We start from the raw sequence: 70,550 nt of genomic DNA on the forward strand, positions 1-70,550 counted from the left end.
TTTCCACTGAAAACATTTGCGAGGTGATAAGCAATCAGATTCTGTAACAGGACATGAGAAGAAACCAACAGGAAAATACATGTGTAGGCAAACTTGGTCAATTAGAAAGCCTGGCAGAGTTTCTGGGAGCTCTCAGCCATTAAAGTGTTTATTTACTCAATCTACCAAACTGTGGTCTGGCTTTACAAGGCTTCTGGCTTTGTGGCTAAATCCCTGGTGCTTGAAACTGCCAACTGATGAATGTTTTAAACAGACTGGTAGTGTCAATGCTCATTGATCATGTTAGGGTCAGATTGTGCCCGGGTGCTATATAGGTACACAAGAAGAGGATGGTGCAAGATGTCCAATCAAGCCTTGATCCCACCAAGTTTGCAGGGCATGATCAGAGTCCCTGCACTTCCCCTAGCTGCTTTTCTTAGACGATGATTCTTGTTATAAATATTTAGAAATAACCAACCCCATTGCACACATGGCACTTGGATGCCTTGGTTACATTTCCCTGCCACATCCAGACCAGACTTTCAGGTGATGTCAATTAGTAGCTCCACTGACTTCGAGATTTACACCAACTGAGGATAGTGGCCTGGTGACCAAAAAGCAGCTGTGCTCTGAATTCACTTTATACATCCATGTTTTATTGGTTAAAATCAAGGTAAACTATCAGTTTTACAACCCCAGTTTCTTAGCAGCAGCAATCGCAGCAGAGAGTGTCAAGGAGGGGCCAGCCAAGACAAGCAGTTGGCAATCGACCTTTAATGAAGAATTCACGATCCTGGCTCTCCCAGGAAGTGTGTGCGCATTGGTTGAAAATAAATTAAATGAATACACAGAAAATACTGTACTTGTTTTTAAAAATGGAGTTTACATACATACAGCTTTTTAAAAAATTAACCATATAGTTTGTTAAAAATAAACGAAAGACACTAACACACTTCAGGATTATACAGACAGCTATTAAACCTATATGCACAGTTCACATACGGTGAAGGTTTTCAAGCTTCAGCCATAAGCGTCAACAAGCACCCAAAGTACAGGAAGATACACTGCTGTGCATTCTCCCTCACACATCACAGCTTGTTCACAGTAATTGTACTCTGTTGTAGAAAGGGTCGATGCTCAGACAGATCATGCGATAACTAGGCTGGGAAAGTAGCATGGTCAAAAAGAAAGGGGCTTCACTTAACATCTGGCCTAACTGGACTAAATACATTTAGGCTCCATCACTATGATTTATAAACATTCTAACACCTTTTAGCCCATCCACACTGGATCATCTTGAACTGGCTCAACTGGAATAACTTTTAAACATGGTTCCCAAATTTGTCTACACTAAGTCTTTAACCAGGACTATAGGAAACAGAGTTTGAGTCATAGAATTTCCACTGCAATTATCCAGTACCATTACAATGAAGGCAAGGCCCTTAGTACCTCTGAGGGCGCCTGTGGAAATCCAAGATTGCTAAATAAAAATAGAATAAGCAAAGTGTAACTAGGGAGATGCAGGGCACCCCGGTCAACACCATGGGTCTGATTTTCCAAAAGCATCAAGCACTGCCCCATTTAGGTCGATGGGAGTTGCAGGTGCCCAACATCACTAAAATTAGGCCCCACCCTTATAGTATCTTTGCAGCTATCATCACTTCCACATTATTGCCCTCCAGATAGAGGGGACTTATCTTGTGTTAATCCAAAGTACACACTCCCCCTGCAGAGCAGGAGCCTAGACGCAACTGAGACTAACTTCCATTGTCCAGCAGACAAAGTTAACAAAGCTGCTGTATTTGAGCTGTGAGACTTATCATCAAGGCTCACGCAGGGGAACCTGGGATCAACTGCGCCCATGATGGCTGCACTCCTCACCATTGAGATGACTGCAGGGGAGCTCTCTCTTAGACAGGCCTCTCTACAGTTACAGACAGAGTCATCAGACCATAATCTTGGATAAAAGAGCATAAATCTGCAGAATACATAGTAGCAAGCAAGCACTGATCCCAATGCTACAGATGGATAGCTTGAGACTGGTAGCCACATACAGGCCCTGGGTTAGCAAAGCCCCGGGTTTATTTGTAATATGTTTTCTCTACAAAATGTTGATTTTCAGCCATTTTGAGGCTGCCCAGAGCTCCTCCCCACTGACTAGAGCCAGTCATCCGGGTAAGGAAGATTCAATTAGCTGAAATGGCTTCCCTACCACTCAAATCTATCAACCAGATCACTAAGACTGCAGTAAATGCAGAGTTCACTGAACTCACCCTTTTGGAAAAAACAGGACAGTGCAATGAGACACCTGTTAGGTCTGTCCTCCTCACCAGCAATTAACTCCCAGTATCCTGGCTGCTCTTAGGTCCTGCAGAGAGCAGATTTAACTGATTCAGAGCTGCAGCATCCAGATTAAATGAGATGAGTTGAAGTGGCTTAAGACAGCGACCCTTGGGCTAACAAAGCACAGCCAGAACCAGGGCCGCTACACCAGCGCACTTACGAAAGGGTGGTTTTACAGGCCCAGTCATCTGCACTTCTAGTTGTCATTCAGTCCATCGACAGTGTAGGAGCCTGTAGCTGGGGCCATGATCTGTTGGTAATTACATGGCACAGAGACCCACGAAAGATTCACACAGAGTCTACTGTCCGCCACATTCATTCTAAAGCCTTCCTCACAGGCAAGATATTGAGACTATGAGCGAGGTAGGATTTGCCCGGTGTCACCCAAAAGGTGAGCAGCTCCATCTAGTGTTGAGCCTCAGAAAAAAACAAGGTCGCACACAAACTAGGAGGAGGCTAGTCACACTAGGAAAGTAACATCCATATGGAGCAAAGTTAGATATGGGAAGAAAACTGACCATGGTAGGCAGCTGTCTAGAATTAAGGCTGCAACAGTCAAACATACTCCACTCCCTCATACCCTGTTCTTCCAATTATTGGAATATTGTTACTTTCCAGTGTGATGCACTCATAGCATCATTCTACCACACAGCAAGTTTCTTTTGAGAGGGTCAAAAAGACTAGGGCAGGGCAGGATGCCAGGAGATTAACCTAAGCAACAGAACTATGTCAGTCATTCCTGTACTTGGCACCCTCATGTCAATTCAAGGTTGAAATTTTCCCGTTTGGTTTTATTATTTGCAGCAAACTGATCAAACCTTACTTTGGCAGTGTACAGTCATGAGGTGCAGCAGAGGTTAGTGGGCTTAGTACTTTTCAGTTCATTAATAAAATAATGTGGGGAATGTCTAGCACTCCGCAAGTCTCATTTTGTGGCTAAATCTTGCCACAGACCATAATTTGCAACCCTCTCAGATTAACCCTATCCTTAGATCTGTTAGCAAGAAGGAAGGGGAGGGGAGAACTACTTCCAAATGCACCTAACTAGATCTCTCCCCTAAATCCTTTTCTTCACACCCATAAACTCCAACTGTTATTCAGCTGGAAAGGCTGCGACTCCTACAGCCAGTGACCCCACCCATTGTCCTTTCTGTCTGCATACCTCAGCATGCCCAAAAGCCATTTGCATGTGTTCTGTTTAAACACTCAGTCCTGGGTACAATCCCCAGGTGACTCCTAACAACATGAAGATCCTGATTTGGAACTGCTGTGCAGGTCAATAGTGTTCCCCAACATGCAATGCTCCAGCTGCTCCTCCACAGCCAGCACCTGCCGCACAGCTTCCTCAAAGGCCACTGCCACATTGGTGTCATCCTTGGCACTGGTTTCCAGGTAAGGGTAATTCCCATTTTCTAAACACCATGCTTGGGCCTCTTCTGTGGTCACCTGCCTCTCAAGTTTGTCTATCTTGTTGCCCAGGACCACAAATGGGAAGTGGCCAGGGTCCTTCACATCTGCATAATAGACAAACTCCTTCTGCCAGTTGCCCAGGTTCTCGAAGCTCTGGCGGTCATCTACACTAAAGGTCAGCAGGCAGCAGTCTGCTCCTCTGTAAAAGGGGGTTCGCAGGCTCTTGAAACGCTCCTGCCCTGCTGTGTCCCAAATCTGGAGGGTCACAAAACGTCCATCCACTTCCAAATCGCGGTTTAAGAACTCCACCCCTATGGTGTGGAAAGCCTGCGAGTCAAACTTGTTGGTGACGTAACGGTTCATGAGGGAACTTTTCCCAACTCCACCATCCCCCAGGAGAATGACCTTTAAAAGCAGGGACTTTCCAGTCATTGCAGCAACACAGGAGGGGTGCACGAGTAAGACAACCTAAAAAACAGAACAAACAGCTCCTTGAATAAAGTCTAGTTGATCCATCAATTAATTTCTCTGAACAGGAACAAAAATTTCAGGTAATAAGCTGAGTTACAGAAGTGTATGATTGATTGAACAGCTACTTGTCCCTATAACCAGAATCACTGGAGCTGAAGAAGAAAATAATTTCTGTCCCTAAGGCCTGATCTACACTAGAAATTTAAGTCAGCTTAGCTGCATTGCTCAGGGGTGTGAAAAATCCAGAGTGGTTAAGCCAACTTAACCCCAAGTGTAAACATTCTTCCATCGACCTAGCTACCACCTCTCAGGGAGGTGGATTACCTACATCAGTGGGAGAACCCCTCCTGTTAATGTAGTTAGCATCTACACTGAAGCACTACAGCCATGCTTGAGGCACTTCAAGTGTAGACAAGCCCTAAAACATACCTCAACTGTCCCATCCTGAGGAATGGTCCCATTTCATTTCAGAAATAAAGAACCATGCAATGGAGGGTACAGAAAGTTATTTACACTAAAAGAAGGAATCACACAGCATTTTAAGTTCTGTGCCCTCACTGTAGGTCTTTGTCACACATTTTGCCTTGCATTTGGATAGTTTGAGAAATACACCCCAAGAGGAAAGGACAGACTACTGATTTTACAGGAGTGCAGTACAGCACCATGAAGAAGATCCAACCACCTCCAGCTTTTGCAGTCAATGGAGCTAAGGCATGTCAAAATCAAAGGCAAGTGGTAAAGGGGATTTACTCACAAATTGATTCACACAGTGCCCACACCACAAATGGATGAGAATTTTTCATTTACCTTTCTCCCTGACACTATGGAACTGCGATTCAAACACTGTTTCCTCAAAAATTTTAAGAGATACTTGGCATTTTTATAAGATTTCACAATGTATTGTGACCTTGCTCTGAGTCCTCTTAATTTAGGGAATTTCAGAAAAATTGAAGGGGTTGTACCGTACAACTGGAGAATTGCTAACATAGTTCCTATTTTTAAGAAAGGGAAAAAAAGTGATCCGAGTAACTATAGGCCTGTTAGTTTGACATCTGTAGTATGCAAGGTCTTGAAAAAATTTTGAAGGAGAAAGTAGTTAAGGACATTGAGGTCAATGGTAATTGGGACAAAATACAACATAGTTTTACAAAAGGTAGATTGTGCCAAACCAACCTGATCTCCTTTTTGAGAAGGTAACAGATTTTTTAGACAAAGGAAATGCCTTACTGAAATTGAGGTAAATTAGATTCACTGCATTTGATACGGTTCCACATGGGGAATTATTAGTTAAATTGGAAAAGATGGGGATCAATATGAAAATTGAAAGGTAGATAAGGAACTGGTTAAAGGGGAGACTACAATGGGTCATACTGAAAGGTGAATTGTCAGGCTGGAAGGAGGTTACTAGTGGAGTTCCTCAGGGATCGGTTTTGGGACCAATCTTATTTAATCTTTTTATTACTGACCTTGGCACAAAAAGTGGGAATGTGCTAATAAAGTTTGCGGATGACACAAAGCTGGGAGGTATTGCTAACACAGAGAAGGACCGGGATATCATACAGGAAGATCTGGATGACCTTGTAAACTGGAGTAATAGTAATAGGATTAAATTTAATAGTGAAAAGTGCAAGGTCATGCATTTAGGGAGTAATAAGAATTTTGGTTATAAATTGGGGACACATCAGTTGGAAGTAACAGAGGAGGAGAAGGACCTCGGAGTATTGGTTGATCTATGATGACTATGAGCCGCCAATGTGATATGGCCGTTAAAAAAGCTAATGCGGTTTTAGGATGCATCAGGCGAGGTATTTCCAGCAAAGATAAGGAGGTGTTAGTACCATTATACAAGGCACTGGTGAGACCTCATCTGGAATATTGTGTGCAATTCTGGTCTCCCATGTTTAAGAAGGATGAATTCAAACTGGAACAGGTTCAGAGACAGGCTACTAGGATGATCCAAGGAATGGAAAACCTGGCTTATGAAAGGAGACTCAAAGAGCTTGGCTTGTTTAGCCTAACCAAAAGAAGATTATGGGGGGATATGATTGCTCTTTATAAATATATCAGAGGTATAAATATTAGGGAGGGAGAGGAATTATTTAAGCTTAGTACCGATGCGGACACAAGAACAAATGGATATAAATTGGACACTAGGAAGTTTAGACTTGAAATTAGACGAAGGTTTCTAACCATTAGAGGAATGAAATTCTGGAACAGCCTTCCAAGGGGAGCAGTGGGGGCAAAAGACATATCTGGCTTTAAGACTAAGCTTGATAAGTTTATGGAGGGGATGGTATGATAGGATAGCCTAATTTTGGCAACTGATCTTTGATTATCAGCAGGTAAGTATGCCCAGTGGTCTGGGATGGGATGTTAGATGGGGTGGGATCTGAGTTACTACAGATAATTCTTTCCTGGGTGCTGGCTGGTGAGTCTTGCCCACATGCTCAGGGTTTAACTGATTGCCATATTTGGGGTCGAGAAGGAATTTTCCTCCAGGGCAGATTGGCAGAGGCCCTGGAGGTTTTTTGCCTTCCTCTGCAGCATGGGGCATGGGTCACTTGCTGGAGGATTCTCTGCAGCTTGAGGTCTTCAAACCACAATTTGAGGACTTCAATAACTCAGACATAGGTTAGGGGTTTGTTACAGGAGTGGATGGGTGAGATTCTGTGGCCTGCATTGTGCAGGAGGTCAGACTAGATGATCATAATGGTCCCTTCTGACCTTAAAGTCTATGAGTCTATGAATGGGATACTCCAATTTTTAGGGTTTGGCAGGAAAAAAACTGAATAAAGTAAGCCTCTGTCACCTCCTCCTCTTTGTCATGAAGTACTCTGTTTCCATGATTCAACCTTTAGCTCAGCAGTTTCAGGTAGGCTGGATTTCATGTCTCTGACTCACTAAACTGATTGGTGGTTAAGGTCAAAAAGAGCTGATGTTAGTATAAGAGGAGTGGTTTGTTAGCTTATCTAAAGCACTCCAGGGAAACTAACTGACCCACGTCAAGCTGTAAGATTGTGTGTTTTCTTTCTGGGGAGTTCCCTATACAGCTCTGAAGGCATTTCTCAATCATGGAGCCCCTGTTTTTGTGCTGTTTTCTGTTTGCAATGCTTTTTTTCTGCCAAGGAGACTCGCATGCAGAGCTTGGTACTTCTCCAACTGAGCGAGAGTAGTGTTTTTACTGTACTTCCTCTTTTTAAGGCTTTTTTTAAAACAGTTATGCTGAACTCTTGATATAGCATAAAAAAATGATCAATTTTAAGAGTAGGCTCTTCAGAGAAGGGACTTTCTTTATGCTTTTGCAACACCTAATACATTGAAACAATTCTATTTGAATCACATGATAATCTGCCTATTAAAGAGTTTCACATCAATATGATATGCTGTGGCCTTGTGAGAAGTGACCTTGTGAGGCTCAGCCTACTTCCTAATGAACAGGTGTCCATGTGCAAGAACTACCAGCACAACAGGTTCACATGTTTGCATCTTCTGCAGAAAGGCCAAGGACTAAACTGCCCTCTCTCCCCTAGAGACGTTCTACAAATTGGTGTTGAGACACAACAGAGGATTGAGGGAGGTCTATACTGCTGCTGTCTAATGTACCTGTTCTAGCGATAAATGACTTCAGTCTCCAGGACTGTCAAGATGTCACCTTTCGCAATCGTTACATTCACTAAAAAACAAAGAACAGTTAATGAGTTATCCACAGCTACGCTCAGTCTGCTGCATCTCCATTCACTTGTAATTCTGAATCGGAGCAAAGGACAATAACAGAATTTTCTTCATTTCTGACCTGGACACTAGTTTCGTCACCATCATACTGGAAAAGGGTAAGTTAAGGAGAGCTGGCAGAAGGGCAAAGGCAAATGAGCAACAATTTCTGCAGCGTTTGTAACCCTGTCCCAAAGACACTTCCCTCAGGACAGATAGAGCTGACGCTCTGGGAAGTCAATAAATAAGGATTTGGCTGGACAACCAATCCACACACTCCAAAATACGATCAAGGGCTTGGAAATGTACCCAAAACCTACTAGCCAAAGGACTAAGCCTGTTAGCATGAGGCAGATATGAAAACTGAGGGCCCTTCACTATGAGGACCAGGGGAATGCTCTGCTAAAAGCTGAGCTCCCTGCCAACCTCAGCTCCTAGAATTCATGCCAAGAGTCCCTAGACTCTGCTTAGGGACCTCATTGTTCATATCAGCCTCTGGCAAGTAAATGGCACATTAATTTAAAACCAGCACTCCCACCCCCTTCTGCGTACTCAGAGGGAGAAATAGCTTGTTCCCTCCCAATCCCAGAAGCTCCTGACTTATCATTTAGGAAGGGGAAGACCTCCACTTCACTCTACACTCCAGCAGCCTGTTTTACATTGTTTTTTGTTTATTTGGTTGGTTTTGACTTTCTGCCCCAAGAGAAGTTACTCTGCTGTACAGAGCTCTTCTACATACCAACTGAATGAAACTGAGATTTACCCCAGTTTCTCTGCAGCAGGCAAAGTGAAACTGACCAATGTCTTGTTCATTTTGCTTCACTGCTACTCAGCAAAGACCTAAGTAAGAGTACTGAGCAACCTCTACGCCTAGTCAGGACAATAGCACTGCATAGTTGCAAAGGTTGCAAAGGTAACCTTCTAGAAGTATCTCCAAAGAGCGCAGATTTTTTTAATGAAAGCTTAAATTCTGAACAAACTCCCCCCGCCCCCCAGCCCCAAAAACACAGCACAGCTCCCCTGTGCCAGATGACCAAGGAAAGCTTCCCACTCACCACTGACAGCTGAAACCCTCTGATCCTCCTCTCTAAATCCCTTGTCAAAAGCAGCTTGACTTCAAGAGCACTTTACCCAGTTCTGCACATGTTGCTGCAAACCCCTCTGATGGAACGAGCAGTCAGACATTATATTAATATCCTATCTATAAATGACTTACAGAGGATTAACTAGTGACTGATGGGTCAGTGTTTTAACAAATAGTTGATCAATTGGTATAGATCGCTATAGAGTCCAACAGGTAAACAGGTTGCTTATAAACATGACTTACAGCTATGACACCTACTGATATGCTTATAACCATCTATAATACATACCACTCAGGTCTGTAACATGCTTGTAACCAATATTAATAATTTAACCCTTTATTAACTATCAATGGACTCTTAATATCTTATGGGGGGAGGGATAGCTCAGTGGTTTGAGAATTGGCCTGCTAAACCCAGGGTTGTGAGTTCAATCCTTGAGGAGGCCACTTAGGGATCTGGGGCAAAAATTGGTCCTGCTAGTGAAGGCAGGGGGCTGGACTTGATGACCTTTCAAGGTCCCTTCCAGTTCTAGGAGATTGGTATATCTCCAATTATTACCTTTATTACCTAATGTGCGATAGATGCTGCTCTGAAAGAAGAGAGTAAGTTTCCTTAATGCAGGTCACTAGCACCTGTCTATAACTAAGGCATAGGTATGGTACAGCAGGTGGTCTGTGTTTAGGCTACATCTAATTTAGTAAGTCTCTCCCTAGATCCATTAGCAGCTTCAGAAGAAAGCAAAAAAGGCTTTGTAATAAATGTGTCCAGCTTTCTATCACTGTAAGAGGGAGATGAGAATTAATGCTCAGAGCCCAGCATCCCTCACTGCAAGGACCTGGGTTATGCTCCAACATGGGAGACTCAATTCTCCCCCTCTCCCTGACTCCCTGTAACATCACCATGACCGCCTCAACACACAGGGCAATAGCGCTGCAACAGTGCTGGGCCTCATGGGCCTATGGATGGGGGACATTCTCCAGCTGCCCAGGCAACAAGACAGTGCCAGGACCTGCCTGGGGACAGGGGGATTGATGTCCACAGGTCCCAGGACTAAGGGGGGTGGGGGGGTAAAGCACAGGGATCCTCAGGGGGTGCCAGGCAGGGCAGTGAGGGGGGTGCCCAGAAGGTAATGAGCTCCAGGGGTGGGGGCAGTGTGGGGAGATGCCTAAGGACAGGGTGGAGGATGCCCAGGGTAATGAGCCCCAGGTGTGGGGCAGCAAGGGGGCAAGGTGAGGGACACCCAGGGGTACTATGCTGAGTGGAGGTGCTGGGAGCAGTCCGGAAGATGCTATATTGGGTGGAGGAGAGGGTGCTGAGCCCCGGGGGGGATGGGGGGGGAGGGAAGAGGGGCAGAAAGGCTGGGGGCTGCTATACCAGGTAGGAGACCCAATGGTGCTGGTGGCAAGGGATCAGCAGGAGGTCAGTGAGGGGCGCTGGGGACCCCGGGGGCAGAGCCGGGCGCTGGCGCTGGGCGGGGGATCAGCGGGAGCTCCGGGGGAAGGGCGGGGGGGGGTCAGTGAGGGGCGCTGGGGCCCCCGGGGGCAGAGCCGGGCGCTGGTGGCGGGTGCTGGGCGGGGGATCAGCGGGAGCTCCGGGGGAAGGATAGGGGGGTTGGTGAGGGGCGCTGGGGACCCCGGGGGCAGAGCCGGGCGCTGGTGCTGGGCGGGGGATCAGCGGGAGCTCCGGGGGAAGGGCGGGGGGGTCGGTGAGGGGCGCTGGGGACCCCGGGGGCAGAGCCGGGCGCTGGTGGCGGGTGCTGGGCGGGGGATCAGCGGGAGCTCCGGGGGAAGGATGGGGGGGTTGGTGAGGGGCGCTGGGGACCCCGGGGGCAGAGCTGGGCGGGGGGCTGGTGAGGGCGGTCGGTGCCCCCTTCACCCATCCCCGGCCCGCACGCCCCTTACCGCAGAGCCGCCGCCGCCGCGCCCGTCCCCGCCGCCTCCTACCTGAGCCGGGGAAGGGCACGGGCAGGCGCCGGCCAGCCCGGTGTGTTCCCCGCCCTGCTCGCTACCGCGCATGCGCCCGCCGGCCGGTTACAGGCGGGTTTGCCCCCTCCCGGGCACGCGCCGCGCGCACCACCAGGCGTGGGGGCTGGGGGGCGGGGTTTGGAGCTACCTGTCCCCTTTGGCCCCGCCCCTCACCCCTGCCACGCTCTGCTTTTCCCTCCCTCTCCTTCCCCCTCGTCCAAAGGGCAAACGGGGCACCGCGTGGGGCTAGCCTGAGCCCCCCCATCGCTGTGCCCAAGACTGCCCGCCCCCTTCGAGAGGCTGGGGTTGGGGTCGCTGCTCGCTTGAGCCCTGCCCCCCCCCACGGGGCTGGCAGCGCCATTCATCCCGTCACACACTCCTCTGCACCCCAGTTTTTTGGCAAAAGTAAGCTTTTGTCCCAAATGCCCACTGCCAAAAATCAGGATGGTGGATTTTTTAAAAAGGCTCCAGAGGTGATCCTGGCAATTACAGGCTGGTAAGCTTGAGTACCAGGCAAATTGGTTGAAACTATAGTAACAGAATTGTCAGACACATAGGTGAACAGGGTATGTTGGGGAGGAGAGAACATTGCTTTTATAAAGGGAAATCATGCCTCACCAAGCTAGCAGAATTCTTTGGGGGGGGGGGGTCAACAACCTTGTGGCCAAGGGGATCCAGTGGAAATAGTGTACTCTGACTTTCAGAAAGCCTTTGACAAGGTCCCTCGGCAAAGGCACTTAAGCAAAGTAAGCTGTAATGGGATAAGAGAGAAGGTCCCCTCATGGATCAGTAACTGGTTAAAAGACAGGAAACAAAGGGTAGGAATAAATGGTCTGTTTTCACAGCATAAAGAGGTAAATAGCAGGGTCCCACAAGGATCGGTATTGGGACTAATGAGGTTCAACATATTCATAAATGATCTGGAAAAAGGGATAAACAGTGAGGTGGCAAAGTTTGCAGATGTTGCAAAATTGCTCAACATAGTTATGTCTAAAGCTGACTACGAAGTGCTACAAAGGGATCTCACAAAACTGGGTGACTGGGCAACAAAATGGCAGATGAAATTCAATGTTGATAAATGCAAAATAATGCAGATTGGAAAACATAATCCCAACTATACATACAAAATGATGGGATCTAAATTAGCTGTTACCACTCAAGAAAGAGATCTTGGAGTCCTCATGGATAGTTCTCTGAAAATATTTGCTCAATGTGCAGCATCAGTCAAAAAAGTTAACAAAATGATAGGAACCATGAGGACAGGGATAGATAGTAAGACAGTAAATATCATAATGCCACTATATAAATCCATGGCATGCCCACACATTGAATACTGCATCCAGTTCTGGCCACCCCATCTTAAAAGATATATTAGAATTGGAAAAAGTACAGAGAAGGGCAACAAAAATGATTAGAGGGATGGAATGGCTTCCATATGAGGAGAGATTAAAAAAAGACTGGGACTATTCATTTTAGAAAAGAGGTGACTGGGGGGGGCAGAATATGATGGAGGTCTATAAAATCATGACTGCTGTGGAGAAAGTGAATAAGGAAGTGTTGTTTACTCATTCACATAGCTCAAGAACCAGCAGTCACACAATGAAATTAAAAGGCAATCTGATTAAAACAAACAAAAGGATGTACTTCTTCACACAATGTACAGTCAGCCTGTGGAACTCATTGCCAGTGGATGTTGTGAAGGCCAAAACTATACCTGGATTTAAAAAAAAAATAGATAAAGTTCATTGAGGATAAGTACATCAGTGGCTATTACCCAAGATGATCAGGGATGCAACCCCATGCTCTCGGTGTCTCTATACCTCTGACTGCCGGAAGATGAGACTGGATGACAGAGAATGGTTCACTTGATAAATTGTTCTGTTCATTCCCTCTGAAGCATCTGGCACTGGCCACTGTCAGAAGACAGGATACTGGGCTAGATGGACCATTTGTCTGATCCAGTACGACTGTTCTTATGTTCTAATAGCGTGCAAACCCACTAAACCCATCCACTTACAGTTCTGCACTTAAGTATTAGCTGCAGATTCCCCTGGCTAATCAAAATGCCTGGAAGAGCACTCATCTTCTGGTGCCACCACAGCAGCATATACTACCTCCATTGCTAACATGATTTTCAGAGGTGCTGAGCACCCACAATCTTGCAGTCTATGCGAGCTGTGGGTGCTCAGCTTTCAGGCAATCAGTAACCTGATCAAAACATACTCCATTCCTACCTAGTATCCCTTCCGGGCTTCGACTGTACTAACTTCTGGACCAAAGGAGGAAAGAGCCACATTCATACACTAACATACTCTGTGTTTGTACAGCACCCAGCACAATAGCATCCTGATCCATGATGGGCTTGTAGGTGCTACAACAATATAAATAATACAAAATAATAGTAATAAACAAGATACTGAGTCAAACCCCATCAAAACAATATATACTGTACTATTCACTAGGTAGAGGTCAGTACCCTAAACATGACCCTTTGTACTAGCAGACTGCCCCACCCCCAGCACAAATATGCAAAATAAAAGCAGGGTCCTGCCAAATATAAACTCAGTGACCACAAAATGGAAATAGTAACAGAGAAGACAAAGTTCAGCAGCAACCCAGGGAGGAACATTGTGCAGCCAAGCAAACCGAGAGATGTTTGCTACATGCTAAGCAAAAAAAAAAAACATGAGAAAGACTCTTCATCAAATGATCAGAACAAGAGACAAAGGGGGAAGGAAAGTGATGGCAGAAACAGCATGGAGACATGCAGCAACCTGCTATCAAATAAAAAATAGACTCAGACAGGAAACAGACTCAGGGGATGAAAGCCCATTCAGTACCATGAAGTCCTAACCTATGCTGCCTGATTTGTGAGATCAGCTGCTGACAGTGTTCTCTCTTTTAGCCCCTGATTCCAAGCTTCCTCCCCTTGGAGTCAATGGAAAGGGCTCCCACGGACTTCAGGCAGCTTTGGATGAAGCTTTAGCCCTTTGGTAATGCTTATAGAGCATATCATGCTGCTAATAAAGATTGGTTTAATCGAATGAAGCAGGTCTCTCCCAAAGAACAGTAACTGCGTGATACAGCTTTATGTTCCTAGTCAGTCAGCCAGCCTGGGCTCTGTGCATGGGGGTCCACCGGGCACCACACTTGACACTAATTAGCGTTTTGGCACCTTTGTGGGTAATCTCAACACAGGGACCAAGGAGAACAGAAATTGAACTTCCCCTCTAGCAGCAGAGGGATCGTATGAAAAGAGCCTGCATTATCAGCCTCAGATTCTGAGGCTCAACGGGTTCACGTCTCCTGGTCAATCTGGCATATTTCAGCAGCACTAAATTCCCTTGACAATTGTTAAAGAATGCAGTTTAGCCTAATGTGATGGAAGACTCATCATTGTGTTAAACTAGCCTTTTTTCACAACCATATTAGAATACTCATGCTACTCCTCCAGGAACTAAAAAAGATGTGTAGATCTGATAAGAGCTGTGACTGAACTGGGTGACATAATCATAACACAGTTTGGTCCCATCCACACGGGCCTATTACAATAGGTCGTTCAGGGGTACCATTGTAATAGTCCTCTGGCTCAGCTGGGGTTAATGAACCCAGAGCGGTAGTGCTGATGCAAACCACATTAGCCACTGTTAAAATGCATAACTTTCTGTAACACTGTTACATTGTTGTAGCGTGTGCAGGGCCTTATTGTTCTGGTTTGTGAGGGAATCATCTTTACGGGCAGAAGGGAGGTTGTTTTCTCTGGTATTGGCTGCCAGCTGGGATCAGACCAGCTTGTCTGTAATTTGCCATGATCTCTGATTGTACTGAAGGATATCCTCTCTTAATTCCCAGGGAGGAGGGAAACTGCCATCCCCCATCTGGATGCCGACCCAAAGGACAGCAATATGTACTAGCTGCTTCACAGCCCACTTTCACAGTCTGGGCACATACAGTAGAAATCATGGAGACACTTTGGCAAAACTAGCAGGGATTATTGCCCCAAAACTGGGGGTTCTGAAGGGCTTTGGTTGATCTGCTGCTTGGCCTTTCCTTCCCTTTTATCTTCATAGCAAATAGCATGGTAAGAAACAAGGGGTTTCACTCTCCATATTTAAAAGAGTAACAGACTGGGGGTTGAATCGATAGTTTTGTGACATAAGGCCCAGGACTGGGAGCCAGGAAATCTGGCTTCATGCCCAGTTAGCCAGAGATTCACTGTGTGACCCTAAGCAACTCACTTGAGGTCCTGATTTGTACTGAACTATGTTCAGGGCAAAATTCGAGTGGTCGGTGGGAACTTCAGGTCTTCTCTGTGTCTCAGTTTCCCATCTGTAAAATGGGGATAATCATGCCTATTTGCATCTCAGGAATTTCGTGAGATTCATGGCTCAATCCAAAGCCCATTGCTGTTAATGAGTGTCTTTCCACTAACTTCAAAAGGTGCTGGATCTAGTCCCTATACGATGCTTTGATCTCCTCAGTTGGAAGGAGGGGTACAAATACAAAGAATAATTTTTCTTATTATTTTAAATGCAGGAAAGTCTCATCTAAAGCTGGGTTAGGGCACTGGACTCAGGAGATCTAGAGTTGATTCCTGGTTCTGCCACAGACTTCCTATGGGATCCTTGGGCATGTCACCTGATCTCTCTGTGCCTCAGTTCCCAGCTGTAAAATGGGGATCCTTATGCTCCTTTTGTCTGTCTTGTCTCTTTCACTTGTAAGCACTTCGAGACAGGAGCTCTCTCTTATTGTACTTTGTGCACAGGGCCCAGCACAATGTGGCCCTGGCCTCAGATGGCGACTCTAGGTCATACTGTAATACAAATAATAAAATAACGTTCAAAAAGCGCTTCCTATGCTTCAGCAAGGTGGTTGGAACTGGACTGTGATAAAGCTCGGAATGTCCCAAAGCTAAATCAAGAGCGTCCAAGACGTTTAGCTGACAGCACTGCAAACATCAAAGAGCTGAGCCTCAGCTGTGGTCAATTGGCATAACTCTGTGGACAGCAGTGGAGTGACACTGATTTACACCAGCTAAGGCTCTGGCCCCAGATTTCACCCTATTTTTTAGACATCCAGAGCAAATCCTAATAATGTGAACAAGGAAAAGATCATGTGGCTGTTTTGCCTCCTCAAGCAAGGGGCAACATTAGCATTTCAGTGATGGTAACACCCTACAGCTCAATGAATTTCACACTTCCCTGAGTGCTATTGTTTTCTCCCAGTGAAGGACAATACCGTATCCCAAAGGTGGATGTGACTAATCCACTTGTTTTGGAGCCACTGGGTAAATAGCAGCTGGTAGGATCCAGATGATACTGACTCCAGATCCAGATACCAACTGCTGCTATGGCCAAAGAGAGTCCTTGGCTACACTTGCAAGTTAGAGCGCATTAAATCAGCCTCGGGCACCCTAACTCCTGAGGTATCCACACTGGCAAGGCGTGTAGAGCGCCCAAACTCCACAAGAAGCATAAAGCTTGCTGCGCCCTGGCTGGAGCGCCGTGGTGCCAGTGTGGACACCCTGGTCTATTAATACACTCTGATCGGCCTCCAGAAGCAGGGCCGGCTCTACTGTTTTTGCCACCTCAAGCAGCGCGCCGAATTGCCGCCGCAGGCAGCTGAAGACAAAAGCTGCCGCCGAATTGCTGCCGCTGCAGAAATGCGTGTGCCGCCCTAGCAGCACACGGACTGCCCCCGCCATCCGCAGTGGCAATTCGGTGTGCTGCTTGGGGCCAGGGTGGGTGCAAGGATGTTTCGCGCCCTAGGCGAAAGTTCCACCTTGCGCCCTCCCCACCCCTGAGCCCTGTGGCAGCTCTCCGCCCCCCCTTTGCCCTGAGGTGCCCGCCCCCGTAGCAGCTCCCCCCCTCCACCCTGAGGCGCCTCCCCTCTGTGGCAGCTCCCCGAAGCCCGGGGAACTGTGCGGCAGCTCCCTGCCACAGCTCACCTCTGCTCCACCTCCTCCCCGAGCACGCCATCACCGCTGCACTTCTCCTGCCTCTCAGGCTTGCAGCACCAAACAGCTGTTTGGTGCCACAAGCCTAGGAGGGATAGAAGCAGAATGGGGTGGCATGCTCTGGGGAGGAGGCGGAGCAGAGGTGAGCTGGGACGGGGAGTGGTTCCCCTGTGTGCCGTGCCCCCCTTACTTGCTGCAGGCAGCCCTCCCCTCGCCCCCCTTCCCCAGGTCCCTCCCCCTAAATGCCAGCGATGACTGGGGTGGCTGAAGATCCGGCTGCCACAGTCGCCACCGAAGGACCCGAAATGCCGCCCCCCAAATGATAGCGCCCTAGGTGACCGCCTAGGTCGCCTAATGGGTTGCACCAGCCCTGCTTGGGGGCCACAAAAGCACATGGCCTGCCACCCCTTGCAGATTGCCGCCCCAAGCACCTGCTTGGAATGCTGGTGCCTAGAGCCGGACCTATCCAGAAGTGTCCCACAATGCCTGTTGTAGCCACTCTGGTCCTCACTTTGAACTCTACTGCCCTGTCCTCAGGTGACCGCTCGTCATACCCTCCCTTTAAATTCTCTGGGAACCCCCTTCCTGTTTGCTCAGGAAGGCGTGGAGTGCTCTCAGCGCATCTTTCCAGGTGACCAGGCCTCCATGTGCCAGGCGATCCCCAGTATGGAGCAATGGCAAGGTGCTGGACCTCATCAGAGGAAGTTGTCCAGTCCCAGCTGCACTCCAGCCATAGGAATTACAATACCTATGGGCAGATATCAAGGGCCATGATAGAAAGGGGCCATGACCAGGACACAGTGCAGTGCAGGGTGAAAGTGAAGGAGCTGCAGAATGCCTACCACAAAATGTAGGAGGCAAACCACCACTCCAGTGCTGCGCCCACAAACTGCCGTTTCTACAAAGAGCTAGACGTGATACTTAGGGGCGACCCCACCTCCACTCCAAAGAGCATCATGGATACTTCAGAGACCGTAACAGCCCACAGTTCAACAAGGCAGGAGGAGGAAAGCGGGAGGGAGAGTGCTGAGGAGGAGGGGGACCCAGAGCCAGAGGACAGCCCAGCATCCCTTAATGCATGCAGCCAAGAGCAGTTTTCAAGCCAGGAGGAAGGGAGCCAGTTGCAGTGGATGGTGCTGGGGGGAGAACAAACTGCAGAGGAGGTGCCCAGTAAGTGGCTTTTATTTTGGGAAGGTAGTTGTTCGGTGCGGGCTCTTGGGGCGAGGAGGGTTGCAGAAAGAAGGGTTAGGGCTGTGTGCATGCCTAGTTGCGGAATAGGGTGGTGATGTGCTCTCTCACATCGCGGCAATCAGCCTCAGTGATCTCATTGAAGGTCTCATGCAGAAGCTGGGCAATCCGCTTGCGCAGGTTGCTTGGCAGAGCAGGTTACTGTGCTCCTTGTTCCAGTAAGGCTAACATGTCAACGCCACTGTGCCGTGAGGGGCGGGGGGACCATTGCTGCACACAGGCAAGCGGCATAAGGGCAAGGGCGGAAGCTGCATTGTAGTAGAAGACCCTCCCTTGTTCCCAGGTCACCCTCAGCAACGAGATATCTTCCAGGACGAACTCATCCTGTGGAAAATGTGGGGACAGTGTTCAGTATAGGGGCCCCTTGCAGCTGTTGGCTCTCCCCAATGCACAGGACCCCAGAGGACAGTATGGCCCTGAAACAATCAGTCCCCCTTGTCCCTGTGCTTACTCACCATTTCGGGGCTCCTGTGGGTTATGTGCGCTCGCTTTAGGATGGGCACTTTCTGCTATTGTGTACACTATACTTGTCTTTAAGATCAGCCAAATCATTACCCTGTCTGGTGTGAACAATACTGCCTCTATTAAGTGTTGCATTTTGGCTTTACAGATGCAACCTTGAGATCCCAGCCGTCCTTGTTATCAATGGCCGAAAGGCTGCAAAGAATCAGGAAGCATCGGCGAAGAACCAAGGAGGACCTTCTGCATGAAGTCATGCAGCAGTCCTTTACTGAAAAATCAAAAAGTATCGGAGTGGCAGGAGACCGAAAGGAGGCTCCGCCAGCAGAATGCGGATTGCATGGAGCGGCTCCTAAGCATTATGGAGCGCCAAGCGGACTCAATGCAGGTGCTCATAGCACTGCAGAAGGAGCAGATCCGCACCCACCCACCCGCCCCTGCAGCCCTTGTCCCAAAACTCTTTCCCTTGTGCCCCCATGTCACCGCCAACCCACTTCCCTCAACATCCAGTTTCTTATCTCCACCAGCTGCCTCCAACACCTGTAGCTTTACCACCCAGCCCTGAAAACTACGACCCTTACACACTGCACTCAACCCCCATCACCCTGCATTTTAGCCAGCCTGAAGTACAGCACTCATTGCACGGCACTCCAGAAAGGAAGGCTGAGTAGGATAACAGGACATACACAAATCTGTAATTGTCCTGTTCCCCAACCCGCCCCCACTTCCCTCTTCCCACACAGCAGAGCTGTGTCATGCCCTTTCTGTTTCCCCAGCAGTTGTGTTTCTTTTTAATAAATGAACTTTTTGGCTTTGAAAACATTCTTTATTGCATTAAGTAAAAGATACAGTAGCCCAGGAAAGCAACAGGCACTGTAAGTCATTGCATCATACGTAGCAAACACAGATGCCTACTAGTATTGGAACCACTGCACTTCACTCCTGTGCAGGGCACCAAACATTACTGGTGGCTTTTAGCATCGAATTGCTCCCTCAAGGCATCCCTAATCCTTACAGCCCTGCGCTGGGCCCCTCTAATAGCCCTGCTTTCTGGCTGTTCAAATTCAGCCTCCAGGTGTTGAACCTCCATGGTCCATGCCTAAGTGAAATTTTCACCCTTCCCATCACAAATGTTATGGAGGGTACAGCACGCGGCTATAGCCATGGGGATGTTGTCATCGGCCAGGTCCAGCGTCCCATACAGACAGCGCCAGCGGCCCTTTAAATGGCCAAAAGCACACTCAACAGGCATTCTGCACCTACTCAGCCTGTTGTTGAACAGCTCCTTGCTACTGTTAAGGCCCCCTGTGTAAGGTTTCATGAGCCCTGGCATTAAAGGGTAAGTGGGATCTCCAAGGATCAGAATGGGCATTTCGACTTACCCTATGGTGATCTTCTGGGTCTGGAAGAAAGTCCCAGCTTGCAGCTTCCTGAACAGGCCTCTGTTCCAAAAGATGCTTGCATCATGCACCTTTCCAGACCAGCCTGCGTTAATGTCCATGAAACGCCCACAGTGATCCACAAGCACCTGGAGAACTATCGAGAAATACCCCTTCCGATTTATGTACTTGGAGGCTAGGTGGTCTGGGGCCAGAATTGCAATATGCGTGCCATCTATCGCCCCTCCCATTTGTGCAAAGCCAGCCACAATGTCACAGAGATACGGTTCTTCTGAGCAGGATGCGATTAATGGCCCTGCAAACTTACATCAACACAATTCCAATGGTTGACTTTCTCACTCCAAACTGGTTAGCGACCAATTGGTAGCTGTCGGGAGTTGCCAGCTTCCAGATTGCAATAGCCACGCACTTCTCCACCAGCAGGGCAGCTCTCAATCTCGTGTCCTTGCGCTGCAGGGTGGGGGCGAGCTCGGAACACAGTCTCATGAATGTGGCTTTCCTCATCCGAAAGTTCTGCAGCCACTGCTCATCATCCCACACTTGCATGATGATGTGATCCAACCACTCAGTGCTTGTTTCCCAAGCCCAAAAGCAGTGTTCCACTGTGGTGAGCATGTCCATGAATGCCACAAGCAATCTTGTGTCGTATGCGTTATGCAAGTCGACATCATTGTCGGACTCCTCACTGTCACTTTGTAGCTTAAAGAGTAGCTCGACTGCAATTTGTGACATGCTGGCGAGACCCATCAGCATATTCCTCACAAGTTCAGGATCCATTCCAGCAGCCCGAAAGGGAAGACAGAGTGCTCAGTACAAAAAAATGTTGAAAGATGGCGCCAAATGTAGATGGAAGCAGAGGGATTGCTGGGATGCGAAACGATGCATCACGGGGCATTGGGACAGGACCCAGGATGCACCAAATGTCCCCTCCCCCTTCCCAAAACCACAGTGCCAGAATGGGAAGAGGTGCTCTGTGGGATAGCTGTAGGGTGACCAGACAGCCCAATTTTATCGGGATGCAAATTGTCCTGATATTTTGCCCTCCGGCCCTACTCTGCCCCTCCTTCCCCCATTGGATCCCCCCGCAAAATCCCTGCCCTGGCCCTGCCCCCAGCCCAGCCCCCTCGTTGCCCTATTGGATCCCTCCCCAAATCCCCATCCTGGCCCCGCCTCTTCCCCAAGCGTGTGGCATTCCTCCTCCTCCCCCGTCACTCCCAGGCTTGCGCTAATCAGCTGTATGGCGGTGCAAGCACTGGAGGGAGAGGGGAGAAGCAGGATGCGGCAGCCAGCTCAGGGGAGGTGGAGGCAGAGCGATGGTGAGCTGGTGCGGGGGGGTGGGCATGGAGCTGCCAGTGGGTGCTCAGCCCCCACCAATTTTTCCTATGCTCCGGCGGCTCTTGGGGTTTTTTTTGTTTGTTTGTTTGTTTTGTTTTGTTTTTTCCTCCACCACCGCTCTTGGGTTTTTTGGGTTTTTTTGTTGCTCCGCCGGCACCATCTCCCCGCCCCCCACCCCGGCATCCCGATATTTCACGTCTCGCATCTGGTCACTCCAGATAGCTGCCCATAATGCATCACTCCCAATGTGGCCACGCCACTGCGATTGCAGCTGACAGTGTGAACACACGGCAGCGCTTTCCCTGCTGCAGTCTCCAAGGGCTGGTTTAACTCCCGGTGCTCTACATCTGCAAGTGTAGCCATGCCCAGAATAGGTGGGTGTTTCCAGAGCCCAGGAGAGAGTGGAAGGGGGGGGCCAAGTCAGTGAGAGGACGTGGGTGGGGTAGGGGCAGCTGGAGCTAGGGAAAGAGTGGCAGCAGGAATTAGGATAGAGCTGTCAGTTCAGCTGAAAAACCTGGGGCACAGCTGGGGGACCACTGAAAGACTTGCCAGAAACAGACTGGAGTGAAGGAGCTTTGTCACTGCCCTAAACGCCAGAGGCGTAATGGGAACATGATGATGATGATGATGATGATGATGATGATGGTCAGTTCACCCACATTTGGAGGCCCTCTAATTACTGTTACCCATTCACTCATCGGTCCCATTTGTCAGAGCAAGCAGGACACAACACCCTGTCGGAGAAGAGCCAGGTGTGGCAGCCACTGCTCTGCCTACAGTAGGTTCGTACATTGTACCCCTCAGTGTGGTTGTAGAGGGGAGAAAGATAATGGTGGGGAAGGAGAGAGAGTTAAAAACGATGAACAAATGATAGCAGAATGACCAAAAGGCAACCCAGATATGGGAAAAGACACATCAAGAACAAGATACAGGAAGAAAAAGGGGGAGGAGAAAACAGAAGGAAGGCAAACACCTCCTCCCAGGTATGCATATGGCCCATTTTTACATGACTATTCTAGAGAAAGTTTGCCTGACACAACATTGTGGCTCTGTGATCTAATTAACAGTATCTTGGCTCATGCATGATCTGATATGTGGCGGATATGATCTAACGGAGGCTTGGCAAGTCAGGCAATCTGAACATGCTCCAGGCTTTGGGTGGGGAGAGGCGGAGCCCTCCCCCACATTGCCCTTCTCTGCCTGCTAGAAATCCCTTCCCTTCCTTTTCTGCCTGAAAAGTTGATGAGGACACGCTAATGGGTGATTTGGGAACCGGGGATGGGTAGAGGAGGGAGATGGGTGATGACTAGTCTCTGGAGCCTGGAACAGGTTGGAGGAAGGGAGGCAAAAGGGGAAGGGTTTTGAGGCTGAGATGGTCAGGAGGGAGTATGTGTGGGACTTGACACAGAGTCGGACATGCTAGAGTACTAAGGGCTATCTTCAAAATGTCCACAGCTGGGCATTAGCTATGTTATGCATCTGTTCTCAGTGCTGAGTGGTGGAATCAGGGGTATATGAATCCACGGCTGGACTAGCATCCAAACCAATCACAAATCAGGCATTAGACACACCAACAAACACAAGAGCTGGAAACTTCTGTTTGTCAAAACAAAACTATAGGGCCCAGCCCTGCTCCCTGTGACATCACCTGTTGATTTCAATGGGGGCAGGACAGGCCTTTAGATGCACAGGGAACAACAGTTGGTGATCAATCAGTGGGAAGGCCCTAAATTGGCTGGGAAGTTTTTTACTCTCCATGAGGCATATGGGCCCCTGAGCCAGCCCCTCCTGGGCGTGCCACCGGCAAGGCCCCTGGCAATACTGAGCATAGGGTGGTGAGCCACTGAATTCCCCTCCTCCTCCTGAAAACATGAGGTGATAGAAGGATATAAGCTGAGCTAAGGATTACTATAACATTAGACTGGATGATCTATTTGAGGCTGCTGGATAGAACAGAACTAGGGAGCATGGGCTGGAGGTAGTGGGAATATAAGGAAGGTCAGGAGGTGTTTGTTACGGGGGAAGTGATGTTGGGGAGCATTTAAGGAGCAGTGGATGGAGAGTTAAAGGGGTGCTAGTCAGTTTTGTGCCCAGGAATAACTAATCATACTTTCCAGGGGCCAAGAGCGGATCTTCTCCCACAGTGACTATGGGGTTTTCAAATGTCTACGACTGAGATGGCAAGTTGTCATCAGACAGTTCCAGACACAAAGCGCCCGTTCTCAGTGCTTCACAGCTATGTAACTACGTCACTGTGTTCTCTCGTGCCTTGTTCGGTCTTGATTTAATAGGGCTCCCAGTACCTCCTGAGGGGGATTATTCCACAGTCAGATAGAGCTTACCATTAGCACATTTCCCCCCTGGTATTTTGCCTACATTTGCCTTTGATTCATTGATTCACATTACTCACTATTACTTATTTATTATTGATCTAATTTCACGTGCGTCAACAGGGTGCTGAGCACTACACAGACAAGTACAGGCCAGGGTCCTGGTCCTGAAGGATTTCCACCCTAAGGGCCAGAGCCTGCAGACACTGACTACTGAGCCTACAGCTCACCAGCATGAATAATCCTGTGCTCAGAGGGAACCCGCCCACTTGTGAGCGATGCACTCAGTAGTGAGTATCTGTGGGCCTGGGCCCTGAACAGGAATATACCGATAAGGCCAAGATTTTCAAACGTGGGCACCAAAAGTGACCCTCCTGACCCTATATGAGGCACCTACATAAAGGGATCCTGATTTCCAGGGTGCTGAGCACCCACTAGCCCCATTAAGACCAGTGGGAGCAGCAGGGGCTCTTTTAACTCTTGTTTCTTGTATTTTCCCTTTCCCCCATTTCCCTGCCTTTCCTCCTTGCTTTGTTTGGGTTTTTGGCCTGTGCTTCCTTGATGTTTATCCTCATTTCCCTTCTTTGATCCCTTCTGAGCCATCTCCTTTCCTTTCAGGCTGAAACCACTAATGCTAGGGCCCTTCCGTTGCTTTGGCCTTGACTTACCCTGGGAAATAGCACAGATTTGGCTAAGGTGGTAGTTGAAGTGGTGCTAACTCCTGATGTAGACAGGGCTCGAGCCCTTCTGGCAGCAAGCTGCCCAGAACCGAAGTCAGCTCTCTCTCATGCTTTCTCTGCAGTAGCCTTTTCTCTCTACAGTTTCTCCTTGTTGCTCCCACTGGTGAAGCCCCCAGGGTCGGGGTGGCGTGGGGACAAGGTGTTGGAGGCTGCTGGCATTTTCGCCATTATCTAGACCTGTTCCGGGCAGAATTTGATGGCAAAGTGGCTAAAACACTGACAGCTGATCTACGATGGTGCGGAGCTGCCCCGAGGGTAGCAACAGGGGGACATTTTAGGGGAAGAAGCAGTGCTTAATTGCAGTTCATAGCCCTGGCACCTCTGGGCTTGCTGCATCAGTTATGAATGTAAAAAAATTGCTCAAGCCCTGGCACCTCTTCCATTACAAATTAAGCAGTGGGTGGGAAGAAGGCCAGCAGCATAGGCGTAGCCAAAAACCCTTTGTCTTCCTGCTCCCTCCGTTGTCTGGCTTCGTTGAACCCCTGGATCAGCAGATGGCAGCACTGCGCTGAAGATGATGTCTGCGAGGTGGGGCCAGTCACCGAGGAGGAGACCTGGGCGGCTAGCAGGAGAACACATGCTCTCTCAGGGCCTCCCTCTCTAAAGATGTATTGTACAGCATGCAGCCAGCGCCCAGCCAGGGTGGTCCTGCAGCACCCAGGGGAGAGGGGAGACGCCATTGGGCAGAGCAGAGTTATCCACTTAGAAACCCAGCCTTAGGACACAATTGAGAGTGTTTTTTAATCTCAGCCTGGGGGGTGGGGAAGGCAGAGGTAGCACATGCACCCTTGGTGGGTCATCTGGGTTTCAGACTCATCAGCCAGACAAAGGTTCCCTGCCCCTGGGATTTCACACTCTAGGGACAGGGGCGTGGGGGAGGGGGTTGTATGTAACTGGACTGTGCTAGTAGGGATCTCAGTCTCTCACCACCATGCAGGGGAGAGAATTGCCTCCTTCCCCGGCAGGTAGGATGGGGAGCAGAGTAGGAGAACAACACAGCTGCTCAGCCTCGCAGTCTTCAGAGACTCGCTGTGATGAGAATGCACCAGAGCCCCCCTATACTGCTGTGAACGACTTGGACAACAGCAAGGCCCTTTCCTGTGCAAAACAAGCAGAGCTTAATTTGTGCCAGGGCTGAGCCCTAGCACCTCTAGATTTGGCAGCTCGTAGCCCCAGCACCGCTGGGCTTGCTGCATCAGTTATAGATGTAAAAATATTGCTTGAGCCCCGGCATTTCTTTCATTACAAATGAAGCAGTGGGAAGAGGGCGAGCATAGGCATGGCCAAAAAGCCTTTGTCTTCCTGCTCCATTGTCTGGCCGGGTAGCTCCCCGAGTCCCCGGCCTGCTGTAGTGCACTCTGGCTGCCTGAAAATGCCGCCTCTGGTAGCAGGATAACTGGCTGGGGTGTCATCCGGCTGCAATGGACTGGGACTTGCGCCTCCCAGGCTCAGCCCGGGGCAGGGGTTTTTGAATCGACCTGGATCTGGAGGAATCAAGTGCTGGGGCAGAGGGGCTGGTAACAGGAATTGTGAAACAGACAAGGCCATGTGGGAGGAAAGGAAAGGAAAGCAATCTCCTGAGAGGGGGTAGAGCCCGCTCCTGGCTGGGAAAAGCGGCACTGTGACTCTGTTAAACATTAAGTCACAAGTCTGAGCAGAGAACCGGCAGGGCAGGTTTGCTCTCAAGGCTCCTCCGGTGGCTCTGTGGAGGGCTCTGGCTGTTTGTTTACTGGAATTGGATTACAACACATTTGGCAGAGGTCTAGAAGAGAGAGTAATTCTGAGGAAAACATAATCTCTGCTCAGCCTTCTCAAGCACTGATCAGCTGCGGGGGACATGGATACAGCACAGCTCCCCCCAGGCAGCTCGGCCCTGCAGTGTACAGCACACCAACAAACTCTGTGCTAGCTGTGGCTCTGAAAAGCCACTGGAGACAATGCTGTATCCCATTGGTTTTAGCAGGCTGTAGATCAGTCCCCAAACCATGCCACAGCTTTGGGCAGACCAAGGTTGGACCATGGTTCGGCCCCATTGATGATGCCAGAGAGTGACTTCCCTATGCTGCAGATGAGGGCAATGGAAAGGGTTGGGCAGGATCCTTTGTGTGTCCCAGTGGCAAAGGAGAGGCAGCAGGACCTGACCGTGGATGCACCTGGCTCCAGGGAGGAACCGAAGTGTGCCAGAGTTACTCCTCGCTGCTTTCCCAGCCGGGGATGCAGAGTTGGCAGGCTCAGCCTGGGGGCGGGGGTGCCACCCCTGGTGGGCACTGCTATAATTACTGGTCATAAGCCACATGCACAGATCGCTCAGTGACGATGGCTTTGATGCAGCCTGTCCTGGAGACACGGAGATATTTCCACCACCATTTCCACCGGGGGTCGCAGGAGGAACAGCCGCTGTGCCAAGCTGAGCCCAGCTCAGCCCTGGTGCAAAGGGGTCCAAATCCGTGGAAGGCAATGGTGTCACAAGAGGGCTGTGTATCTGTACAGCAGCTGAGCAACCCCTCCCCTTGGGAGGCTATCAGCCATCCCCTGCGAGGGGCGGGGGACAGAGAAATAAGCCCTTCCCTGTCATTCAATGGGGGATGATTCCTTGCAGCCACTCAGGGCCTTGCTTCTCTGCACTGGGGTGTGTGAGCCCCACCATGGGACTGATGAGTGTGGCAGCTGCGGGGCCTTTGTTCTCTGCCTTGCCCTGTTAAAGGCAGGGGAGGATGTTTCCAGGGCTGCCCCGGGAGTGTGGAGGGGTCACCGCCCACAGACTCCTCTACCCTGCTGTGGGGAAGAGTGCAATTATGTGCGGGGCTGCGGCGGGGGGGGGGGGGGAAACAGACAGGGGCTCAGAGACAGAAGAGCCGACCACCACAGGGAGGGTTGGCTGGGGCAGTGCTGTGTTGCCTGCCCCCAGTAGCGGTGACAGAGGAGAGTCCCAGGATTCCTGGAGAAAAATGCCTCCAGGGGCAAATTCAGTCAAGGGCTCAGTAGTGAAGGAAGAACAAGCTTATCTGCATGTGGCCTAATGCACAGGTACAGAGAGTGCCAGCACTATTTGCATTGTGCCATGTGTGTGCTATTGTACACAACAGCGAAATACCCTTATCAGAGATGCTTTAGAACAAGGCAGCTGTATCGGCAGCCTGGTGTGAGCTGGCAGAGAACGGCCAGATCTGGGGCTCTATTGGGGCGGGGAGCTTTATCAGAACCCTGGGGCGAACTGGCAGCTGCTCTGATCCGGGACTCCTGTAAGAGAGCCAGGAACACAGCCAAAAACGAAGGTGTGCTGGAGAGAACGGTGGCTGCTAGAGGTGCAGTAAACTGACGCCGAGCAGTTTAGATCATTCTGCCTCCTGTCCTGCCTCATAGGAACAGCTCAGCCCAGACCAAAACACATAGGAGTTCATCTCAGCCAGCCTGTAACAGGTCCCTGAGCCACCTCCACAATGTCTGATTGTCACTCTCCTCCTGCCCAACTCAAAGTGCCGACAGTATGTAGCTACAGATGCAGGCATGTGAACCTGCACAGACACTGCATGCAGCCCACACATGACCATTGTGCAGTCACATGCCAACATTTCATAGGAGCAGAGAAACCTACGGCTGGAAGGGACATCAAGAGGTCAGCTAGTCCATCCCTCCGAGCTGAGGCAGAGCTAAGTATATGGAGCATGTGTACATGTGACAGACATGAATTCATTCAAACAGACAGCTATGAACATGTAGCATAACATCCAGCACCACAGACAATGCGACAGCCAGGCATGGACACCCATGCAGCTGTATCCATGTGTGACGAAGTGGGACTGTTCTTACTGAGGTGCTGTGTGCAGTTCTTAAGTATCTAGCAAAGCAAAAGGCCATGCAGCCGAATGCCTGACACTCTGTCTCCTAGCAACTGATGGCCCAGGCACCTCCCTGCAAAGGTGCTGGCTGAAGGTGTTGGAGACAAAGGGGTCAGGTGACCCCCTGGCCCGGGAAAGAAGCTGAGCAGAGAGGAGGGGCCGGAGGGGGTTGGGCAGACTGGAGCTGGCTGGGGAAAAGAAGGGAAGGAGAGACAGGGCTCTAATCCCCAATGGGGGCTGTGGGGCGCCTGGGGCCCCAAGATGGGCCTAACAGGGGGGATCCTGTTATCTGTGCCTGCAAGACCTGTGTTGGACTGTGTTCCTGTCGTCTAAATAAACCTTCTGCTTTACTGGCTGGCTGAGAGTCCTGGTGAATCGCAGGGAGCCCGGGGGTGCAGGGCTCTGACTCCCCCACACTCCGTGACACCATGCAACAGTCAAGCACCTAGATATGCACTATGTAACATTCAGAGACCTGGGCACTCATGGCCATTCACAGCCAGAGTTGCACAGATTTGAAAAGAGAGCTGTGACCCTGTGCATGCCCTGAGGGGGTTCACCTCCATGAAGGGCAAGGGTGCATTTACACCACTGCCCTCTTTGGGGTTTCTGCCAAGAAGGGCAGCTTTCAAGCTTCCCAGGGATGGACACAGAGCCTGATGAATAGCCCTTGGAAGTCAGAGGAAAGATTCCCATTGATATAAATGAGCTTTGGATCAGGCCCTTCAGCAGACCATCCCCGGGCAGCCCTGGGCACACGCCCTCCCCAGACAGAGCCACTAGCATTTCAGGGAGGTGCAGCACAGAAGTGTTGGCCCTGGAGCTCTGCAGTGTAAATGCAGTGGGATAAGAATCCTCTTTACAGAAATGTTTATATAAACCAATTACAAATCCTGTCCTCTTTTCAAGAGGATTCTCTGCAGGCCTCGGAGCTCATGTTCAGATAAACACGCTGTAATTTGCTGAGAGGAGCTGCTGTGGTTTGGAGGATTTCAGTTCTTTCTTTCTTTCTTTTCTGTCTGTAGCAGCACCTTTGCAGCTTTCTATACAAGGCTCCTATAGTGTGAGAGGCTTAGAATTGGCTTCGCTGCAGAGGCTCCAGTCATGTCCTAAGGGGAGGCCCATGCGGGCCCTGGAGAAAAAGGAGAGAGACAATTGTCTTTGTTTTGCCTAAGACTTTACAACACTAGGAGCCTGCACTGAATATTCCTGCATTGGACACAGAGCGGGTGCCATGCACTCTTGGAAATCTGTCCCTCGCTGCTCAGCCAGTCCCTTCCTGCTGTGCCCAAAGTGGAAATGACAGGAAATTAACAGGCTGCTTCGCCCAACACACCTTAAAACAGAACAGAAGCCCTTCCCTCCAGCCTCTCCCCTGCCTGCGTTAGCTAAATCCTTTGCTTGCAGAAGCAGTTCAGCATGTCCATGCTACCTTACCCTCCACTGCTTAGCACACTGAACTGCATTCGCTGCAGCATGGAGCAAGATATCAAGCATGCTAGGCACCTACCCACTCCTAGGGTCCAGGCATCGCTCTGCAACAGCTGCGTCATGTGGGTGCATAGCATTCCTCCCACTTAGGGCCGGCAAGTGCACGCAGCTAAGGAAAGAGCCCAGGAAAGAGCAGAAAGTGACCCTTGGCATAATTCAGATGTGGGCAACATGCAGTGTTTCCATCTGGGCAGGCCTGATTCCTTGCTCTGTGATCCAGTTTGGAACAGCCTGCGGCAGGGGCTTGATTTATGGAAGGAAAGGGAATAAGAATGCAGGACAATAGCAGGAAACGTTTGTTTAATTAGCAGCTGACCCCGGGAAAAACAGACATGGCTGCTCTCTGCCTGTGCCTAGTTTGGAACTACATCTCATGTGCATTTGTGGGGAAGGGGAGGTGCCAGGTTGGTTATTCAGACTGACCAGGGGTCTGGGGAGAAGGGGCTGGGAACTCAGGGGACTGCACAGTGCGTAGGGCCCTTCTTGGGCACGATCAGTGCAGAGCGAGGGCGGGAGCTTGCTCTTTCCGGCCCAGGCTGTGCTCCTGCTTTCCAGATTCCTGAGGCACATACTGAGGCGATTGGGATGTTTACTCCCGTTGGCCAAATCTCGCTCCCAGCTGTGGGTGTTACAGTAAACACAAGGAGCCTGTGCTAAGATAAAGAGCCCTGATAAAGCCTTTTTGCCCTTGCCAGGAATCTATTGCTGCCCATAGCACTGGCAGGCTGAGCGCTGAGGAACTCATGCCACCTCCACCTTTGCCTCTAAGTCTTGTGCCTCAGCCATGTGTTTGTTTACCCCCTATGGGCATATGGATGAGCCCACTTCCTCTGCTGCCCTTTCTCTAAACACACGCCGCTCTCTGTGGAGCACACTACAGCTACTCTGAGGCTCCTGTCCAAGGGGTTTCAACACCCAATTGCAATGCAAAGACCTCGACTGTTTCCTGTTCTGGGCAGCAGGGTGAGAAAGCAGACACCAAACAGACCCTTGAAATATGTGTTAACTCCTTATGCTAAACTATCTGTTCCACCTTGTATTTAGCTGTGGCACAAAGTACCTTTCCCAGACCTGAAGAAGAGCCCGGTGCATCTCGAAAGCTTGCCTCTCTCCCCAACAGAAAAGACATTACCTCACCCACCTGCTCTCTCTAAGAGAGGAGATGCCATTTGTGATGCCAGAAACTAGTCTGAGACTCACCAAACTCATTTCACATAGGCCATCCAACAGCCATCAGATGCGAATGGCCATAGCATTGTCCTGCATAGTAGTGCCGATTGAAATCAAGGAGAGTTTGGTGTAAAAATCTCTGCTGCGATATCGCCCAGAGGCTGCTTTGAAGCACTGACTTAGGGATGAACCAATCAATATCTCCTCACCAGTCCCCTGAGCCAGCTCGTGCCAATCCTCTTTTGCACTTTACCAGCTCTCACATGTTTCGGTGCTAGGGAAAGTGTAGCTCAGGAGTCAGGGTTCACACGCAAACACAGGGCTGGTTTTCAGAGCAAAGATTAGCCTGGGCTCCCGCTGTCTGGGATTCGCTGTATTCAAGGATGCCGTAATCCAATCCCTGTGTGTCTTACAGAGCAGGCTATGGGATTTCCAGCTGCCCCTGAGCCACTTCTCTGGAATCTGGGTAACGATCAGCTGCAGAAGACCAGCCACTGTCTTCCTGGTGAGCTCTTCAGGGCACAGAGACTGTGTTACTCAGGATCCTGCTGGAAGTAGACAGTGAGTCGACACTGCAGCAAATGGCTTGAAACACACCCTGCTCTAAAACAAACACTGGCTGTCCGGACTGGCGTAGTAACAATGTAGCATGAACAGGAGTAGCAGGGGCAGCTTGTTCTGAGCGAAGCGGCATTCTAAGCATTTCCTCCCACGGCTGCAGCTCTGTGGGCTAACAACGGTGGGAGCCCTTGCATATATCAGTTGCCACAGCTGTACCCACAGGCCTGGTTTCAGTGCTCCTGGCTCGTGTGTGTCATATGCAAATGCTGAACATGGAGGGAGCTTTGAGACAGACATAAACCCATGACCCTTGGGCCTGGCAAATGACAGCTGGCTTTGCAGGTGCTCTAGACTCAAGGAGGGACAACCATCATCTGGCTGCAGGGCTCTGGGAAGCACATGAGAGGGAAGTTGGCTAGCATGCCTGGCAGCATGAGAAGCTTCAGAGAGGGTGTTTCTGGGTAGGGTGACTGTCGGGCTGTGACTCCAACACTCCCCCTCCACACATGCCATCACTGCACCTCTGAAGCAATGGGCTTCTGATCCTATGTTAAGACACGTGTGCATTCCCCATATTCTGAGGCTGTTCAGTGGCTTGCCTGGGCCCCAGTGTAAATCAGAGCTGCCACAGGGCAGCTGTAACTTATGCTCTGCCTCCGGTGGCCCCCAGAGCTGCATAAGGGGGCCGCTACGTAACTGGGAATCAAGCCCTTTGTGTCTTACACAGGCATCGTGTCTTTAGGCTTTTCTGCTCAGGCGCTACACCTCCTCTCCCCACCCCTCCCCCCGGTTGCCTCTTTCTGTGAGGAAGCATAATTCAGCCCTGCATTTGTAGATAAAGGATTGGAGACAGGCGAGTCATTAGCAGGCACGAGTTTCCTTGTGCAAAAGTCTCTGCCTCTAATAGGAATTACTGTACGGGATCCAACCACTGATCCATCTAGTCCAGTATCTTGCTCCCCGCAGCAGCTAATAGGGAATGCTTTAGGGTTTTACCCACCCCCAGCTGTACCTGGGCTAAAAATTCCCTCCTGACCCCTGTAGGCTGCCCATGCCCTGAAGCCTGAGATCAGATTGTCCTTATCATTCTGCCCCACTCCCTTGCCTCTTATGTTTATGTCCTGCCTGGGGCTAGACAGGCACAGGATGTTCTAGCTAATCAGCTTTTTGAACGCTTCTTGCTCTGCTGCCCTTAGCTGCCAAAGTTCCTTTATGGTCTTTTCTCCACATCCTCCTAGAGCTGGGCTCAGCATTCAAGTTCCCGTTTCATACTTCAGCACATCTTTATTTAAAGCACAAGACTGCAGAATCACGCACTCAAGTGGGGATGCTGGGATCAGACAAGGCTCTGGCCACCCCCTCCCCTTTATCCTAACACTTTTCCCCGTCGCTTCCATACCACACACAAAGGGCCTTGTGGTTGGAGGCACAATGAGCCAAGAAGCAGGGACTGTTGTTAGCATGACACATGACCAGCTGGGCACCATCCTATGGCTCTAAAATGTCATGAGTGTTGTTCAGTGCTCAGCATTGAGTACTGGAGAGGCAGTGGGGGACGGGGGCTATGGGGAAAGGACAGTGAATCCAGCAGATGGCAGCCTCTCCCTCCCTACCCCCAGAGAGAAGGTCTGAGCAGATTCTCTGAAACCCGAAGCAGCGGCAGGTCTATGCAGGACACAGGAAATGCCTTACCGCAGAGGAAGAGCAGGGAGATAAGTGAACCGGTGACAGTGAACCCAGAGAGCAGCCTTTCAGAGACACAGTACAAACAACCAGCTGGCTGTTCCGTCTCCTCTCCTTCACACGCCCGCCCGTCCCTGGAACAAGCTTGTTCTCTTTGGGACTCTTCTAGGGCCTGATCCTCAGTGCTGCTGCTGAGCACCCACCACTCTCACTGACTTCACAGATTCCCTGGGCCTGGTTCTCTTTCCCAGGCAGCCCCGCTGTAGCTACCCCCACCTTCCCATCCCTTCCACTGGCAGAGCTGGGCAAACGAGCCTGTGTGTAACTGAGAAGCAGGCCCAGCGTGTCTAGCTGGAGTCCGTGGAGTTAGAGCACTGTCAAAGCGACGCGCGGGAGATCCCATTCGGGCCCCCTGATGTCTCTGGGCATCACGGGCTCAGCACCTCTCAGGATCACAGCCCTAGACAGGGACTGGCCACCACTTCCTGACCGCAGGGCGCAGCATACGCCAGCTCTGCACCCAGGGGTCTAGAATTTGTGTCAGGCATTTTCAGTGTGTTGGGGCAGTCACAGGCTCAAAATATCATAAGAGCTGGGTCCTGAGTCTCCTCACAACAGTTTTACCCCAGTGTAACCCCACTGACCAGCTTGTCAAAGCAAGGTGGGGTCAGGGGGCTGCTGAATTTGTTTTACAAAACACTCTCACTCACAAGTCTGTAGCTACGTGGAACCTAAGCAACCCTAACCCTAACCTGAATAACACTGACCCTAATTCAGAGTAGCCATGGGCAGCTGGTCTCATAGGCTAGGGAAGGCTAAGCCTCTCTTAACCCAGGCAGTGGCCTCACCCTAGCTCCCCCTCCCCCTCTCCCTCGAAGCTGGCAGGGGCTCAGCTGGGGCTGGGAGCCTGGGGCGAGGGTTGGCGGGCCAGTGCTCGGGGCCAGAAGGCAGCCCGGGGGTCGGAGTGGTTTGGCCAGGGCTCCTCCGGCTGCCGTGGACGGGTGGGGGCTCAGGGCTCTGGCGGGTGAGGGGAGTAGAAGGGGCAGGGTAGCCAAGGAGCAGGGCTGGGAGGCTAGCCTTCCCCATGGGGGCGTTCACACGCTACCCATGATAGTAGCCATTCACTGCCATGGAGTTACTCCAGATTTACAAGAGTGTAGCTGAGTGCAGGATTCGGCCCAACTCCACACTTTGCCACCCTGGCCAATGCCCAGAGCCATCCCCGCATTCTCTGTTATATGCAGCAGTTTTGGGGTTATGTGTCTGATGCTGCTTTTTATTGTGATATGAACTAGGAGCGGTGAGTACCTCCACAAATGGGGTGCATAGAGGGCAGTGTAGATTCCAGGAGGTGCCCGCCCCACTCTGAAGGAGGGATTTTCTTTTGGTATGAAGTAGCATAGCCATTCCCAGGCCTCAGATCTGCGTCTGTCCTACGTGCATCTATCAGTCCCCCAAGGACACCTGTTGCAGCCCAGTCCAGGCCTCTTTGGTTTCCAGAGGATTTTTTTTTTTTTGTCCAGCAAGCCCCTCTCAGCACTATATGTGGCTACTTCCTATCTTTCTATATCAGGCTGGTCCCTCGCTGTAAACTGAATTGTGACCAAATTTGTGAATGACTCCAAAACTGGAGGGGGTAGTAGCCAAAACCTGGACACAGAATCAAAGTGTAGAGTGACCTAGAGAAGGGCTGCGACTGGAGGCAGTAAGGGGAGGTTCAGTATTGTGATGACAGAAGTCACCAGGTGGCACTGTTACACATAGCCTTCAAAGTGTCTTTTCTTAGCTTGTGAGCAAATGTTCAGTCTCTGGAAGACATGGCTCCGAGCAGCTGCACTAGTTACAACATGCTGCTCTTTATCAGTTTTGTTCTGCACCGATCCATGATGAGAAGCTGTGGTAGGACGCAGAGAATTCACTGCCTGCTTTGTTCTCCATAGTTGGAGGTAATTCCTGGGACAGGGCTGCTCCCTGGGAACCAGGCATTGGTGCATGGGCTGAGATTTCTGAAAGGCTTTGCCTGCATGCTGTTAGTGACTGTCTCTGTTCCAGGACTGGTGTATGGAGTATAAATAAAGCAATTACACTGAGTACACACCTACATGCCACCTCACTGATTTCTCCTCCATGGGAAACTGACCTGCAAGGCCCAGGAATTCTGCTACTACTTGGCAGAGGGTCAACCAGGGTGCCAAGATGGGGACCCCGGGCTCAGAAAAAGGGTCAACAACAGTATTAATGAATGTGAAGTTCTAGGCTGCACCCAGAGAGAGGAAATAAACAGCAGTTACAAAGGAGCAGATTCTGTGCAGCTCAGAATCAGAGGCAGTACGTCACTTTTGTGCCCCAGGATTGTGGGGTACCAGTCTAGTCCCAGGTAAAATCTGCAGCTGGCTAATTTATGCCTCTGGCCCCAACAGGTCATTCTAGCAGCTGGAATAACCAGAGCGCAGAAGCACTCCAGCCATGCCCCTTCACTGACAACCAAGCAAGAGGTGGCATAAAAGCCACCACTACACCTGCTCTGTGCTAGATCGTGGTGAAACAGCTCAGATCCCTCTTGCCTAATATTGATTATGGAGCCTGCCTGGATTCAGCCTCATCCCTAGAAGTTCTCAGGAAACACAAGTTGTTTCCCCCACTACAATAACTGCACTGTGTGTAAAGCACTTCAGTCTGGTAAGTTTCACATCCTTGCTCCCCACAGACAGGGTCTGCCTAAAACCCACCCAGGCCTGATATACCTGTGAGCTCTATAGTTCTTTGCTAATGCCTTTGCATCAAATAACCTTCTCCATGAAGTGCACTTTGTATTGAACATTAGGAGCTCTAGGTGCCAGACAGATGCATACACAGCTGTACCGGCATTCTGATGATATCAGCAGTGCTGTGTTCCTCAGCGTTACTGCTATTTTTTTTTATTGGCCTGCTGAGAATGGAGCACCAAACTCCTGCCTTCTCCAAGGGCTACGACAACTGGCTCCTGGCATTTCTCTGCTTGAGACTTTATTTTTATTCTTGCAACAGTCTGCATAAGAGATTCTTAGAATTCACCCAGCTCTGCTATGGGGTCATCCCCTATGATGGGAGGGTCATGATAACTCCCCTTCCGAGCTCTCAGAATCAGTGATACCCAAGGACTCATTTTAGAAGTGATGCATTGTTTGGTGCCAGTTAGTACATGTATGTCACCACTGCTCACCTTTGGATAGAAATAGAATTGCTCTACTGTGTGTCATACTCCTAATACTTCTTCAGTAAAAGAAGATTTTCCTGGAGCTCACGATAGGGGCCTGTGTTGTCAGAGCTCTGCCCTTGTTGCTGTCATGGAACTCTGTGTGATTATAGCGTGACTGTTAATTCCTAGATGATCATGGAAGTTCTACAGCATTATGACACCCCAACAATCCATTTAGTCTGCCCAGCTTGCTCCACCCATGACCAATGCCAGATGCTTTAGAAGAAGGCATAAGAGCCTAGGGAGATTTCCTGCCTGACCCCAGCTGGTGATGAGTTAATGCCCTGTGATAGGATGGTCAATAGCCCTTGTACTCTTCATCAGCCAGCACAAATACCATTGTTGTCCCTATTTAATATAAGCATCTAATCCTTTTAACAAGCCTTATTAACCTCTTTGCCTTGATAGTGTCCTGCAGAGGTGAGTTCCACAAGTTTAGGGTGCCTCTCTTGTCTTATTGCTTATAACTCTCACCTGCCTTTATCAAATCTTGGTGGCTGTGGAGTGGCACAGGGCTACAGGCCAGGAGCAAAGAAACAAAAACTCTTTTCATACAACACTCTTTTGTAATAAAAAATGGGAAAGAAAGATGATAAACAATGCTTGCATACAAGCCAGCTGCTTCTTAAAATAATTTGCTCCAAAGTGTAGCAGCTGCTCCTTTCCAAACACAAATTCCACCCTGCTCCCAGACATGAGAAATAAGGGGAGGTAGGGGTGAGGTAACACTCTTGAGTAGCCCTGGATGAGGAATGTGCTCCAGCATTTTCTTGCAGGTTCACATTTGTTCGGCATACCCTCTGGAATCTTCAGAATGCAACTCTCCATTGCAGAAAATAGCAATTATTACTCAATTTAGATGCACCAGCAGCTGCTGAATCAGCACAATATCTGCCACAGAATGGCAAACATTCTAGCATTCCCCAGAGGAATGAAACAGACATGCCCCCGACATTCTGGGTGGGGTATGAAACAGCCTGGAGTGGGGAGGAAGCCCAGGCATAAATAAGCATGAAAGTTGAATTCTCCTCTCACTGCAAGAAACAGTGATCCTTCTAGGAAACTTGGGGCCCACGGTTAGAGGAATTTACCCTGCTGAAGGGGAAAAGGCCCCTAAAGGTGCAGTTCAGCCTTGCACATGTGGAAGCAACTCTTCTGAAGTTACTGGAATTGTACCTAGTGCTTAATATCTTTCTTATCTCTATCTGTCCATCTAGGCTTTTATACTGCACTCATTACTGTGTTACTGGGCTGCATTTTGCCCAGAATTTCCATTAACATCTTAAGGATCTTCTTACTCATCCACGGACATTCAGTAAAACACAAAGGGCAGGATACCTTTTAATCTCTGCCCACCCCTGAAATCCAGGGGAGCCTTCTGTATTCAGGAGTAGAAAATAAAGACCAGCACCCCCATTGCAATCCAGGGGAACCTCCTGCTTCCAAGAATGGAGATTCTCCTCCAGGTTCTGGCATCCCTCTGATTCTGGGAGGAGATCCCTCCCCCCTCCAGTCTCTGCTATTCCCTTCACTGTGAGATGAGCTCCCACTGCAGTTTCTGCAGCTGGAGAAGGGGGAAAATTCAAGAGCCATTACTGCCTGTGTCAGCCTTAAAGAGACAGAACCAAGGCAGAGGCTGCATGTTCCCTGGTGTGGTGCATACCCTGAGGTTGCTTTAACACTCCTGCTGCCTCTGCTCCATGTTAGAATCCATATTCCCTAGAACAGCCTCCTTCTCTGGGAGCATATACATAGGGGACTGAGCTCAGGAAAGGAAGAGATTTCATTTTCTAAATGGATCAAATAAATCTCCCCATCTTGTGTGGCTTCCTCAGGGAGATCTATTCGGTACCAGCATAAAGGGATGAGGGTGGTGAGGTCCGGAAGGGACAAAGCATGCACAGCTGTCTCCACTCTTCATGACACATTCCCAAGAGCTAGGGAACAAACCCAAACAAGAACAATGAAAACTAAAAGAAGTCACAGAAAACAGCCCCAAAGATTTTGGGAATTTTTCTGCAGAGGCAATACCAGCCTGGTATGGGAGCAGCAGCCACAGTATCCACGCTCCTGCATGATTCATGCCTTGTTTAAAGATCCTTCAGATCCCAAGATCCTCCTTGTTTAAGGATCCTAAGGGTCTTTCAGAGAAGAGAGGAAGTTTTACACTCGTGCGATTAATTTTTAGTCCATTACAAGTAATTGCTTATGTGGTTTTAAGCTCTTGACAACTGACCAAAACCCCAGTCTGTATTTTTATAGAAAAGATGATGTCATAGGTGCAAGAAGATGGCCCCGTTGGGTTTTCGAATCCAGCTCCTACCCCAATCACTGGAAGGCATTATGAGCAGCTTTCTACAATAGCTCCACTAATTCTTCATTGAGGCTCCAATCCAGCAAAGTACTTATGCAGGTGATCACCTTTAAGCACACCTAGTCCCACTGAAGTCAATGTAATTACTCCTGTGCTTAACTCGAGCACATGCTTAAGCTCTCTGCTGGATGCTGAGCCCTGGTCTTCTTCACATAGGGGCTTTGCTTGCACTCTCATGCCTTGAACCCACTCTTTCCAAGCATCCCTGACATACACCGCACTGTCATGACATGTGTTCGTTGTTGGTAGGTGCAGTATTCCTGTAGGTCCTAGAATCTCTAGTCATGGCCCAGGACCCAGGTGCCTGCTTAGATTGAAGAACTGTAACATTTCCTCCCTGCCCAGCCAGGAAGCCTATATCCTGAGAGTACCCTGCCCCTCTTGGTATGATTCCCTTAAGCACTTGGGATCTAGCTATTGGAACAACGCCATGGGAAAAGTCCTATCGTATTAGTCCTAACCACCTCTAATGGACAGCGATGTCACCAGCTCCCTTGTGATTAACTAACCGCCCTGGACAATGATCACCTTTTACCTGATATTCAGTTTATTATTTCCATCCCCCCCCCCATCCCCAGAACCTCACTTACTTCCCAGGAATCTACTGTCTCAGCCAGCTCCTTAAGAACTGCGGCGTGAACTGCATCAGGCCAATCTGTCTGAACTGATCTAAATCCTCTTAATCCTGCCAGCCCCCTTATTGATTATCCCTCATGCTGCCATCGACTGAGCCACAGTCAGATCCATTGCGCTCAGCTTCCCAGCCCTGCTTCTGTCATCCTTTAGGCTGAACACTGAAGCAAGGTAGCGGTCAGTGGTCGGTATTTCCGCCTGTTTCATTCCCCTTTGTTATTTCCTTGAGAAGTTCTCGTGTCCCTCTTTCAACACAGCTGCAACACCTTTTCTCTTTGTAATTGCAGCTTTTGCTAACTCTGCTTTGTTTTGCTTTCTTGACCTCACCTCACTGTGGCTTCATGTTTGTGTCATGTGATTTTTTCCCTTGGTCCTTATCAGATCACTTAAAGCACCTGCTGTAAAAAAAGAAAAACCTCACACACGCAAACACACACTGTTCTTTTTAAACAGACTGGCACTGTTTGCCTGAAACAACCCTCTCGGTTAGCAGGGGTGGATCCTGCTGGGAAAGGGATAAGAGGGGTCTGCTGATTCAGTGAAGCAAGTGCCACATTACCTCACCTGGAAATGAGGGAGGGCAGAGGGGCTGCCAGGTGAGACAGAGGATCTAGGGGGCAGGCTGAGCAATCCGGAGGGAGGAATTGTAGGAGCATGTTTGAACTTGACATACTGTGTGAACTGTGCTTGGAGAGCAGGTTGGCAAGGCACCTGCACACAGGCTTTTATTCGCCTTATTTTTCCAGACCAGGATGTGGAGATGTCTAGGGCTCTACCTTGGTTCTCAGCTCTTCCAGAAACTCCCCACTCTCCTGTAATCCCTTATTTCATCTCAGCCCATGAGTGCGAGACCTTTCTTTGGGCTGGGCAAAGAAGGTAACCCCAGTGCAAGTGAGCATGGGTGGAGTGAGGTCTCCGATTTTAGAAAGGAGAAGGTGGGCAGCAGCAGCCTGGGAGAGTTGTTACGGCCCAATCCTGTGAGGTGCTGAGCATCTCCTGCAAGGTGCTAACTGCTCTCAATGCCCTGTGCCTTTCTGGGAAGCTACCGGCACCAACTGCTCAGCACTTTGCAGGATCAAGCTCTATAGACTCCCCCATTCTGCCATTGCCCTCCTTCTGCTTTCTAAAAACTGAGAGAAGTATCAGTTCATGGTCCCTTGCACTGAGGTTATCAGCAGCTTCCAGCCTCTCCCCCATTTCCTGTCTGCTGTTCAGTTGCCAGACAAAGACATTTGTTCAGCTAGAGCGATGGTTGAGAATAAATATCCACAAACTCAAACCAGCACTATTCCTTTGCTAGAGTAAAACAATTGGACAGCAGGAATTTTTAGTTACAATTCTACAATTGACCTTAACTCTGCCCCATAGCCTCTGTGACCAACCCCTCCCTAGAAATACTCCTCGACAGTAGCTGTTACAACTTGAGATGTATTTTAGACCACCACTGACTGCAACCAAAAGGAGAACACATTCTCCAGGCAGATGAATGCTTTTATCTCTGCTGTGAAGAATTAGTTGTGTCCCAGGCTGGTGTGAGGAAAGGGGGACTGAGTTCTGCAAACCCTGTGTGTTGAGTGGATCAGGTAAAGATGGGCTTATAGTCTGCTTCTGCAGGCTGGTGGTCGCTGACCTTCTTCAGGGGCATGAACATGGGAGGTATAGTATGATTTCTAGTCCCTGTGGGGAGCCTGGATAGGTTCTCTGGTTTGCATAGACCACATATGGAAAACCAGATGCAACGCACCATACTAAGGAGCTCTCACAACACCCCCTGTGAGATGTCCACCACCATTTCACAGGTGAAACTCCCATACCACTTAACTGAGCTACAAGAGGGCTGCCAAGCAAGTAGGGTGGCAGAGAACAGCTTAAAAACTGGATCAGACCCATTGCAAAGCCAGTCAGCAAGTTGGTGAGAGAGAGCCCACAGCACAAGTCCTGGGAAACAGCTTCAGCCATCACCAAGGATGTGCATAGCAGGAGAGAGAAAGGCAACAAAGATCTGGTAAAGTAGGATCCTAGGTTTGCTGAGAGCAACCAGGCTGCAGAGAACGTGTGCAGGCCAAGGAGGAAGGTGGTGTAGATTTTGTGGCCTCAGGGACAGATCAGCTGCACAGGAGGTATATCTGCAGGAGAAGTTACAATCTGCAATTTATACAAACCCTACAAATGCCCACCTCCGTGAGCGCAAACCCTGGGGAACCACATTCCTCCTCCCGCTCACCCTTTTGTTTCACCACAGCAGCTCCAGTTCCAACAGGCCTTGAGGAATTTGAAGGAGTGCTATTCTGGTCATGTTGCTTTTCAATCCACTCCAAAGTGCCCGCTTTCTACTAACGGGAGTGGGACTGTGCACACCAGAACTGGTAACCAGTTAGTAGCATGGTTGGCATCCACACACAACATAGCTAATGTTGAGTTAACAGCTGTAGCAGTTAGTTGTATCAGCCTACGCTGGCATTTGATTGGTATTATTCAACCAAGTCAGCACACTTTTTTTTCTTGTATCACTGGGTGAGCCAGCCATCTAGTACCAGCTCTCAGTGTGGCAGGGCATCCCAGAGTGCACCACACCATGTTCTGCTGGCACCTCTGTCTACACACACCTTATCTCTCACTATGGGATAGCCACCCAGCTTTTCCCAGCATGCACTGAGAGACAGCATGGTAGGTGCAGGTTCACAAGCATGGCTCAGCCACAGCTGCGACGCAGAGAACCGTGCCTTTTATAACCAGAGTCACAAACTGGTCATTAAAAAACAATGGTATTTGTGTTGTGGACAGCACCCATGCCTCATAGGGGCGTGTACAAAGGCCATGGACAGAGTGGGTGGAAGCACAGCTCAGCCTGCCCGAGTGGGACAATGAGGGGCAGTATTCCAAATATCCCTACCCAGCGCAGCACAGAAGAGAGCCAGAGTTGGATGTAAAAAGAACAGGAGTACTTGTGGCAGAGTTGGATGTGCCTGCCACAATCACAGATGGGGAAGCCTGCAAGTCTCAGACAGCAAGAGGACTCACAGGGCATTTTTGATCTCCTGGAATAATGAGGAGGGCTTCCCTCAGCAGCTTGGTAAGCAGTGCCAGGGAGAAGACCATGATCTGATCTCTGTGCCCACCTGTACAGGGTCCAAGAAGGGGGAGCCCAGTCCCAAGCTAACAGACATGTGCCTTCTACAAAGGGCCTCTAAGCCAGCCTCACCCAGCAGAACCCCCTAGGTCACTTACTGCTCTAGGGGAAGCAGGCCAATATCAGGTCAGGGAAGGAGCCACTTAACACAGCTCATAGGGGGCTTACCCCAGGGTCCTGAGCCAGACCTTACAGCCAGAAAAGCAGCCTCCGAAGCCCAAATCAGGCTAGTGTCTTGGGGCCTGTATCAGCCAGCAGGACTAGGCCCCACTGAGCTTCCTGTTCCTAGTTATATAGCCCAGCCCCAGGGCGGGGCAGGATTCCTTGATAGCACCCAGGCTGGTTTGCCTGTAAGCACCAGACTGTCCCTTAAAGGGGTAGTACAAGCCCTTCACAACATCCATCATGGGCTTTCGGACACAGCCTTTCTTTTGCTTCTTTCCACAAGCACTCAGACACTCTCTGAGGCCAGGAGGCCTGCCAGGAATCAGGGGAGAGGTCAAGCTGGGATCCACAGTCAAGCTGTAGGATGAGAGCTGAATCCTAGGGAAGGCTGCTGAGGACTGTTGGCTGGCGGGGATGTAGCTGCTCACCTGCAACACATACAGCCTTTGAGAGACTGCAGCCCAGAACTGAAGTTCTGTGCCCAGCCTGGGTAGACTCTAGGTTCAGTCCTTGAGGATAAATTACCAAAGTGCCTGGACTTGCAGATATGAACAGCTCCTCCCTCCAGGATGACAGTATCAGCTTCCACTCCTGTTAGCCTCCTACCCCTCCTATTACACACGGGCTGTGCCTTGCCTGTCCTCCGACAAAGGGAGTGCCCTGAAGAGTTATGCCATACAGAGAATCAGGCGTGCAGCTCCCATTATCCTTCCCCGCAGTCCTTGAGCCTCCCCACAGGCTGTATCATACCCTCACTGCCAGAGAACAACACTGGGAAATATAGACACGAGCTTGTCCCCTTGACAATGCCTTATGACACAGAGACCCATTGGTGTCAATAGACAAAGGGTTCACTGTTCTTTGCAACTCCCGTCTCAGCCCTGGCAAACTCACTATACCTAACACACCACTTTCATGGCATTTAGCCATGAAGGGTAGCATGTAAGGGTTGTGCTGAAAGCTTGTAACTTATCAGTACTCAATCATTGCGAGATGTGTGTCCGGCTGATATTTAAGGAATAATGTAACTATATGGAAAACTATATGGGCTAGGGCAGGGGTCGGCAACCTTTCAGAAGTGCTGTGCCGAGTCTTCATTTAATCACTCTAATTTAAGGTTTCACATGCCAGTCATACATTTTAATGTTTTTAGAAGGTCTCTTTCTATAAGTCTATAATATATAACTAAACCAGGGATCGGCAACCTTTGGCCCGTGGCCCACCAGGGTAAGCACCCTGGCAGGCCGGGCCGGTTTGTTTACCTGCCACGTCTGCAGGTTCGGCCGATCGCAGCTCCCACTGGCTGCGGTTCGCTGCTCCAGACCAATGGGGGCTGCGGGAAGTGGCAGCCAGCACATCCCTTGGCCCACGCTGCTTCCCGCAGCCTCCATTGGCCTGGAGTGGCAAACTGTGGCCACTGGGAGCCGCGATCAGCCAAACCTGGGGACGCGGCAGATAAACAAACTGAACTAAATTATTGTTGTATGTAAAGTAAATAAGGTTTTTAAAATGTTTAAGAAAGTTCATTTAAAATTAAATTAAAATGCAGAGCCCCCCAGACTGGTGGCCAGGACCCAGGCAGTGTGAGTGCCACTGAAAATCAGCTTGCGTGCCACCTTCCGCACGCGTGCCATACGTTGCCTACCCTGCACTAGGGAATTGTATGTCAGGGAATTGTATGTATGGGAATTGATGGCCCATTCAAACGGGAGGGAGTTGTCACCCCTTCCTGTTGGCCGGTGATGTAATGTCAATTTTGTTCAATTGTCGAGCCTTGCCCCAGCCTAGAACAGTCAATGGAAACCATCAAAGACAACAGCAAACAATTGAAGCCACTTAGCCATAAAAAGGAGCAATCCAGCAGATCTCCCTGTCTATGCAGGGCCACCCGGGGGGGGCAAATGGGGCAATTTGCCCCAGGCCCCGGGCCCGGCAGAGGCCCCCACGAGAATTCTCCAGCCCCGGCTCCGCCTTCCCCTGGTGCCTCAGCATGGCCACGTCCAGGAGCGGCCCTGGATGGAGCTAAAGCAGCGTGGCTGGGGCTGGGCCCGAGCGCCTCCCCGCTCGGAGCTGCTTGGTAAGGGGGCGGGGCTCCAGGCCGACCGGCAGGAACTTAGGCCCCACTGGAGCCACGCCGCTGCCTCCTGTCCAGGGCCTCCTGGACGTGGCGCTGAGGCTCCGGGAGAAGGGGGAGGTGGGAGTAAGCACCATGGAAGGGGGCTGGGGTGGGGGTAGGGTTGGATAAGGGGCAGGGAGTCCTGGGGACAGTCAGGGGACAGGGAGGGGGCAGAGGGTCTGGGGGGGGCAGACAGGGGACGGGGAACGGTGGGTTGGATTGTGGGCATTCTAGGGGTCTGTCAGGACTTGGTGGGGGGGTAGATAGGGATTGGGGCAGTCAGGGGACAGGGAACAGGGGGGGATGGTGGGGGGTGGGGTCCCGGGGTGGTGGTTGGTGTCTGTGATTTTTTTCTGCTTTTTAAAAACCCCTAGTTTTCAATCCAAAAAAAATTTTGATGAAAAATATTTGTCCAACCCTTTTAATGAGCTTTAGTGCCTTTTAGCACTAGCTGATGCTGAGAACCAGTGATACCTTGTAAAGATGACTTGAAAAGAAGTTTTCTTAAACTGGGTTTGTGCTGAGAAGTGGAAGGTTTTTAAATGTTTATTTTCCCCAGGGTTGCCCGGGGGGGGGGGCAATTTGACTCGGGCCCCACAGGGGCCCCCATGAGAATATAGTATTCTATAGTATTGCAACTTTTTTTTATGGAAGGGGCCCCTGAATCCTCTGGGCGGCCCTGTGTCTATGAATAAAGACAAAAGACTGATTCAGGTAGCACAGGGTGGAGAAGGCCACTCCCATCCATTCACTGAGGAGACATCTGGCTGAGGTGTTCCATGAAAGTTTGGATCCTTGCTCCTGGGAGGCCAAGCAGCTCTGCAACAGACTAAACTCTGGCGGGATGGGGGGAACCTACTTTATTAGCCAGGAAAGGGAACTGTTAATAGTGTGGGCCCTAGTTCATGTTTTATGATTTTGTTTTGTATTGTGACTGTTTGTTTCCATTATTCTCTCTCGTTTCTAGAGGAACCTCTGTTCCTTCTTCAATAAACCTTCCTTAACTTTATTATGAGTGCTTCTCAATGCAGTGCATTATACAGGAGCGGTGATTTAAGGCAAAACTGGTAAACTGGGGTACACTGCTCCCTTAGGGGTAGAGGAGCTGGGATTTCTGTGAGTAGCCAGTGTCAGGGGCTGGATATCACAGGGGAAATGCTTCAAGGTGACTGGAGGACCGGGGTGTACCTGTTGTTAACCTGCAAGGGAAGATGGGGCTGGCATAGCCCGGAGGAGGGTGGCTGACAGGCTGGTGGTGTTGGGGAGCTGACACCCAGTTACCACAGGCAAGATTTCCTCTTGCTAGAGGCTGGGGGTAACAAGAAGACTCAACCTTGGGTACCCCAAGAACAATCACCCCCCTTGTAATAAGCTGGGACAGGCCTTGAGACTCCACCTACACTTGCCCTTTGGCCTCCCAGCCATCTGTACCTCTGTCCTTATTTAGCAAAGGAAAAGAAGCCAAGGGCCTGCTCTTCATCTGAATAGCAACAGGCAAAGACCCTGGGCTGGAAGGAGTCGAATCCGGGTTCAGTCAGTGCCAGGATTCTCCACCTGCTACTCCCGGCTGTTCAAGGCAGATCCCCCGTCCTGCTGGGAGAAGAGAATCCTTCCCTTTCCCAATGGCCCACCCTCCTGCGCTGGGGGAATCACCTTCTAAAGCAAAGTCAGGGCTGGCAGTTCCCAGGACGGCTGGGTTGACACACTGAGCAGGATAGATGAGAGCTGGTTGGAAGCTCTGAATGAAGCGTCTTGTTCGAAGCAGGAAAGGCTGGTTTCCCCGGGGACGCTTCAGGAGGATTTTCATTTTGAATCCACATTTTGACTTAAGAACATTTTGTGGCATTCGATGTCGCGTTAAAATGTCCCCTGGGAAAACTGACGTTTTTCGTCACACCTGGCATTTTCCAGCCCCAAAATGTTGGTTCAGCTGGAACTGCCTTTTTCCTTGGGGGACTTTCGAGATGAAAACCTCGACCAGCTCTAGCTTTGAGCAGGCCTAAGGATACTATTTGAATGCAGACCCAGTGCCTAAACTAGAGTGGGCGGGATTCAGTCTTGATGACAAATTGCACTTCCCTGGTCTACTGTACTGATGGGGAGAGAGGCATTTTCCCACTGGGCACCCCAAGGTTCATTCCACTGCCTGCCTTTGGTGGCTTTCTGTTCCACCACGGGCTCCGTGGTAGCTCCACTGACACAGGCTGTCTGGGGATGCACAGAAGAATCAGCAGCACCTCCCCCAACTGCCCAAGCCATATGCTGTCCCCAGCCACCACTGCCCACTCCTGTGGCTGCCATGATTGTCGCAGGTGTTCCCCCCTCCCCTCGAGTAAAAGACGCAGCTGCTTTCAACAGCTGCAACCTCCTCCGCCCTAGCTGTCCCACTGTCAGTAGGAACCCGCCCCCCTGAGTCTGTACCAGCAAAAGCCAGCGGCATCTCTGGCTGCTGCTTGCTGCTTTCACTGTGACTGCAGGGGAGTTTTGCAGTGAGATCAGTGGATCTGGACTCAAATAGCAGTTTCCTCATAAACACAGGACAGTTTTTCAAACTGCACTTCTCCATTCAGTTTGGCACATGACTTTGCGGTGATTGTGCTTCCTCCTGGGTGCACAGAGGCAGCTCCCAACATGTCTGGCCTATAGCTGTGTTCCTTCCATGGGCAGCTTCCACCCTGTCTCCACCTCAGAGGTTTCAGACAATGGAATGGTCGTGCTTGCACCTGCTTCCCCTTCCTTTCCTCCAGTTTTTATTCTATCTTGATCCCTCCATCTCTCCCACTCGACGCAAGACAAATACACGTCTTCTTCCCTTATTCAGCTCTGGAATGTTTCCAAATCTCCTTTCCTCAAAACATGCCCTGAGAGGAAGAAGTGTGTGCATTGGCTAGAGCATAGGACTGGAGGTCAGGGCTCCTCCTGGGTTCTTCTTCTGGCACCAGCTTGCTGTGCCTCAGTTTCCCCGTCTTTGTAAAATGGGTCTACTCACTCCTGGGGGGAATGAGTTTCTGTAAAACAGCCACACTGAAGGGTGCTAATTAAGATTATTATCCTCCATTGTATACAGAAATATAGTGAGTAATGTTCACTGCCGGTGTGATTCCCCTAAAGTCAAGGGCATTACGTTGTGGGGGACAAGATGCATTTGAACAGCCGCAAGGCTTTGCTGAATTCCCTTCCCCATTGTTGTTGATCCACAGATATTTGCATGTATATAGGCGCTCTCTTTCTGCCGATGACTCAGCCTCCTCCTTCCCTCTGTCCTTCAGAGACCTTATAGTCCCGCCAGAGTTCCCCGCATTGGAGCTTCACTGGATGAATCTGCCAGAAAATAGCCTCTGGCAATGTCATGGGGCTTTGGTCTCCTCTACAGCCAGTCACTGCCTCATGGAGAAGGAAGCAATATAAACAATCCACCATTCCAGGTCCAGTGTGTAGTGTGTAAAAATCCTCTCTATACACGGCTACCTGTGCGACATGGGCTAGGTCCAATTCTGTTGGTCAGGGGTCACCATCCCAGAACCTCCCATCCCAGTGCCCCATGCTGCCATTCTCAGCAAAGGAGCCAAAGCTTGAAAACCAAAGCACGCGCTCAGGCAAGAGGAGGCCCCCCATGGGTCAGGGTGAAGCACACCGACAGGGTGGAGTGGGAGCTCTGAGGGCAGACAGAGCAGCTCAGTCTCCACTGAGCTATCAATCCAGCCCCTGGCAGCGGCACTATATTCACTCCAGAAATATTGTAAAAGAAAAAGAGTAGGAAGGCTGCACGGAGAGCCCTGCTAAGGTGGGCTCCCCCTTCTCATCCTTTCCCCCATCTCTGGCTCAACCCAGCTCCCCTGTTTGCAGGAGATGAGCATCCTCGCCAGGACACGGTCCTGAAGCAGCTTCCAGTGAGACCGTTTTTACTGCTCCTCCTCCACCATGTCCCCTCTGGAGATCTGGCAGCGTCTCCTTCCTTTGGGGCCAGGCATCACTCCCTCTTGAGAAGCACTGGAAGAAGCTAAACTTCCTGCCGCAATACTGATGAACCTGGCTGAACCTGTGCCTTGGGGTAATTACCCCAGGATGGGCTTAGGTTGAGCCCCCCAGTTAGCATGCCAAGCCCCCCCAGAGCAGGCAGCCTCCTTTGGGAAAGGCAGGTGCTTCTCCAAAATGGAGGCAGCTGGCTGGTGGGTTAATGTAAGGCAAGTGGGGCTGGGTGAAAATCAGGTGTCTGGAAACACGTGTGCTTCCCCAGGCTTTCATTCACTACAGTCCAAGAACCTGCAAGTGGCTGGGGATGCTAGTGGAGAGCCTCCATCTGGTCTAGGCATCTGGGCTGTCTCCGGCCTACTGTACAGCTTCCCATTCTGTGCCCTGGGGCCCAGGTACCATTCTTTACACTCCCAACCACGGGAGAGTCATCCGCCTTCACCCTCGGCTGCCAGAGTGAAAAGGGGAAGAAGGGCCAAGACAGGGGGAATGCATTTGAAATAAACGGCTTTTTTGTAATTACTTTCCCCCAGTTGGCCAATAAACCCTCTTCCGGAGTGAGGGACATTTTGAGGGCTGCATTGCAACATTGCTCTTTCCCTCTGCGCTGTTTCTCCAACACTCCCTTCTCTGCTTTTCTCCTTCCTACTGCTTGCAGTCACTCTCCCTCTGCTCAGTAAAAGTCACAGCCAGTGCCTCAAGGAAGGGATTGGAATGCCATTCGCTCCCGAAACAGGCTTAATAAACCTCTCCGGCAGACTTCTCTCCACAATCAGCCATGCGACACAAAGACAATGTGGCCCTACTCCCCAAAGTGCCTAATCCCATCCAGAGGGGTTGGATCATCAGTTAGGTACAGGCTGGTGAAGGAGGGGAGCAGATGGGTTTATCACTAACCCTGGGTGTTTCTATGCCACGCAGGCCCATTGGTGGCTCACTCCTGTGTGTCAGCAGCTCTTGTCACTAGTGTAATATTACAAAGGGGATCTTGAGTCACCCAGCTCCCTGGACAGTATCCAAGGAGCCTGGGTTCAGCTGCCAGTTTGAAGACCTCCCAGGCCAGTAACCAAGGAGTTGTAATTCCATGAGTACCTTGGCCAGTCCCAGGGAATCTGGGTTCTCTCTGCAGGGGAGATGTTCCCCTCTCCACCCGGCTGTGCACATCCTCGCCTCTGACTGCACAGAGCATTTCCCTCGTGAAGGAATTTATTCCCAGTTACTTTCCTCCTTTTGCCTCGGCCACTAGTGACCCGCACTGAGGCCCCAGGCCGGGGCCCATGAATGAGCCCGCCCCTCCCTAACAGGAACCCAAAATAGAAACAGCCTGCTACAATTATTCTCCTCTTCAAAGCATTTTTTTAGAAGATCCCTCCAGCAGCAGGGAGTGCGTATGGAAACTCATGGCAGCTGCATTGCCTCACCCGGCCCAGTCCTCAGAGACGAAGGTCAAGGCCGGGTGAAGCCAACTGGCCAGAAAAAGGCAATTCTCAGAATCGAATGTAGAGCAGAGCACTCCGCTTCTAGCTCGATCTCCCCGAACTCAGGGCTGTCCTCGCTCCCGTGAGAGCCCAGCATGCAGAATTACACAGCTAAAGGGGCATGTTTTCCTCAGGCTGCCTAACCTCTGCCCATGGATCATTAGATGCCAAGGTACTCATGGGCATTGCACATTCCAGAGGAGGGGCTCACACATGTCTGCAAATTTGGGCTTCCTTTGGTGTCCATTGGATACAGTTCCTGGTAGCAGTGAGCAGCAGCCCTGGTTCTCCCAAAACTCAGGTCTGAGCTCTAGGTGGCGGGGGTGGTCCCCATGGCTTACATGGAGGTCTGTACTCCTAGAGACTCTCCTATGCTCGACTTTCTCAGCCTGTCCCATCAGCACTAGCACTGATGGAGCTGCACCAGGGAATGGGGATTTAATCAAGTCCTGAGTGCAAGCCTGCTATTCCAGCCTTGTCTATTGCTCAGAGATCTGAGAAGAGAGCTTTGGAGCAGGAGATGGATCTTGGGAGATCTGGAGAGGAGCAATCCTCCTCCCCTCACCCCTCCCATCTGAAGCTGGACGTTTAAGAGAAGTAAGAGCCCTCACTGAAGAGCTAGTTTGGGGAGTGCTCTTCCCACAATGCATTGTGACTTTGGGCCCTGTCACTCAAATCCCCACAGCTAATTCATGGGTTGGGGAACGCTGACACTCTGGGGGTTCAACCCAGAGCATTAAGGGGGTGTGTCACTGCCTACCCTGCAGTTCTGGGTGCCTTAAATGCTGGGCTGCTGGGGCTCACAGCCCTGCCACAACAGCCAGCATACAAGTCACACTCTGGTGTCCACTGCCCAGTGACCCCAACACCCTCCCAGTCCCAAATTTCCCCAGAGGTGCCTCCCTGCAGCATCCAGCTCTCTCCTGGAACGCTCACAGACGTTACTAAATTCGCTGCTCCTTTAAAGACCCAGTAACAGCGGTTTATTAAGCTAAACTGGGGTGACCAAACACACTAACACAATCACAGCATGGTGGTTTGTATTAAATGTAAAACAAGTTTATTAAACAAAAAGTCAGAGGTTTAAGTGATACCAAGTACAAGGAGTAAAGAGAGTCCAGGGAACAAACACACACAAGTAAAAATACGCTTCTGCAGCTAAAACATAACTTCAGCACATTCCTTGCCGAGGCAGGTGTCTCACCAATATTCAGTTCCCAGAGACTTCAACCCCCTGGGCTGAAGGATCTGCTTTTCTCAGATATATAAGAGCTCTGGCCAGGGGCAGCTCCAGGCACCAGCACGCCAAGCATGTGCTTGGGGCAGCAAGCCACGGGGGGCGCTCTGCCGGCCGCCACGAGGGCGGCAGGCAGGCTGCCTTCGGTGGCTTGCCTGCAGAGGGTCTGCTGGTCCCGTGGGAGGTCCGCCGAAGCCGTGGGACCAGCCGACCCTCCGCAGACAAGCCGCCAGGCAGCCTGCCTTCCGTGCTTGGGGCGGCAAAATGCCTAGAGCCGTCCCTGGCTCTGGCCTCTTGTATCTGCCCACTGATGGAGACCAAAATGGGTTTCTGTTTCTGCTTATATCTCCCAACGTTCATTGACCCTGTTACAAGCGGCAGGAAGGTTTCCCTCTCTTCTTCCCTTTCTGTTGACTTCCCATCCCCCTGCTGATACCTATGTAAATAGAGCTTCCATTGTTTAGATTCCATAGGGCTTAATTTACATTGGAGACAGGCAGATAGCGACTTTCCCTCCTGGCTGGGAAAAAACCTCTTTCTCCCTGTGTTTGATCACAGGCTTTACAGCATACTATCAGGGCATATCCATAGTTCTTCATGTAGTGTTAATGCAGTCATTTCACAGGTACATTAATCACCGGTGTCACCAGCTTTCATAAAACACCTTACTGCATGATCTTTTGTAATACAGTGATGTGGTATACGCTCAGTTGGTTCAATAGCTTATCATTTGAGGTGCAGACCCCACCGTTATAGCCCAGTGAACCTTTGCAATGTATTTTTTGAAGAGTAAGCACAGACCAAGCTTCTGTCTCCTGCTGAGGGGGGTGGGGGGTGGGGGGAAGGCACCAGGCTGTCTTCCCACGTTCATTGACCCTACTCCAAGAGACAGGAACTGTCCCTGTGGGTGCTGTCTCCAGTCCCCCGTCGAGCGTGGTAAGTCTGGCTCTCCCGGTGGCTTTGTTTACCTTGCATGTAAATGTGCTTTGCTTTGTCTTTGGTCACCCCCCTTGCCTCATTATATCGAAGACACATTCAAGCAAGTGGAACCCTGTTCTTTGTCTGGGACAGCTGTGGCTTAGGCACTGCTTGCCAAGTCACGTTCAGAAGATCATTCTAACTCACATTTATAACTCTTAGCACACACCCTGGATGTACACCACACTGATTTGGGGGACCAACGTGTTACCAGTTTGTGTATGATACCTTACATGACACCTTTTAGATACTGATTATGCCAACAGTGTGTTAGGTGTAGTGAGTGTGTAACACTAGTGTAATATTGGAGCATGTGGGGATCACTGGATGCAGTGTGGAGCCTCCCAGTAACGAGAGGGTTCTCCTGCACTCAGAAGTTGGCAGTGTGAAACCTGGCACAAGTTCTCTGACGTATGTGTGGGTTCGCCCTCACAGGCTGGGGGTGGAGATCCTGGCTCTAGCAACTGGGTGTGTGGATTTGGTGCTAGGGTCTGGGCTCATGAGGTGCCATTCCTCTACCAAAGAGGAAATTCCATGTGGAGCTGTCACAGGAACTTGCTGGTGGTGGATGCAGCTGTGCCTGCCTGCCCTCTGCCCTTCCTCCTTGGGGCTGTTGACAGGGTGAATGAAGCACTTGCCCAGCCGGTTACAGAATGACATCACCTTGCTCTATTGAGGCAGACAGACTGGGCCCTACCAAATTACATCACCTTGCTCTATTGTTGCAGACAGACTAGAACCTCCCCCTTGGCAGGGTGGGGAACCACCTCTCATCCCTAGAAATATGGCTGTGGCCAGGAAGCGAGAGAGCCCAGCTGCCTGTGATCTCCGCTTGGCCTGCTCCCTGGAGAAGCTGCCAACAGCACCCACGCTGGTAGGCAGTGCTCCCACCCCTATCCCCCCCCACCTGCCTCTCTGTTCAAACATGCCTCCCAGCTTCCTTTAACCCCCACCCAGCACTAGCTTTGCAATCCCCCCTGCCTCAGCACCACCTGGAGCTTCCCTACACCCCTGGCCCTGTCTGAGCCCACCAGGACGACTGCTCAGCCCTCTCACCCTGCGCTGCAGCCGGCATGTCCCAGTCACCCTGAGTGGCAGCTTTGCAATGAGACACAAGGAACTCTGGGGGAGCAGAATCTCCAAGGCCCTTCTATTCCCATCCCCCACGCTCTGCACCCACACCTGTGCTGGGAGGGGCATCGCCCTGGTTCCCAGCACTGCTTGGCAGTGGTATACGGTGCTGTAGGCATGCACTGCAGGCCGACCCTGCCATGTCACAGGGCTGGCTGTGGGGGCAGGGTCTGCACGCCTGCTAAGACTCATCACTCTCGGCCTGTGTCACAGTGCGGGGGGCTGCAATCCCCGGCTGCAAGGGTCGGGAAAGGGTTCTGTTCCTGTATCAGAGCCGGGAGGCCAGCTCTGCAGGCAGGGCCTTCACGCCTGGGCCATCAAGTTCATTGCTCTTTCCCTGTGCTTCAGGGCTGAGGATTGGTTTCTCTCCCTGTGACCCAGCTCTGGAGCTGGCTCTGGGTGTGATTGAGCTCTGCAGAGCCTGGCTGTAAGGCTGATTATTCTCTGTGCTGCAGGGCTCTGTGTGGGAGTCTACCCCAGGCACACCTAGGTCATGCAAGAAGAGATGGGTTTAGACATGCCTGCATTCACTCAGCCTTCTGGGAGGTTGTACAGTGAGCCTTGGAAAGAGAGGCCGGAGGGGAGAGATGAAAGGCAGGGCTAGGTGTGGTGTGTAAGAAGTCAGCCCTATCAGCTGTTGCTCTGGAGTCAGATCCTGTTCACGCCTATAAGGATCTCAGATCAGCCTGGGATGCAGCATGGCGCAGGCTTAGGTGGCATTTCAAAGTGATGGGGTCACTCGTCCATTGTATTGGCTGTGCCGTTGGTGAGCAGGGGAGGCTAATGCTGGGAGGTGAGCTGGCTCTCAGCGCCCAGCTGCTCCCACACAGAACAGCACGCTCCCCTGAGAACCTGGCAACTCGGTTAGTTCTGTCGAAAATCTAGCCCCTATTGAGGATGCTGAGCTCCTGAAATCTGAACGGTCCTCCGTGTCTAACAGCCCAATGCAGATACAGCGTTCTTTCCCCACACAGCAGGTGTAGCACGGGCAGTGCAAGACCCCTCCTAACACACCTCAACATGGCCTATACATCGTCTATAGGGGTGGGGGGCACCCAGTAACCAGCCAGCCAGGGGCTTAGCCTGTGAGATCCATTAGTGCCCACAGTGGGGGTGGGGTTTGCTGACACCTGCTTGGGGGATGTGGGCCTGAGCCCACCTGCTCATTTCACCAGAGGTCCAGACAGGAAGGAGTCACTGAGTGACTGTCAGCCACTAATGGCCTGGCTAGAGCTGAACCTGTGACCTCGAAGGCAAAGGTTTTGTCCCATCACCCACCCGCTGCCTCAGCCTGTCGCCCGGTGAACGGGTTTATTGGTATATGTGTACCTGAATGAAGCTCCCCGACGTAACCAGAGACACATGGCTGCTTCAGGCCCCATCGGCACTGCAATTCTAACTGAGGCAGGGGACTTGCTTACCACACAGTTGTCTTCCAACCCAGCTGGAGCACAGCTACAGATGTAGTGTAGATGGCACCTAGTGGAGTCCCAGTGATCAGGTTAAAAACCTGGAGAACCCAAGGTTATGGAGACACAGTTAGTAATCTATATCAGAGGGGTAGCCGTATTAGTCTGGATCTGTAAAAGCAGCAAAGAGTCCTGTGGCACCTTATAGACTAACAGACGTTTTGGAGCATGAGCTTTCATGGGTGAATACCCACTTCGTCGGATGCAAGTAGTGGAAATTTCCAGGGGCAGGTATATATATGCAAGCAAGAAGCAGGCTAGAGATAACGAGGTTAGTTCAATAAGGGAGGATGAGGCCCTCTTCTAGCAGTTGAGGTGTGAAAACCAAGGGAGAAGAAACTGCTTTTGTAGTTGTAGTTAGTAATCTGTATTATCACTGGGTCCTCTGACTTGGTGATAAAAGCAGCATAGATGGGGCCTTCGTCATAAATGCATCCCCTCGTCCTATGGCTGATGCTGTCTCTGATGCAAGATAAGTGCAGACATATGTGATGTAAGATATGGTGCCTCCAAGCCCTACCCTGATTCCCCTAAGAGAGCTCCATCACCAGGACTGGAGGCCCTGGGATAACCCCCATGCTTAGGAACCAATGACCCTGACGTTGACTGATATGGAATGGACAATCTGCTTCATTGCTCCGCCTTCAAGAGGATGTGGGTCACTATGTAAGAGGGGGGAACCAACCTGGGAAGTATGCTCCTTGCCCAGCCATGTGGGTTTCCATGTGTCCTCCCCTCCTCCCAAGTGGCAGTTCACTTTGAGATGGTAGAAGAGAACCAGCAATCTGGCCTCCCCAGAAAGGTAAAGCACAACTCTGACTCACTTGTGCAATGAAGGATGAGGGGGAAGTTTTATTAAGAGCAGCGGTTACTGGGTCTCATGCTTCCTTTGCTCACTTCCCCTTTTGCGAGGTCTTCAAAGCATGCGCAAAACCTTCGGTGCCTCCAGAGCCCTGGGAAGCAGAGGAGGTTTGCACAGTAGCAACAGCAAATCCAGAGAGGGTGCAGGTTCCCCGCCTGCATTAAACTGGAGCCATTCCACATAGGGGAATTGCTGCGGGAGGAAAGTGGCCTAGTGGTTAGGAAGTTGAGGAGCTCTGCCAGCCTCCCTGTGACTTTGAGCAAGCTCCTTGAAGTTCTCTGCCTATCTCCCCATCCATAGTATGGGTATGACACTATTTACAGATCTCACAAAGGTCAGGCTAAAGTCATGGGCCCAGACCCTTGTCTGGAGTAGCTCCATTGACTTCAACAGGGCTATGCTGATTGACAGCAGCTGAGGATCTGATTCTAGCATGTAAAGGGCTTTGTAATCCTAGGCGGTAAAAAAAAAACAGTATCATTGCTCTGTTGAGGCCTCCAAAGGCAGAAGGGTTACGTGCACTCCCCTGTGCACTCAGAGATCTGCCTTCCCCGGCCTGGGGGAAGTGCCAGGGGTCACAGTGAAACAATACGGAAGCTCCTGGTGACTCACAGAGACTGAGGGTCAAATTCAGATCATGGTCAAACAGGTGCAGCTTTACTGGAGGCTGCGATCTCTTAACTCAGGTCTGAATTTGGTCCTTACCATTCAAGTCCCACAGTGTGGCGTGACTAACAATGTCTATTCAGGAGTGGTTCAGTCCTGGAACAGCCAGTCAGGCTTACAGGGCATCTCCAGAGCTGTATGTGGAGCCCAGGACACAGATAACAAGGGGGGCTGCAAGTCAGGATTGAGGGGCTCTGGCAAGTGGTCTGGAGACTGGTGACAAAGTCTTGCTTTCTTTTTGGAATTAGGGAACGTGTGACGGTACCTCCTATAAAGCTTTATGGAAATATGCTTAGAATGCGTTTTATGCTACATATGCCATGTAACATATCTCAAAGGTTATGATGTACTGAATGTATTAATCCTATTTGCATGCATGTATCATTTTTGTATTCAAAGTTATGAATGTTGGCTGTGTACTGGCTTGATTTCTAAATAACCTTAGTAGAGCATTTGGTCAGTTCCTGGAAAAAGGAATGTTGGAATTAAGTACCTAATCAAGAAACACTTAAAGGACAATGGATCTTGGAATACTCCAATCCACATAAGAAGTCTACATGAGGACATTCCAGGTAGCATGTAAACAATGGATGCTACCTGTAAAAACTGTGAGTCATGCATGGACATGTGACTTGCCCAGGTGACTCCTAAACTCCATCTTGGAACTGGACTTTGCATAGGAGTGAGCAGGGGGTCTCCACCCACAAGAGAAAGTCTATTTAAAAACCCTTGGGAGATCCCTCCATTTTGGTCTTCAGCTAGCTAAAAAGGGAGCCTCTCCACCCCCCAGGATACTTGAAAGAAACTGGAACAAAGGACAGTAACTACAGGGGGTGTGAGTGATTGCTGGACCCAGGCTAAAAGGAGATTAGCCTGTAAAAGGGAGCATTCTGGAACTGGTGAGGATCTTATCTGTATTCAGTTTGATTAGAAATAGATTTGCGCATTTTATTTTATTTTGCTTGGTGACTTGACTTTGTTCTGTCTGTTACTACTTGGAACCACTTAAATCCTACTTTCTGGTATTTAATAAAATCACTTTTTACTTATTAATTAATTCAGAATATGTATTAATACCCAGGGGAGCAAACAACTGTGCATATCTCTCTATCAGTGTTATGGAGGGCGAACAATTCATGAGTTTACCCTGTATAAGCTTTATACAGGGTAAAATGGATTTATTTGGGTTTAGATCCCATTGGGAGTTGGGCATCTGAGTGTTAAAGACAGGAACACTTCTGTGAGCTGCTTTCAGGTAAATGTGCAGCTTTGGGGCAAGTAATTCAGACCCTGGGTCTTTGTTGGAGCAGATGGGAGCGTCTGGCTCAGCAAGACAGGGTGCTGGGGTCCCAAGCTGGCAGGGGTTTGTGATAAATATGTATTAACGAGTCAGACAGATCGGGTAGGGATGCTTTCTGCAAAGCCTCCGTTTGTAGGAGATTTAAGTTCTGAACCAGTAACAATGTTTCTGACTTTTAAGACATAAGAACGGCCAAACTGGGTCAGACCAGTGGTCCATCTAGCCCAGTATCCTGTCTCCGACAGTGGCCAGTATGAGTTTAATGGAGTTAAAGCTGGGCCTATGATTCTCTTTTCTGATGCAAAGCATAGTTCTGTCTGCTTAACACTTCCTATTTTTGCCAAATCACAGAGCATCTAAATGTGCAGGAGAAAAGCTACACAGTAGATATGAAGTGAATTGATGCTAATATGGTAGCCAACAACAATGGAGGTTTACTCTATTTTAAAGCTACGGCTGAAAAAAGGACAGTTACCTGTTCCGTAACTGGCGTTCTTTGAGATGTGTTGCTCAGGTGTATTCCACAGTAGGTGTGCGTGCTCGCCATGTGCACCAGTGCCGGAAGATTTTCCCTTAGCAGTACCCATAGGAGAGAGCACCACTGCGACCCCTGGAGTGGCACCTCTATATCGCGCTATAAGGGGAGCTGCGCACTCCCCTCACCCTTGGTTCCTTCTTGCCAGACAACTCCAACAGAGGGGAAGGAGGGCGGGATGTGGAATACACCTTAGCAACACATTTCGAAGAACGTGGCCCTTAGCCGGCACGAAGTATTTCCTATTCGCTTTCCTGGTGATGGGAGCCAAGAAAGCTGGGGTTTGCCACAGTGTAGTCAAGATGTTGGCTACCCCGTGGTGGAGAGGTAGAGCCACCCGGCTTAGTACCAAGGATGACAGCACATTAAAAAGAGAGTCCGACGACTCCTCCATCTCCTCAGCCTGGAGCTGGAGATTGGACGCCACCTGCTTGAGGAGCTCTTGGTGAGCTTTGAAGTCCTGTGGGATGGGCAGCGGTGCTGCTATGGCATCCTCCGGTGCTGGTGAGGGGACTGGCATAGAGCCTAGGGCATCGGGCGGTACTGGTGGGTCGATCCCCAGGTCAGAGTCCGCGCGCAGTGCCGTTGCCTCAGGACCCGTTGATTTCTCCCTCTGTTGAGGAGGGAAGGCCGAGGGAGCCTGAGACGCTCTGGCCACCAAGTGGGATCTCGCTTGGGTGGGCATCTGCAGCCACAGTGCCCATTGACACCATTGACCTTGCCATGGTGTTCCGTGCCACTGCCTGACTTGGGTGCCGGGCAGTGCCGTTTGTTCTTGCTGAGCTGTCCGACTTGGAAACGGGTGGCTGGGTGCCGATGCAGAAGTCACCGTCAACTGCACAGTACTGTAGGAGCGGCGAGAGCGACGGTGTCCACGACGGTGCTGTCCACGTGACCAGGACCTCGACCATGAGGATCGGTACCCATCAGAGGTACTGCTCCTGTACTCGCCCTGGCAGCTGGAGCTACGACGCTTTGGCGCCAATGAATCTTGAGAGGAGTTCCGAGAGCGATATCTGGCGGGGCGAGAACTCGAATCAGAGCGTCTACATCGATGGCGTCGGGATCAGCTCTGGTAGCTGCAGCGTGAGGAGGAGCATTGGCGCCGCTTATCCCGGTGCCTGCATCCCTGGTCACAGGGCGTGGAGGAGCCCTGAGGGTCCTTCACGGGCAGCAAGCCGGTCAGCCCGAGCGGGGTAGAAGGCTGGCGCAAGCTGTGGGAAGACCGCATCGAGCAAGGCGGCAAGCGGTCCTCGGAGCAGGGACTGTGCCGCATTGGGGAGGGCTGTTGTGCTCCCAGTGGCAGCTTCCCTCGAGACTGGGGGCCTGTCTCAGGCGGCGCCCCGGGTACCGGGAGGGTTAAAATGTCATGCGCAGCTTGTGCAGCCTCTGGAGTCAATGGCATCCTCACTGCAGGGGAGGCATGTGCGGACGGGACCGGGCTGCTCCACTCAATGCGAGTCGGATGCCTGGGTCCCGAGGGGGATTGTGGGCTGCCCAGCTCCGGTCCGGCCTCACCCCTATCTTTCTCTTGGGTCTTCCCCTGCTTCTTGGAGGGGGAGCGGTGCTGGCTAGTGGAGGGGACTTCACTCCGTACCAAAGACGCAGTGCCGGGCACCGAGTCTGTTCAGCGTGCCCATGCTGCGGCCAGCGCTGATTCCATTAGTAGAGCGCAAAGCCTAATGTCCCTCTCCTTAGTCCGGGGCTTGAATGATCTGCAGATCCTACAGCGCTCACTTACGTGGGTCTCGCCCAAGCAACGGAGACACTGAGTGTGCGGGTTGCCTCTTGGCATAGAACTGCAACAGGAGTCGCACGACTTGAAGCCTGGGGCACGGGGCATGCCCCAAGCCCAGATGACTAACTGGAGAAAACTATTTAACTATTGGAAGAACTGTACAACTAAGGCTAACTAGAGAAGCTGCAGCAAGGCTGAAGCACGAAGTTCCGACTACCTTCACTGGCGGCAAGAAGGAACTGAGGGTGGGGGGAGTGCGCAGCTCCCCTTATAGCGCGATATAGAGGCACCACTCCAGGGGTCGCAGCAATGCTCCCCCCGTACGGGTACTGCTAAGGGAAAAACTTCCGGCACCGGTGCACGTGGCGAGCACGCACACCTGCTGTGGAATACACCTGAGCAATCACTTGAAGAAGAACGGTGAGCGAGTCTTATTTTAAAACAAGTGTCTCTCTTCCTACAGGATCTGGTAACACGGATATATGACAACCACCCCTGGTTAGTAGCAACCAAAGTTGCAGAGAGATCCAGCATCACCAAAAGGAACCCAAACTAATGCCAATGGGAGATTATTCATGACCCCAAACAGAATGGTCACAGCTACAAAGGAAGATTCCAGCCCAGGTTCAGGCCTTTCTTTGGCGGTCCTCTACTGCAGATGCACCTGGATATTAACGAGGAGCAGAAAAACCACCACCTTCTTGCTCACCTTCCTAGAAAGGGAAGGTTAAAGTGAATGGCATACACTTTGGTGTCAAAAGGGGATGACTGGCTTTAAGCAGCCAGGCCACATAGGGACAGAAACCTAAGACACCCTGCCCCGAACACATACAGAATCAATACAAGAGAGTTAGCTCTGTGGCATCAACAGCAGCTCATAGCTCTCTGCAGTCTCCATGGCCAGGACTGTGCAAAGCTGATTTCTACATGGCTGCAATGTGGAGTTGCCACACACTGTGCTGTCCGCGGCTTTGCAAACTGTGCAGGAGTAGACTCTCAACTCCCAGCTGGCACCGGGCTTCTTTTTGCCCATGGTATCCCAAGTGAAATCAAAATGAAAATCGTGACCAGCCAATCCCTGCCTGATTGGTGTCTCAGTGTTCAATCACAGTACTTGATATCACCTGCTCTGACTACACACTGTCCTTGATGATACATGGACAACCCCTCCCCCGACTAGGCACATCCTGTCAATGCAACAGCAAATCAAACCTGCAATGGCTATGAATCTCAGCTTTAATGGTGACTAATGGCCCAGAAGATGCACATTCAATGCATCCCTGACATTGCAATCTTTAACCCTCACTTATTTTAATTCTCTGAAATGTGAAAGTAAATGGATTCCATCAGGGCAGCAAGAACAGACGCAAACATGGAGTTTTTGTGTATATAAGGATCTCTCCCTTCTAAATAAAGTTGCTAAGGGCTTGGCTACACTTGAGAGTTGCAGCGCTGGTAGAGGCTTTCCAGCGCTGCAATTAGTAACCGTCCACACCTGCAAGGCACATCCAGCGCTGCAACTCCCTGGCTGCAGCGCTGGCTGTACACCTGGTCAGGTTGGGGTGTAGCGATTGCAGCGCTGGTGATCCAGTGCTGCTCATCAAGTGTGGACACACACCAGCGCTTTTATTGGCCTCCAGGGAATAAGGAGATATCCCAGAATGCTTTTAACTAAATTACTCTTTGTTTTGTTATGCAGCCTCTCTTTGTTTTGTAGTGAACTCCGGATCGGAGCTCGTTGAACTGCTTATCTAAAAAAACAAACACTGATCACAGCAAACAGGAGCTATCTGTACCTGGATGTGAACAATCAAATGAGAGGCAGGGAGTGAATGTTTGCTTGACAGAGAAACAGGCTGTTTGCAATTAAGACTAAGGGTTCGCAAACATTTTGTGATTTTTCAATCCAGGAAGCTAACACACAGTGTTGGCTCCAAAAATCCACTCTCTCTCTCTTCCCCACTCCCTGTCACAGTACACCACAGGGAGTGAGTGAAACAGTGGGGAGTCCGTGTTGGAGGCAGGCTGTTTGCAATTAAGAGTTAAGACTAAGGGTTTGCGAACATTTTGTGATTTTTCAATCCAGGAAGCTAACACACAGTGTTGGCTCCAAAAATCCACTCTATCTTCCCCGCTCCCTGTCACAGTACACCACCCTCCACCCCCCTTTTGAAAAGCACGTTGTTGCCACTTGAATGTTGGGATAGCTGCCCATAATGCAGCACTCCCAACAGCGCTGTAAATGCTGCAAGTGTGGCCACACACCAGCGCTGTTCCTGCACAGCTGCATGACCAGCACTGTAACTCCCAGTGCTGCAACTTTCAAGTGTAGCCAAGCCCTAAGGAACTAGTGCTAGCTACATTGTAGCAACCTAAGGAAGGGATGGGAATCTCTATTGAATATTTCCCTATTTATGTTTACGTTGCTGTGTTTTCAGAGTTGTTCTTTCAACCCTATCCCCCTGAAATGCTGGCTAAGAGAGTTTTCGAGGTTTGTGCCTCCTGACTGGAGCATTTGGAGCATTGCCATTAGCTATTGGGAACATCCCAAGGCCTGTTTTACACATCCATCTTGGCAGTGCTTTCAGACTTGATTTTGTGGTTATTTCTGGTTGGAGTGACTCTAGGGTCACCGAGATCTCATTCTGCTGTGGAAGCTCCAGTGTCTGTGCTCTGTGCCTGGGATATACACCTGCACTCTTCAGAGGTACAAGCACTTGTGTGAAATGGATGTAAGTGGTCTGATTAGAAAGACTAAGTTTCCTGCTGCATTAAAATCCTTTTGTTGACTTAGAAGCTCGCAACACCAATAGTTTCTGAACCAGGGCTCATTTCCTGAGTTTGAAAGTTATTTGCCTCTGAGACCATAGTGAATCACGGACTGCAGGAGTTACATTGACTGAGGGTAGGATCAGGCAAATGATACACTGAAAGGTGCTTGAAGAGGAACCACGCCAACTCAGGAATATCTGTGAAACCCTTTCACGGACTCATCTTCAGGTCTTTCAACAGTGCTTCTACAACAGGGCTGGGCAAACTTTTTGGCCCAAGGGCCACATCAGGTTTCCAAAACTGTATGGAGGGCCAGGTAGGGAAGGCTGTGCCTCCCCAAACAGCCTGGCCCCCTCCCACTTCCTGCCCCCCTCAGAAGCCTCCCTGCTCCTTGTCCCCTGACCACCCCATCCAACCCCCTCTGCTCTCTGGCTGCCCCAACCCCTATCCACACCCCCACTCCTGACAGACCCCCTGGGACTCCCATCCCCTGACAGACGCCACCCCCCAAACCTCCTGCCCCTTATCCAACCCCCCTGCTCCCCACCCCCTTACCATGCTGCTCAGAGCACCAGGACTGGCAGCCGCACTGCCCGGCCGGAGCCAGCCCTGCCGCTGCACAGTCTAGAGCACCGGGGCAGGCCAGCAGTTCTTGCAGCCATGCTGCCCGGCAGGAGCTCACAGCCCCCCAGCCCAGAGCGCTGGCAGCACAGCAATCTGAGGCTGCAGGGAAGGACGGACAGCAGGGGAGGGGTCAGGGGCTAGCCTCCCCGGCCCGGAGCTCAAGGGCTGGGCAGGAGGGTCCCACCGGCCGGGTGTGGCCAGCAGGCTGTAGTTTATCTATTCTATGGGGTAAATTTAGAAGCAGCTATGCAGCATCTTTCCTATTTAGAAACGTGCTCCATTAGATTGGGAGCCAGCAACAGGCCAGTGTAGGTAGCAAGTTACTGAACTAGATGGACAAATTGTCCAAGGGCAGCATGTTAACTGCTTTCCCATACAGCTGACTAGGCTTTCTTACAGCCTTAGCCATAATCTGTGGTTGGCAGGTGACCTCAGTAATTAAGAGCGTCCTCAGATCTTCTGTGCAGATGATTCCTTCATGGTGAGCAGAGGTGCCTTTTTTCACCCACCCTTTGTGTGCACTAGCTTTTCTTTTTCTCCTTAAGTTCACCCACAGCTGGTAGCAACCCGTGGCACAGCTGCACAACTGGTAACAGGGATAGGAACACCAGCATACACTTATAGACCTGCTCTGAACTTTCCACCAGGTGACAGTGGCAAAACACCAACCTCCACTGTGTTACAGCCACTGGTTGAGCTGCAGAAGTGGGAGGTCTGTAAACGCCAGCAGGGGCACAGCAATTAAACAGTCCAACACATGGTCTGGGAAGAGTCAAACCACCAGCTGACAGGCAATACCAGAGCCCTGCTAGTGCTTGACCTGCCCCACCATCTGGGGACTTTTAAAACACAAATGCTTTAGAAGGACCACAAAGCAGCTGCTGAAAGCCTCAGCAAGTGGCCCCCCTTCCCCTCGGGCAAGCATTAGGGAAGACATTCTAGGACTACTGAATCAGACAGTGAAAGCAGGTCAGCAGCTGTCCAGTGCTTATGTCTTATATTTATGCTGGATGGAAGAGTTTTCTTTTGAGGGAGGCATACATTGCTCCTTATTCTATCAGTTAATAGGTATGAGATAGGGCTGTAGGGAACTCTTTCAGTAAGAGCTCTCTGCCCTTTCTCCTCTCCCACCTCACAGGAAGAGGGTAATTTGCTACACATTCAACAGCACACAGCTGTAGGCAACTACTGTGTATTCTAGTCCAGTGTCAGCATGAATGAGGGGTATTTTACTAGTGTTTTAATCCTGCATTTGCACAAGGACACCCAGAGCTGTGAGCCTTCTACACAGCAGGAAGGACTCTACCATGTCCAGGCCACTGGAGATGGGCCAAAGTCTTCCTATTGGTCAGCTGTTTTACACAAGAGAACAGCTGTAAGGTCACATGCTAAGGAACAATTTTAAATGGGATCCACTGCACTGGTGCAGCTCTTAAGAGCCAATTGTTAGCAAAATCTTTTGAGCACAGATGTCAGATACCCAACCTGTGAGCACCAACCAATGCACTCCACAGAGCACAGACCAGCCTGGGCTACTCTAGCTTTGTTAAACACCTGTGCTTTTAGCTCAAGAGCTTCCAACCCTGATGCCCACCCCATCAAACAGGACCCAGAAGGAAGCCAATGCAACATAGTATTTCAGGATCAGCAAAGGGGAAATCAGACAGCAAGATGTCCCCCATCCTTTTTGATGCCAGGGGTGTTTATCCCAGGAGGCAGATGGCAACATCAGTATTTCATTGCTGCTCATGGGGTTAGAAGAGGGACAAAGGAACTGGGAGCAGCTGCAGATGGGGGGGAAATATAAATGTAATGACCTAGTCCAGGCCTGCACAACTCAAAGCAGTGAGGGCCATATTACTCCAAAGAAAACAGCTGAGAGCTGAACCCCACAAACCACCACCAAAACACCTGCCCCAGCACCTGCCACCCCACGGAAACAAACCCTCCTTCTCCAGCACTGCCCCACTGAAACAGCTGTGGGCCAAAAAGGAAGGTTGTGGCAGGAGGGGAAGAAATGGCACACATAGGGTGACCAGATCACAGCTGTAAAATAGGAACTGCCTCCTCTCCACTCAGCCCCACCATCACACCCCTCTTCAAGCCTCCAGGGGTCACTATATTGCTGCACACAGCAGTACCAAAAATGAAGATACTGAAAATGGATGCCTCCCTCCAGCCACTGACTTGCTGCTTGCCTCCTCGCCACATATAAAGCCTCATGCCCACCTGGGTCATCATCCCCCCATGAAATAAGGGGAGAGGACAAGGGGGATGTTTGAAAGGATTTCATGCAACTGTCCAACACACAAACACAAGGGCCGTGGGGGGGGGGGGGAAGGGGAGCAGTGTGATTGGGGCTGAGGAGGGGGAAGGTCCCTGGATCAGGGAAGGGGTAGCAGTCAGGGTGGGGCAGGGCAGGTGCAACATGTCTCCCCCAGGGAATTCCTGGCTGCTCACAGGCAGTTAACCCGCATCACTACAGAGGCACACCATGACCAACCAGTGCAGTAGATGCCCTGCCCCCAACTGAAGGGGGCCTCAGCCCAGTCCCCCCATTCTCTTCCCCCCCCCCTTGCTTGGCACTTACCAAGTCTGCCTCATACCCAGTGCTTCCCACCTCAGCAGGCCGGGTGGGGGTGGGAGAAGAGAGCAGTAGACAGATACACATGGTTCTGACCATTAGGGCAGTTGGAGTGCAGTGTGTGGGGCTGAGAGGTGGGGCCCCCCCAGGCAGGGGGCAAATCTGGCAGCCACAGCCTGCTGCTTGCCTGCAGGCCACATGCAGACTGGGGGCTGCATGTTGTGCAGGCCTGACCTAGTCCCCTTCCCCTCCCACCTCTGCATCATTTGGCTTGCAGGGTGAACAGTAAGAGCATCCTATTTACATTAAGGCCTTGTACAAATGCATCCACCCCACAGGGGGGTGGAAGAATGAGGGGTGAGTAGCTACACCAACTCTAGTGGTGCATTCCTAAGCAAGAGTAACAGCCTTGCTAGCACTTTTATTCTAGTGAAAGTGCATCCACACTAGGGGATGTGCCACTATAACTGTTGGTTAAAATAATCTGACTCCTAACCAAGTTAGTTATGTCATTCTACAAGCCATTTAGGCCTGGCCTACAAGACTAGTTACTAGATAAAAGGTCACGTTCTCCCTTTGAGCCTTGTGGAAACTTTTCAGTAACATCAGCAGAATACCCTGTGAGCAGGAGTATTATGTAGCCTCAAGTTTCTCAGCCCATGAAAAGGGAGCTCAGCCCTACCCAGAGGGTGACTAACAAAGAGTTGTCTAAGCACTATAAGAAAAATTAATATGGTTGTAGGCTAGCTTTACAAGTCAAGAACATCAAGGGCAGGGATGGGAGCACCAGCATGGAAAGAGCAGACTTCTCTACCATATCTCCTGCCCAAACTCAGTCGCAGCACCAACACCTCCTGACAGGTCAACAGCAAAACAAGCTGAAGAGCCAGGAAAGAAGCCTGGAATCCTTAAGTATGTCATTATATTTTATTTTTATAATAAACTTTTCACTTATTTCAAGGAAGACAAAAATTAAATTGTGAGTGAGGCTGCAGAAACACCATTGTGAGCAAATATGCCAGACAGACCCAGGTCAGTAGGCCAAATCAGAAGAATTTCACTGCCCCCCACCACATAGCAGAAGCGGGTCTCTGTACCCAGGAGCTCCCATAGCCCTCTGCTTCCTTCTCCTCCCTCATTGCATTAGAGCAAGATCAGTGCCGTAAACAGGAGGTGGCCAAGCAGAAAAGGTGGGGTTGGGTCAGGCTACCAATGAATTCTGAAAGGACCATGCTTCATTCTTCCACCTGCCCAAAGCAGCTGGCACAGTGGGACAACAGAGTTAGAAGTTGCAGCATTTTTCTATACAGGTAGATGTAATTAAAAAAACAGATGATTTAATTCAAAGCAAAAAAATTAAGTGGTGGCTCTTCCTGCCATGCCATCTCCCTCTATGAAGACTTCACACATTCCTTCTCCTGCTCGATGGCTGAAAGAGAAGAGAGTTCTATTAGCTTCTCTGCCTTAATGCTATCCCCTTCCTCAAGGGTTGGGACAATACAGCACAGCTGCTCTACCTGCAGAGCGCCTCATCTACGGCTAGCATCACTGACCTACTGTCAAGGCTTTGCAATACACTAGCACTGTACAGGTCAGGCTGAGGAGCATCCAAATCCTGGGCAAGCTTTGAGATGTGTTGCACCAGAGTGTGTTTGTGTGTGGTTTTATGTTTTGCATAGTTTTAGGGATTTGAGTTGTCTTCCCCTCCCCCTCATACCTATCCCCCACCAACAGTCAGTGCTACAACAGAACATGTTTACAAGAGGACATGAAAGGGACTATTCTTACGGAAAGCTTTAAGACCCAGTTTTCATGGAGTGTCCATGACAGAGGAACATTGCTGCTGCCCAGTCAAACTGGAAAGGAGTCAGTCCTGAGAACTCACTGCTCGAGTGAATTCTCAACACCTAGTGAGATGGACAAGTACCATCCCATTCTGCAGACAGGAATGAGAAATGTGAAGTGACCTGTCTAGACCAGGGGTTCTCAAACTGGGGGTCAGGACCCCTCAGGGGTCATGATATTACATGGGGGTCACAAGCTGTCAGCTTCCACCCCAAACCCCACCTTGCACCCAGCATTTATAATGGTGTTAAATATAAACTAAACACTTTTTAAAATATAAGGGGAGGTCACACTCAGAGGCTTGCTCCGCGAAAGGGGTCACCAGTACAAGAGTTTGAGAGCCACTGGCCTAGACCATTCAGCCTCAGAGCACCAGCTCTTTGCATGTAGTAGTTGGGCAGTTGCCTACAGTACTGACTATTGTATTTGTCATCATTTCAAAAGACCCCTCAGCAAACATGCCTGAAAGACCTGAGCAGGTAGGCTTAAAACAGCAAAGTGCAATAAAAGAGCTAGAAACCTTCTTACTAATAAAAATGTGTTTTAAGATACTGACAACTTCCCCCAGCCAGAGGCCTTTGTGTCTAGCTCTTGTGGAGGATCAAATCCTATCTGAGGTTTAAAAAAACCAAAAACAATATTTTTGATTGGAACAAAAACCAGACCAAAATGCCTCAGCCTGCCAGATTCCTCAGTGATGAGATCAGCACAAGCACATCCGCTCCCACTTGACACTCCTACACAGCCAGAATTGGAAGTCTGTGTCACAACAAAATGCTAATAGGAGAACCGTGTTTTGGAGTACCAGGCTTTGGGCAGTTCTGCCAGTCCCCTTGCTTTAGAATGCTTTCCTCTTCCCTTCTATCTGGACACCTGACCATTTGGACACAGGCTCACATCACAAAAGTAACTAAAAACTTTAATTCAGCTTCTTCTGCTAGCGAGAAGTATGGCCTCGCAAGTATAAGAACTGCCTGAAACACCAGACCCAACTTATGCCTAAGATTTAAAGCCTTCAGCAGAGAACCTGGAATTCCTGTCATGTTGCTGTAAGGAGGTGCCATTATTGGCCATCCATTGAGTTGTCCATGCATACAAAGATTTAGGAACCACTTGACTGCTCAGCTAGCTCTCCCCCTACAGAAGGAAGGAATTGGATACTTACTCTCCTTTGACGGGAGTGTGTTCTTCTCCTCTGTGTTGGTCTTTTTCAGCTTCTTCTTGTCAAATTTCTCAACTTCAGAGAGGTCTGGTTTGTCACACATTTTAGCTAAATTAGTAAAATAAACAAGTTACAACCCATCCCTGCAAGGGAAATCCCAGGTGGCATGTGCTGAGTTACACAGCCAGAACCCTTCCGGGAGAGTGATCAGATGTAACAGTATGAACTGCCTGGTTGATGATTTCATGTATATTAGCAAAGAACTCAAGATTCAGCTCAGACTTCAAGCAGTGATAACTGGATGGGCATTTGAGACAGCACAGCTAGCAAGGCCACGTGTCAGAACAGGGATGGAGGGAAAGCCCATAAGGGAGTTTTATTTAAAAAAGGCTGATTAGGACGAGAGACACACCCCAACTGATTTGGGTTGGGCACCAGAGCTCTGTCTCCTGCACTTGAAGTGATAGGTGTAGATCTCCTTTGTATTAAGCTCCTAATAGCAAAGGACTACATTGTTCTGAGACAGGAGCAGAGCCGGACCAGCATTATCCTCCCTTTTATCAATACCTGCCTCTTCCCCAGCCTCGGTGGGGGAGAAGCAGATCCTTCCATCACCCACCACTCCTGCCAGTCTACACATCTAGAGAAAGCCAGCCAGGTGTCCTCTGCTCTCCATTCAGCCTCACAGCCAACTGCTCCTACACCACAGCAGTTAACCTGAGCAATGCCAGCTAGCAACCCAAGCCCAGCTTGCGTCTCTCTGCCGAGCCCGGACCGGCCATCATTCAACATTTACACCCGTTGGAAGGATTAAGTATCTCCAAGCAATGTATAAAAACCCACTGCCCCGCTTCTCTCCCCTTAGCAGTGGCTGTAGGCGCCCAGAGGGACCCCCGAGACTCCGCGGTGCTCCACAGGGGGCAGTGGGGCGGAGCGCGCCGCCCCCCACCGCGCAGGGAGCAGTGCTGTGGGGAGAGGGGCTTAAGCCCCCGCTGCAGCAGGACACACCCGCGATGCCCGGCGCAGGGCGGGCGGTAGAGCCCCTCCCCAGACTGCGGAGCCGGAGGACAATGGGCAGCGCGATGGGAGGAGCCGAGACTCGCCCGGGACAGAAGCTAGAGCCTCAGCCCGTCTCGGGGCTCTGCACGCAGCACCCCCGGGTGAGCGGCTCCCCGCCCCCCCCGTTCACAGGAGAGGGACGCTCCCGCAGCCCGCGCCTCTGGGCGGCGGTTTCCGGCCCATCCCTACCCCGGGCGCTTCGCTCACGGCAGGGTTGGGCTTTTCCCCGCCCAGCCCTGCCACATGGCGATTGCTCCGCGGGGAACAGCTCTCCCCCCCCCGCCCTCCCCCAAGAGCCAGCTACAGC

At 50.6% G+C, this 70,550-nt stretch overlaps 2 protein-coding genes and 1 long non-coding RNA gene across 7 annotated transcripts in view; all 3 read right to left on the bottom strand.

The window, feature by feature from the left end:
- Positions 1 to 636: 636 nt before the first annotated feature.
- RAB9B (RAB9B, member RAS oncogene family) lies at positions 637 to 13,838 on the bottom strand. Of its 5 annotated transcripts, none has more exons than XM_045031618.1 (3): positions 13,818 to 13,838; positions 7,807 to 7,876; positions 637 to 4,200 (listed from the first exon to the last, which is right to left on the bottom strand). In XM_045031618.1, the coding sequence occupies exon 3, from the start codon at positions 4,162 to 4,164 to the stop codon at positions 3,559 to 3,561; it is 606 nt and encodes a 201-aa protein (XP_044887553.1). In that variant the 5' UTR covers positions 4,165 to 4,200; positions 7,807 to 7,876; positions 13,818 to 13,838; the 3' UTR covers positions 637 to 3,558. The 5 variants fall into 5 exon arrangements, with proteins under 5 accessions (XP_044887553.1, XP_044887549.1, XP_044887552.1 ...); XM_045031614.1 differs by lacking the exon at positions 13,818 to 13,838 and adding an exon at positions 10,943 to 11,047; XM_045031617.1 differs by lacking the exon at positions 13,818 to 13,838 and adding an exon at positions 10,901 to 10,989.
- A 15,315-nt stretch (positions 13,839 to 29,153) lies between these two features.
- Positions 29,154 to 36,502, bottom strand: LOC123377957. Its single transcript, XR_006582396.1, has 3 exons — positions 36,378 to 36,502; positions 30,962 to 31,476; positions 29,154 to 29,402 (listed from the first exon to the last, which is right to left on the bottom strand). It is a non-coding gene; the product is annotated as an uncharacterized LOC123377957 (long non-coding RNA).
- A 30,588-nt stretch (positions 36,503 to 67,090) lies between these two features.
- TMSB15B (thymosin beta 15B) overlaps positions 67,091 to 70,550 on the bottom strand; it is a 3,818-nt gene continuing 358 nt past the window's right edge. The window contains exons 2-3 of the mRNA XM_045029137.1: positions 69,188 to 69,292; positions 67,091 to 67,606 (exon numbers count right to left, since the gene is read on the bottom strand). Coding sequence (XP_044885072.1) covers positions 67,569 to 67,606; positions 69,188 to 69,287 — 138 coding nt within the window. The 5' untranslated portion in view covers positions 69,288 to 69,292 and the 3' untranslated portion in view covers positions 67,091 to 67,568. The remainder of the gene's footprint in view (positions 67,607 to 69,187; positions 69,293 to 70,550) is intronic.

The sequence above is a fragment of the Mauremys mutica genome, chromosome 9 (genome assembly GCF_020497125.1).
Source record: "Mauremys mutica isolate MM-2020 ecotype Southern chromosome 9, ASM2049712v1, whole genome shotgun sequence".
Lineage (NCBI taxonomy): Eukaryota > Metazoa > Chordata > Testudines > Geoemydidae > Mauremys > Mauremys mutica.

Excerpts from the sequence above, each read along its gene's own strand:
- RAB9B (XM_045031613.1), bottom strand. The coding sequence starts at position 11,014 with ATGCGCGGTAGCGAGCAGGGCGGGGAACACACCGGGCTGGCCGGCGCC. Across the intron at positions 4,201-10,942 it reads CGTGCCCTTCCCCGGCTCAG|GTTGTCTTACTCGTGCACCC; the intron begins GTAGGAGGCGGC and ends TCTGTTTTTTAG.